Source organism: Bubalus kerabau, chromosome 5 (assembly GCF_029407905.1).
Source record: "Bubalus kerabau isolate K-KA32 ecotype Philippines breed swamp buffalo chromosome 5, PCC_UOA_SB_1v2, whole genome shotgun sequence".
In the NCBI taxonomy this organism is placed as follows: Eukaryota; Metazoa; Chordata; class Mammalia; order Artiodactyla; family Bovidae; genus Bubalus; species Bubalus kerabau.
Window position 1 is genome coordinate 60,967,006 of NC_073628.1, and position 72,089 is coordinate 61,039,094.

Sequence of the window (72,089 nt, forward strand, 5' to 3'; positions counted from 1 at the left end):
AAACAAGAAATATTATAATAATCCAGTTTGCATTTAGTTATGTAGTTATCTCCACCAATCTTCTTTATTTTGATGTATGGCTTCAAGTTGCTGTCTAGTGTCCTTGTGTTTACATCCAGAAGACTCCTTTCTGCATTTTTGTAGGGCAGGTCTACAAACAACAAATTCCTTGAACTTTTGTTTACCTTGATTTTTTTTTTTAATTGAAGTCTAGTTGACTTACAGTTCTGTGTTAGAAATAGGATTACAGCAAAGTGCTTCAGTTGTGTGTTTACATATATGTGTCTATATATATGTATATACTTTTTCAGATTATTTTTCATTGTGGGTTATTTGAAAAGATTGAATATAGTTCCATATGCTATAAACTGCTTAAATTTCTTATTGAGTTTGAAATTTTGCTAATCAGATTTGGAATTCAGTGGATTATTTTGTTACTATTATCCAGCAGTTTAGGAATGCCACCCTACAGCTTTCTGGCCTCCATCGGTTTTGCTAAGAAATTGACACATAATGTTGTCAACAACTTGTTTGTGGTAAGTAGCCTCTCTCCTTTTGATTTCAGAGTGCTCTCTTTGTCTTTTGACAGTTTGATTATAATGTGTCTCAATGTGGATATTGTTGTATTCATTCTTCTTGGAGTTCATTACATATCCTATTTGTGTAAAATCGTATCGTCCATCAAATTAGGAAGCTTTCAGCCATTGTATCATCATATACTCTGTCACTTTTTCCTCTCCCACTGGGACTCCTAGTCTGCATTATCAGTAAGTTTGATGATGTCTTACAAGCCTTTTATGCTGTTTTTTTTTTTTTTTTTTTTTTTTTTTTGTCTCTATTAGTTTTTCTTTCTGCCTCTCAGACTGGATAACTGCTGATCTGTCTTATGTATATACACTTTTGTCTTCCTTAAATCTCTTGTTGAAATTCTCTAGTGATTTTTTTTTATTATTTTATAAAAAATAGTTCAAAGCTCTCTGACTATTTTTAAGTTGCCTTCTTGATTTGATATTTATTGATTGCTATAAGCCTTTGACTTTTTTCAAGAGTTAAGCAAAATCAATGCTGATATTTTTTGTTTACTTTTACTGTGTTTGTAGAGAGACAAACTATACAATTATTTTGTAACTTTTATGCTTTTCAACTCCAGAATTCTTGTTTGGTTCCTTTTTTATAGTTTCTCTCTTTATTGATATCTATCATTCTTGAGGCATTATTTGCATAATGTCCTTTAGTTTTGTCCATAGTTCCCTTTACCTCTTTGACTATAAGACAATAGAGTCTTTTTCTAGTAAGTCCAATGTCTGTACTTCCACAGAGACAATTTTGGTTAATTTTCTTATGAGTGGAGCATACATTTTTTTTGTTTTTACATGCTTCATTATTTTTTGTTGAAACCTGAACATTTTAAATTTTAGACTTGTTAATTCTGGAAATTAGATTTCTCTGCCACCTTGAAATTTTTTGTTGTTGCTTTCTCTGCTTTTAATTGTTTGGTTTTTTAATGAGTTTTCTAATCTATGTTTGTAAAGAATGTATTCATTGATATGTGTGGTCTGCAGTCTTTCTTCTTTTGGTTAGGTGATGCTGAGTGATGTCTTTGGATGCTTATAAACGAAAACAGAACCCAAAATTCTCTTAGTCTTTGCACACCAGCTCTTTGTTGCAACACTCCTTTATCCTTAGCTGGCCAGTTACCGACCTTGCTCAGTCTTTACTTCCTATTTGTGCAGAGCCTAAAGATCAGTCTGAGGTAACAGTTTAGAGTCGCCTCAGGTTCTTTGGTTTGTTTGTTTTCAACACAAATCTTTCTCTGAGCGTGCACATAAATTTCTATATTCCCTAATACTCATGTGAGATTTTCAGTGCCATAATTCTTCAAAGACTCCTTCTTCACAAATTTTCCTCTCAGACTTCTATCAGTTTGTTATTGTTCCTCAAATTGTAATCATTTGCTCTATGCAGCAGTGGGTTCTTCATTTGCCTTCCACATTTTCTGAAAAAACAAAACAAAACAAAAAAACAAAAACAAAACAAAAAAAATGCCCTCTGTGTAGCCACTTTTCTGCCCTGAGGAAGTTCTGGATCAGGTGAAGCAGAGGCGAGTGCTTTTGTCAGTCCTATAGGTAGGCATTAGACTAAAACACATACAAATAACTATTTGAGAATAAATTCAACTTTGCTTCCTCTGGAGCCAGGGACCAGAATGACATATTGGAATACCAGTTGTCATTTCAAGACCATTTTGGAGCCAGGAGAGAGGTAGGACAAAGGCAAGTAAAAACACTTCAAAGCTCCCCAACTATTTTTAAGTTGCCTTCTTGATTAGGCTTTTACTTGGTTGCTATAAGCCTTTGGTGGCTCAATGGTAATGAATTTGCCTACAATTACAGGAGAGGCAGGTTTGACCCCTGGGTTGGGAAGATTCCCCCGGTGAAGGAAATGTCAACGCACTTCAGTATTCTTCCCCAGGAAATCCCATGGACAGAGAAGCCTGGTGGGCTATAGTCCATGAGGTTGCAAAAGGGTCAGACATGACTTAGTGACTAAATATCAAAACTAAGCATTTGACCTTTTACGTTTTTTTTTTTTTTAATTAAGAGTTAAAACACACACATGAAAATTTGACACTTTCATTCACTTTTACTGCATTTGTAGAGGGACAACCTCTTGGAACTACCACTACACCATATTCAATGGCATCAAACACAAACCATTTGCATACATTTGGCATTAAAAATATATCTAATACTACTAGAATGAAACTAATAAATTTTCTAATATTTATGGGACATGTGTGTGTGTGTTTCTGTTTATGTGTGTTTTGTTGTTTTTGTTCAGTCGCTCAGTTGTGTCCAACTCTGTGTAACCCCCATGGACTGCAGACTGCAGCACATAAGTCTTTCCTGTCCTTCACCATCTCCTGGAGCTTGCTCAAGCTCATGTCCACTGAGTTGGTGATTCCATCCAACCATCTTGTCCTTTGTTGTACTCTTCTCCTGCCTTCAATCTTTCCCATCATAAGGGTCTTTTCTAATGAATCAGCTCTTTGCATCAGGTCGCCAAAGTATTGAGCTTCAGCTTCAGCATCAGTCCTTCTGTTGCAGGAAGGACTTCTGTTTCCAGGGCCCAAATGGGGCTCTTGGCTTACACTCAAAAATGAATTGTCTGAGGAGACACATGTGTTGAGAAAGCAAGAGACTTTATTGGGAAGGGGTGCTCAGGTGGAGAGCAGTAGGGTAAGGGAACCCAGGAGAACTGCTCTGCCACGTGTCTCCCAGTCTTGAGTTTTATGGTGATGGGATTAATTTCCAGGTTGTCCCTGACCAATCATTCTGACTCAGAGTCCTTCCTTGTTGTGCACGCATTGCTCAGCCAAGATGGCTGCCAGTGAGAATGATTCAGGGAGGTGGTCAAACATGTGGTGTCTCCTTTTGACCTTTCTCGAACTCTTCCAGTTGGTGGTGGTTTATTAGTTCCATGTTCTTACCAGGACCTCCTGTCATAAAACAATTCATGCAAATGGTTACTATGGTATCTGGGAAGGGTAGGTCGTTTCAGTCAGTGAGCTTCTCCAAACAACTGTCCCCTGAGAGATTTCTTGGGAACTGGGACAGAGGTATCTTTCTCCTGTGACTTCTTCCTGCTGTTCATGCATGTAGTTCTGCCTAGCAGAGTAAAAGCCTCCCTCTACCTGATCTAACTTGAGGTATTCTATATCTGAAACGGGCTTCCATCCTTGTGGTAACAGCAATTTAGTCTAAAACTCTCGGACCCTGTCAGAGACGAAACAGACAGAGGCCAAACAGTATACCTTACAAGATGGTTATCACTGGTCCCCAGAAAAGGAAGGCAAAATTTGGGGTGAGGCAACAAGGTGGTGTTCCAGGAATCTTGTGCTCATCCTGAAGTTATCATCTTCCACCTGGGTGGGGATCCCAGTTCCATAGAAGAATTCAAAGAATTTGTTATGGGTCTTCCTTGAGGAGGAACCAGATTTTGCCCTAAGGCTGTACCACCACTTGAATGCTTCTCCTCTGTTTTTACATCCCCTCCCTTCTCTTATCAGCTGGACTGCCCTTTGAAACTTAGGGAAGGTTAGTTCAGTCATTTCAGTTGCTCAGTCATGCCCGACGCTTTGCGACCCCGTGAATTGCAGCACGCCAGGAATCCCTGTCCATCACCACCTAATGGAGATCACTCAAACTCACGTCCATCAAGAGGGATGATGCCATCTCATCCTCTGTCGTTCTCTTCTCCTCCTTCCCCCAATCCCTCCCAGCATCAGAGTCTTTTCCAATGAGTCAACTCTTCGCATGAGGTGACCAAAGTATTGGAGTTTCACTTTTAGCATCAGTCCTTCCAAAGAACACCGAGGACTGATCTCCTTTGGAATGGACTGGTTGGATCTCCTTGCAGTCCAAGGGACTCTCGAGAGTCTTCTCCGACATCACAGTTCAAAGTCGTAAATTCTTTGGCGCTCAGCTTTCTTCACAGTCCAACTATCACATCCATACATGACCACGAAAAACCATAGCTTTAACTAGACGGACTTTGTCAGCAAAGGAATGTCTCTGCTTTTGAATATGCTATCTAGATTGGTCATAACTGTCCTTCCAAGGAGTAAGCATCTTTTAATTTCATGGCTGCAATCACCATCTACAGTGATTCTGGAACCCAAATAAAGTCTGACACTGTTTCTACTGTTTCCCCATCTATTTCACATGAAGTGATGGGACCAGATGCCATGATCTTCGTTTTCTGAATGTTGAGCTTTAAGCCAACTTTTTCACTCTCCTCTTTGACTTTCATCAAGAGGCTTTTTAGTTACTCTTCACTTTCTGCCCTAAGGGTGGTGTCATCTACATATCTGAGGTTTTTGATATTTCTCCCAGCAATCTTGATTCCAGCTTGTGCTTCTTCCAGCCCAACGTTTCTCATGATGTACTCTGCATATAATTTAAATAAGCAGGGTGACAACATACAGCGTTGACGTATTCCTTTTCCTATTTGGAAGCAGTCTGTTGTTCCATGTCCAGTTCTAACTGTTGCTTCCTGACCTGCATATAGGTTTCTCAAGAGGCAGGTCAGGTGCTCTGGTATTCCCATCGCTTTCAGAATTTTCCAGTTTATTGTGATCCACACAGTGAAAGGCTTTGGCACAGTCAATAAAGCAGAAATATATATGTTTTCTGGAATTCTCTTGCTTTTTCCATGACCCAGCAGATGTTGTCAATTTGACCTCTGGTTCCTCTGCCTTTTCTAAAACCAGCTTGAACATCTGGAAGTTCACGGTTCACATATTGCTGAAGCCTGGCTTGGAGAATTTTGAGCATTACTTTAGTAGCGTGTGAGATGAATGCAATTGTGCAGTAGTTTGAACATTCTTTGGCATTACCTTTCTTTGAGATTGGGATGAAAACTGACCTTTTCCAGTCCTGTGGCCACTGCTGAGTTTTCCAAATTTGCTGGCGTATTGAGGATAGCACTTTCACAGCATCATCTTTCAGGATTTTCAATAGCTCAACTGGAATTCCATCACCTCCACTAGCTTTGTGTGCAGTGATGCTTTTAAGGCCCACTTGACTTCACATTCCAGGATGTCTGACCCTAGGTGAGTGATCACACCATCGTGATTATCTTGGTCGTGAAGATCCTTTTTGTGCAGTTCTTCTGTGTATTCTTGCCACCTCTTCTTAATGCAGAGTTCCAAAGAATAGCAAGAAGAGATAAGAAAGGCTTCCTCCGCGATCAGTACAAAGAAATAGAGGAAAACAACAGACTGCAAAAGACTAGAGATCGCTTCAAGAAAATTAGAGATACCAAGGGAACAGTTCATGCAAAGATGGGCTTGATAAAGGACAGAAATGGTATGGACCTAACAGAAGCAGAAGGTATTAAGAAGAGGTGGCAAGAATACACTGAAGAACTATACAAAAAAGAGCTTCATGGCCCAGATAATCACGACGGGGTGATCACTCACCTAGAGCCAGACATCCTGGAATGTGAAGTCAAGTGGGCCTTAGAAAGCATCACTACACACAAAGCTAGTGGAGGTGATGGAATTCCAGTTGAGCTACTTCAAATCCTGGAAGATGATGCTGTGAAAGTGCTGCACTCAAAAACAAAAAAATTCCAGTACTAAGTATTTTGTATGGATGCCTCTGGACTCTTCAGAGGTACTGCAGTGACCAACATAGTCTAAGACTTATTTTTTCCTCTACTTTTGGGTCATTGCTAATTAGCTTGAGCTATTTTTCAAATAGTCTCTTAAGGCCTAAATATAGGAAAAAAGAGCTTGTTATTTATATTTAGAATAAAATACCCAATGACAATTCCAAAATCACAAACATTCTGATTGGCAGATTCAAATGCTTCAGTATTTGAATGACCTGTAGCATATATATGTAAATAGACTTAGCAGCAGCAGCAAATATGTCTGAAAATGTATGTGTGTTTAAACAAACATATATATATATATATATATATTTATATATATATATATATATATATATACTAGCATAGAATTTGTTTCCAGTTGTGTCCAACTCTTTGCAACCCCATGGGTTGCAGCACAACAGGCCTCCCTGTCCCTCACCATTTCCCAGAGTTTGCCCAAGTTCATGTTCATTGCATCCGTGATGCTGTGCAGGCATCTCATCCCTTGATGCCCTGTTCTCCTTCTACCCACAATCTTTCGCAGTATCAGGGGCTTTTCCAACAAGTCATGTTTGCATTAGATGACCAAATCACTGGAGCTTCAGTTCTTCTAGTGAATGCTCAGGGTTGATCTGCCATAAAATTGACTGGTTTGATCTCCTTGCTGTTCAAGGGACTTTCAGATGTCTTCCAGCACCACCATTCAAAGGCATCAATTCGTTGGTGTTCTGCCTTCCTTAAGGTTCAGCTCTCATAACTGTACATGACCACTGGGAAGACCATAGCCTGGACTATACAGATTTTGTCGGCAGAGTATTGTCTGCTATTCAACACAGAATCTAGGTTTGTCATTGCTTTCCTGCCAAGAAGCAATCATCTTATGATGTCATGGCTGCAGTCACCATCTGCAGTGATTTTGGAGCACAGGAAGAGGAAATCTATCACTACTTCCACCTTTTCCCCTTCTATTTGCTGTGCAGTAATGGGCCCAGATGTGATGATCTTAGTTTCTTAAATACTTAATCTTAAGCTGGCTCGTCCACTCCTCTCTGTCACCTTCATCAAGAGGCTCTTGAATTCTGTCAAGAGAATGCACTAGACATAGCAAATACCCTTTTTAAACAACACAAGAGATGACTTTACACATTGATATCACCAAATGATCGATACCAAAATCAAACTGATTACATTCTTTGTAGCCGAAGATGGAGAAACTGTACAGTGAGCACAAACAAGGGCCGGATCTAACTGTGGCTCAGATGATCAGCTGTTCGTAGAAAACTTCAGGCTTAAACTAAAGAAAACTGGGGAAAATACTAGGTCAGTCAGGCATGACTTAAATCAAATCCTGTATGAATTCACAACAGAGGTAACAAATAGATTCAAGGGATTAGATCTACTTAACTGTGTGCCTGAAGAACTATGAACAGAGATTTGTAATATTGTACAGGAAGCAGAAAACAAAACTATCCCAAGGAAAAAGAAAAGCAAGAAGGCAAAGTGGTTATCTGAGGCTTTACAAACAGCAGAAGAATGGAGAAGTGAAAAGCAAGCAAAAGAGGGAAAGGTAAATCCAATTAAATGCAGAGTTTCAAAGAATAGCTAGCAGAGACAAGAAGGCCTTCTTCAATGAACAGTTATTAATAATAAAACAAGACAGCAAAAGGGGAAGACTAGAGATCTCTTCAGGAAAATTGGAAACATCAAGGGACCATTATATCCAAAGATGGGCACATGAAGGATAAAAATGGCAGAGACCTAGTAGACACTGAAGAGATCAAGATGGAAACATTACATGGAAAAACTGTACAAAAAAAGATGGTAATGAACCAGATTGCTATGATGGTGTGGTTAGTGACCTAGAGCCAGACATTCTAGACTTCAAAGTCAAGTGGGCTGTAAGAAGCAGTGCTGTTAATAAAGCTAGTGGTTGTAACGAAATTCCAGAAGAACAATTCAAACTCCTAAAGGATGATGCCAGCAAGGTTTTGCATTCCTTATATCAGCAGATCTGGAAGACCCAGCAGTGGCCACAGGACTGGAAAAGGTCAATCTTCATCATAATTGCCAAGAAGGATAGTACCAAAGAATGTGCTAGCCATCAGACAGTTGCTCTCATCTCCCATGCTAGTAAGGACATGCTTAAAATCCTGCATGCTAGGCTTCAGCATTATGTGAACCAAGAAATTCCAGATGTCCAAGCCGGGTTTAGAAAAGGAAGAGGAACTAGAGATCAAACTGCCAACACTCACTGGATTATAGAGAAAGTAAGGGAATTTCAGTAAAACATCTATCCCTTTTTCATCAACTACACTAAAGCCTTTGACTGTGTGGATCATGACAAACTGTGGAAAGCTCTTAGAGAGATGGGAATACCAGACCATCTTACCTGTCTCCTGAGAAACCTGAATGTGGTTCAAGAAACAGCAGTGAGAACCCTGTGTGTGAAACTGATTGGTTCAAGACTGAGACAGGAGTACCACACAGCTGTCTGTGGTCACCCGGTCTGTTCAACTTATATGCTGAGGACATCACAGAAATGCTGGGTGGCTCAACACAAGCTGGAAACACAGTATTATATACACATAAATATTACCATCTTCCTTCCCAGAGACACATGCTGTGTGTTTTATTATATTTAAATTTTCTATGAGTTAATCTTAAATTTTAACAAATACACTAACACTCTAAGTCTTCTAGAACTGTTAAGAAAGTCTAGGACCCACAGCAGATTTTCCAACCTGGGGGTCTGGCAAAGGTACTGAGAACCCCAGGGAATTTGACTTTGGAGGCCAGTGGAATTTGATTACAGAACTTGCACCGGACTGGGGAAACAGTCTCTTGGAGGGCACAAAGAAAATCTTTTGCACACCAGGAGCCAGGAGAAAGGAACAGCGTCCCCACAAGAGACTGTGCCAGACTTGCCTGTGAGTGACCAATAATCTCTGGTGGAGGCATGGGTCCACAGTGGCTTGCTGCAGGGTCAGGGGCACTGAATACAACAGTGCATGCATAACTCCTTTTGAAGGAAGTTGCCATTATCTTCATTACCCTTACCATAGTTTGGCCTCAGACCAAACAACGCGGAAAGAACAAAGAAACCCAAATAAAGAGAAAATTAGATCAAAGACTGATTAAACATGACCCCGCACATAAGAAAAAGACCCAGTTTCCCCCGAAATCAATCTCTCCTATCAGGTAGCTTCCATAAACCTCTTATCTTTATCCCTCAGAGGGCAGACAGAATGAAAACACAATCGCAGAAAACTAACCAAATTGATCACATAGACCATAGCCTTGTCTAACTCAATGAAACTATGAGCCATGTAGAGCCGCCCAAGATGGACGGGTCATAGTGGAGAGTTCAACAAAATGTGGTCCGCTGGAGAAAGGAATGGCAAACCAGTATTCTTGCCTTGAGAACTCCATGAACAATATGAAAAGGCAAAAAGACATGGCATTGAAAGATGAACTTCCAAGGATAGTAGGTACACAATATGCTGCTGGAGATGAGTGGAGATATAACTCCAGAAGGAATGAAGAGAAACAGCCAAAAAGAAAAAAAACACCCAGCTGTAGAGGTGACTGGTGATGGAAGTAAAGTCAGATACTGCAAAGAACAACATTGCAAAGGAACCTGGAATATTTGGCCCATGATTCAGGGTAAATTGGAAGTGGTCAAACAGGAGATGGAAAGGGTGAACATCGACATTTTAGGAATCAGTGAACTAAAATGGACTTGAATGGGCGAATCTGATTCAGAGGACCATTATATCTACTACTGTGGGCAAGAATCCCTCAGAAGAAATGGAGTACCCTGCATAGTCAACAAAAGTTCAAAATGCAGTACTGAGGTGCAATCTCAAAAATGACAGAATGATCTCTGTTCCTTTCAAAGGCAAGCCACTCAGTATCACAGTAATTCAGGTCTATGCCCCAACCAGTAATGCTGAAGAAATTGAACAGAACTGAAATTGAACAGTTCTATGAAGATCTACAAGACCTTCTAGAACTAACACCCCCAAAAAGCAGTCCTTTTCATCATCGGAGATTGGAATGCAAAAGTAGGAAGTCAAGAGATACCTAGAGTAACAGGCAAACATAGCCTTGGAGTACAAAATGAAGCAGGGCAAAGGTAACAGAGTTTTGCAAAAAGAATGCACTGGTCCTAGCAAACACCCTCTTCTAACAACACAAGAGATGACTCTACACATGGACATCACCAGATGGTCAATACCAAAATCAGATTGATTTTAGTCTTGGCAGCCAAAGATGGAGAAGCTCTATACCGTCAGCAAAAACAAGAAAAGGAGCTAACTGTGGCTCAGCTCATGAACTCTTTTTCACAAAATTCAGACGTAAATTGAAGAGGCGAGTGAAAACCACTAGCCCATTCAGTTATGACCTAAATCAAATCCCTCACAAGTATACAGTGGAAGTGAAAATAGATTCAAGGGACCAGATCTGAGAGTGCCTGAAGAATAGAGGATAGAGGTTTGGGACATTGTACAGGAGGCGATGATCAATGCATCCCCATGAAAAAGAAATGCAAAAAGGCAAAAAAAGTCATTTTTGCAAAATGCAGAAAGGCCTCTGAGGAGGCCTTAGAAATAGCTGAGAAAAGAAGAGAAACAAAAGGCAAAGGAGAAAAGGAAAGCAATGCCCATCTGAATGCAGAGTTCCAAGGAATAGAAAGGAGAGATAAGAAAGCAGTCCTCAGTGAGCAATCCAAAGAAATAGAGGAGATAATAGAATGGGAGAGAACTCTTCAAGAACGTTAGAGATACCAAGGGATCCTTTCAGGCAAAGATGGGCAAAATAAAGGACAGAAATGGTATGGACCTAACAGAAGCAGAAGATGTTAAGAAGAGGTGGCAAGAATACACAGAAGAACTGTACAAAAAGATCTTCATGTCCCAGATAACTACAATGGTGTGATCACTCACCCAGAGCCAGACATCTTGGAGTTGTGAAGTCAAGTGAGCCCTAGGAAGCATCACTACGAACAAAGCTAGTGGAGATAATGGGATTCCAGCTGAGCTATTTCAAATGCTAAGAGATGATGCTGTGAAAGTGCTGCACTCAACATGCCAGCAAAATTGGAAACTCAGCAGTGGCCAAAGGATTGGAAAAGGTCAGTTTTCATTCCAATTCCCAAAGGAAGGCAATGCCAAAAGTGTTCCAACTACCACACAATTGCACTCATTTCACATGCTAGTGAAGTAACACTCAAAATTCTCCAAGCAGGCTTCAACAGAACATGAACTGTGAACTTGCAGATGCTCAAGCTGGATTTAGAAAAGGCAGAGGAACTAGAGAGCAAATTGCCAACATCTGCTGGATCACAGAAAAAGCAAGAGAGTTCCAGAAAAACATTTACGTCTGCTTTATTGACTATGCCAAACCCTTTGACTTTGTGGATCACAAAAAACTGTGGAAAATTCTTAAAAGACATGGGATTACCAGACCGCCTTACCTGCGTCCAGAGAAATTTGTATGCAGGAACAACAATATTTAGAACAGGGCATGGAACAATGGACTGGTTCCATACTGGGAAAGGAGTACATCAAGGCTGCCTATTGTCCCTCTGCTTATGTAACTAAAGGAAATCAGTCCTGAATATTAATTGGAAGGACTGATGCTGAAGCTAAAACTCCAATACTTTGGCCACTTGATGCAAAGAACTGACTCATTTGAAAAGTCCCTACTCAATGGACCTGAGTTTGAGTAAACTCTGGGAGTTGGTGATGGACAGGGAGGCCTGGCATGCTGCAGGCCATGGGCTCACAGTCTGATATGACTGAGCGAGTGAACTGAACTGATGCAGAGTACATCATGCAAAATGCCGAGCTTGATGAAGCACAAGCTGGAATCAAGATTGCAAGGAGAAATATCAATAAGCTCAAATATGCAGATGACATCACCTTTATGGCAGAAAGTAAAAAGGAACTAAAGAGCCTCTTGATGAAAGTGAAAGAAGAGAGTGAAAAAGCTGGCTTAAAATGTAACATTCAAAAAACGAAGATCTTCATATCTGGTCCCATCACTTCATGGCAAATCGTTGGGGAAGGAATGGAAACAGTGACAGACTATTTTCTTGGGCTCCAAAATCACTGCAGATGGTGACTGCAGCCATGAAATTAAAAGATGCTTGCTCCTTGGAAGAAAAACTATGTTTCAACCTAGACAGCATATTCCAAAGCAGAGACATTACTTTGCCAACAAACATCAGTCTAGTCAATGCTATTGTTTTTCCAGTAGGCATGCATGGATGTGAGAATTGGGACCATAAAGATAGCTGAGTGCCAAAGAACTGATGCTTTTGAACTGTGGTGTTTGAGAACACTCCTGAGAGTCCCTTGGACTGCAAGGAGATCAGATCAGTCAATCCTAAAGGAAATGAATCTTGAATATTTATTGGAAGGACTGATGCTGAAGCTTCAGCTCCAATACTTTGGCCACCTGATGTGAAGAACTGACTCACTGATAAAAAAAAAAAATACCCTGATGCTGTGACAGATTGAAGACAGAAAGGGTGGACAGAGGATGAGTGGTTGGATGGCATCACCAAGGCGGTGGACATAGGTTTGAGCAATCTCTGAGAGTTGGTGATGGATAGGAAATCCTTGTACACTGCAGTCCATGGGGTCTCAAAGACTTGTACACCACTGAGCAACTGAACTCTAGGTCTTGTCCCATACAGCTTAGACTTTTTACATTTATTCATAATCACTCCGTGGTATCCAACTCTTTGCAACCCCATGGACTTTAGCCCATCAGGCTCCTCCATCCATGGACTTCTCCAGGGAAGAATACTGGAGTGGGTAGCCATTCCTTTTTCCAGGGGATCTATCCAACCCAGGGATGGAACATGGGTCTCCCGCATTGCAGGCAGATTCTTTATAGTCGGAGCCACTAGGGAAGCCCAATCTAAGATTAAGAAGTTGAATGGCTATACTTTTTGATCCCATTTTCCATCTTCTTTGGGTTACAATGTGACATAATTTCCCCTATGATGAGTTGTTTTCAGTCCAACCTCTTATCTAGGCCTTAATTAACTGAAGAGTTGTATAGAGGAAAAATTGCTATTTGTACTTTGCAAGCTTAGTCCTTTAAAGCCATCACATTTTGTTTCTTCAAAATCCTTGGCCATGAACAACCAGTGTATTTGAAGCTAGGGGTTGAATGAAACATAATTTGAATGGGGAAGTGTATAAGTAGAACACATTAATTCATTATTTCTTATATGCAAATTATTTATCTACTTACACCAATATTAATCCTCCCCTAGACTGTGAAACTGCTTTGTGATAGGAATGGGAAGGAAGGGAGATGGCATAAATTGAAGGGAGGTTGAACTGCTTCCAGGTCTTGTTTAAGTGCAGACTTAAGAGCTACATATTGATACTTTCAGCCAAAATTTCCACTCGCCATCACATTTGTGGTAAAGAGACAAATAGCTTTAGAATTATTGAATTAGAAAATGTGTTTTTCATGATCATAACCAGAGAAGGCAATGGCACCTCACTCCAGTACTCTGGCCTGGAAAATCCCTTGGACAGAGGAGCCTGGTGGGCTGCAGTCCATGGGGTCGCTAAGGGTTGGACATGACTGAGCGGCTTCACTTTCACTTTTCACTTTCATGCATTGGAGAAGGAAATGGCAACCCACTCCAGTGTTCTTGCCTGGAGAATCCCAGGGAAGGGGGAGCCTGGTGGGCTGCCGTCTGTGGGGGTCACACAGAGTCGACTGAGCAGCAGTAGCAGCAGTAGCAGCAGCAGCAACTAATGTATAGTGAAATACAGATCCTGGTTAAGGAGCTAAACTATTTTAATGGATTTTAGTGACAATGTCTACAAGTTTAAACTAAGAAATGTGGAAGATTTTTTTTCAACAAACATATCTGTACTTCAAGGACATCATTTGCAATTCTGACCCTTGTTATGTTTATTTTCATTAGTAAATTGTTCTTTATAATCTTTATCAAGATTATACTTTCTTAAATCATCAAATTTTATATTAATATGTTCTGAAAATAAAATGTTGAATAATGGATCGAATCTTTAATATCACCATAGGTTTTCAGTATGTGTTAAATTTATATATACTTTATGAAAATTTTAATATGAATAGACTATAATGAATCACGCTAAAATCAACACTGCATTATTTAATTTTTAATTATATCCTATCATATTTATTTACCTTTATTCTTTTGTGATATAAGCTCCCCAGCTGGTTTTTAACTAAACATTAAGGAACATATTTGCAGTTTTGCAGTATAACCATGCATACAATTTTAGTACACATTTCAGCCATTTATAAATGTTTATAAAAATGCACATTTCCACTTCTGGTGTTACATCCTTTTAACTGCTTGAGAGCAAAGAGTATGTCTTTTTTAAATTCACCAACTGAAAGTGTATCCCCTGGTGGGTGGCCAATGATGTTATGGATGAATGACCCTTTCGCAAACCTTATTAATAAGAAAATGGGGAGCTGGAACCCCCACTCCCACCATGGTAAGGAGGGGTCCCTCCCACCATGGTCTGTCAACAGAGACTGCTTGGAGAGCCCAGACACTACCTCCACCTAGCAGGAGCAGAGCAGGGGTCTCAATAGAGAGCCGGAGATGGAAATCATTGCGAAGAGCTGGGAGCCCTGCTCTCACCAGCAGGACAAAAGAAGGTCAGAAGGAGCACCGAAGCAAATCAAAACTCAGACCAGAGGAAAGGATGGGAAACTATGTTCAGCTGAGGCGAACAGGCGTTTTCTCAGAATGACATCCCAGCCAGGAACTTTAAAAATATTGATGTATGGCAAAACCAATACAATATTGTAAGGTAATTAGCCTCTAATTAAAATAAATTTAATTTAAAAAATAAAAATAACATTGACAGATCTGCCTACAGAGAGAGAGAAAAGAAATCTAAATTTATAAAGAGAAAGCCATAATTAACAAAGTTAAACGCTGAGAGACTCGTCGTCGGACATTAAGGTCCAAATAGTTAACTCACATGAGGAATCATAGGATCTTCCAGATCCTCAAATCCAAAAAAACCATCTATTTTTCAGTTCTTGACTCCTCAACCTGAGAGAAAATTAGTCACCAAAATGCCCCGGTCCCCACCCCGCCGCCCCCCGGGGCGCAGGCTCGCTCTCCCGCAAACTCAGCCGCGGCCGGAGCCCGGGACGAACACCGCAGCCCCCCGACCCCGCGGGCCCCCGAGCTCCCGGACGCGCCCTCGCGGCACCCAGTCCCCGAAAGCCGCACCTCGGGGCCCCAGGGAGCCGCGCCACTGGACCCGGGCAGGCCGCCGCTCTCCGCCCTCAGGCTGCGGACTGCCTCCGCCGCCCACGGCGCCCCCGGCCCACACCCCGCGCCTCGGGCTGCGGCGTCTCCAGCCCTGGGCCGCCGCCGGGACCGCGCGCCCGCGCCGAGGTCTGGCTCCGGAGCGGGAGCAGCCTCGGAAGGGTGAGGAAAGGGGCGCACAAGCGCCTCAGCGGAACTGGCTCCTCCCGCGGCGGGAGTCCGGCCATCCTCGGCCTGCGTTGGAGGCTCGACGGGGACCGAGCTGCTCCTCTGACTTTGCTCCGTCTGCGCCTCCCGTCGTTTTCCGCGGGTGCGGCCGCCACAGATCTAGAGGCTTAACAGGGCGCCTCAGAAGGAGCGCCTATAACTCGCGCAGGGCCCACCGTGTCCCGCCGCTAGCGCCGCCGCGCGGGACCTTCGCCGCGCGAGGACAAGGGGCCGGGCGCGGGCAGGCGGCGTGGGGTCCCCGCCCCGCGGAGCCGCCCGTCGCCGCCGCCCGCCAGCCCGCGCGGCAGGGGCCAGCCGCCCGCGGACTCCCCGGACGCTCTCCTGGGTTGAGGCCGGCGCTGCCCCGCCGCGTGGGACAGGAGGGCGGCCCGCCAGGGCGACAGAGCTAGTCTTCAAGAACTGGTAAATGCTCTCAGATATAATTTTGCATGAAAGTGTTAAAACAATATAAAAGTGAAAGTCGCGCACTCGTGTCCGACTCTTTGCTACCCCATGGACTATACAGTCCATGGAATTCTCCAGGTTAGAACAATGGAGCCTTTCGCTTCCCCAGCGGATCTTGACAACCAGGGATGGAACCCAGGTCTCCCGCAATGCGGGTGGATTCTTTACTGTCTGAACCACCAGGGGAAGCCCTGTTGGACAAGATTATTTATACCATTTTGAATGAAAAATGCTTTTGCTTAGTTTCATAGGGAGGAAAACAAATCACAGTGTAAGCCTCACTGTTCTCTAAAATACAGATATTTGCTGGAAAGCAGATGTTCACAGGTTAGTGGAACGGAAGGAGCCTCTCAGAGAAGATTATTTTAGAGACCTGGGTTACTAGAATTATTGGAGTAGAGTGGTTAAGAGACTTCTCTGCAAGAGAAACCCTCTCTGCCATATTTCAAATAACTGTAGAAAGAAGAAACGAGCGTTTCAAAGTGCATTTTCTTCTAGGAAATTCAAAATGCATTCTAAGAATGGGCAAGTTACTTCATTTTTGCATGAGAAGAAAATTAATTTTCTTTTAATAACAGAATCACCGAACAGCCGTGCCTAAAGATAATAACAACAGACATTTCAAATCTTTTTAGTGTCCCTAGGCAGAAGGCTACTGACAAGCAAATGGAACTCGGTAATTAATAAGCATTTTGTTCTGGCCAGACTGTATGTTTAATAAAGTCCATCTTTCATTTACTCATGTTTATTTAGCCCCTAATCTTGTCAGGCTGAATGCTAGTCACTAAACAGGAATAAATACAGGGATATACAGTATTGTGAGAAGACAGAGATTATATATATATATATATATATATATATATATATATATATATATATATATTTATATATATAATTATACAAATAAATGCAAAATATCTGAACAGTGTGACAGATGACAGTCATAAACCATCATGAAAACTGAAAAATAAACAATAAGATATATTGATTTACTTAGTCAAAGGGGTCAGAACTATCCCTGTAAAATCTGATAGTATAGTATGTTTCCTTTCTTAAATATGTTAATAGCTATGTTTATTTGCCTGTTAATTTATTGGTTATTCATCACTCCAGGGACATCTGAGAAATAAAGATCATCTGAAACATCATGCTAGAGATACACTCCACTGGTGGAGTTCAGACATGTGAGAGACATGCAAACTGTCATCTTGGTAGAAACCTATGTTCATAAAATACAATTTGATCTCCAAAAAAGAATTTTGTATTTTTCAAGATAATGATGATTCTAAATACAATGCCATTCAAATTTATCCTCAGGCTAAATCTTTAAAAATATACACAGGACTCCTGGGAGGCAGTGGAGTATGAGAAACAGAAAGAAATTCTCCGTTGATAACTAGTGAAACACCTGAGGCTAAATGACATTTTATGATCCCATGTCATGCAAACTCAGGGGAAGGAAAGGATGCCATGATTTTTCAGTTATCTCTGAAAATTTTAACTATGATGGAAATTCTGAAGGAGATCAGCCCTGGGATTTCTTTGGAAGGAATGATGCTAAAGCTGAAACTCCAGTACTTTGGCCACCTCATGCGAAAAGTTGACTCATTGGAAAAGACTCTGATGCTGGGAGGGATTGGGGGCAAGAGGAGAAGGGGACGACAGAGGATGAGATGGCTGGATGGCATCACTGACTCGATGGACGTGAGTCTGAGTGAACTCCGGGAGTTGGTGATGGACAGGGAGGCCTGGCATGCTGTGATTCATGGAGTCGCAAAGAGTCGGACACGACTGAGCGACTGAACTGAACTGAACTGAAATACAGAAAAGATCTATCAAACATTTAAAATACTTATAAACTATCTTGCTAGCTCCTCGTGCCTTTTCGAACTTGTGTCTTCTCCTGAATTTCCCAGAAAATTGAGTGTCTCACTATTCACTCAACTACAACAATTCAAAACTCGAACTTCATACTTTTGTCTTTTGTTAGTCAAATATTTGGAGAAGGCAATGGCACCCCACTCCAGTACTCTTGCCTGGAAAATCCCATGGGCAGAGGAGCCTGGTAGGCTGCAGTCCATGGGGTCGCTAAGAGTCAGACACGACTGAGACTGAGCGACTTCACTTTCACTTTTCACTTTCATGCATTGGAGAAGGAAATGGCAACCCACTCCAGTGTTCTTGCCCGGAGAATCCCAGGGACGGGGGAGCCTGCTGGGCTGCTCTATGGGGTCGCACAGAGTTGGACACGACTGAAGTGACTTAGCAGCAGTCAAATATTGATTAAGTCACTGTTTAAGTTTCTACATACTAATACCACTCCAAATACCTTACTATATTTTAAAAGATATTCTATTTGTCTTCTGAAATTTTCATGAAGCTCAGTACTTCCCAAACTATCTAGAATCTGTCATCACCTCCTGCACAATTTAATGTGGAAAACTAATTTTGTAAAATGCAACAGGTATAAAGCACTAGAAAAATATAAACAATGAAGACATATAAAATGCAAAATCTATTTTTATTAGAAACAAGAAAGAAAATCACATTACAGTAAATATATTCAAGATAAATATGATAGGAACAAAGTACAAACATTTTATACATTGCTATGGAAACTATGCAAGGATAATTGCTTTTACAGTTGATTGTTTGCCTCCTGCAGTATTAAATGAAGAAAACAGTGATTCCTCATCTTAACTACCTATGTGCAAACATTAAACAAGCCCATTTGTCACATTAAAACTCAAAATATTGATATACACAGTGTTTGTCCAATGTGTGCATGTATTTTGACAACTGTAACTCAAAAATGTATAAAAGTGTGCTTGTTGAGTTATGTGTTAGTTTAAAGACATTCAGAAAACTAAGATCATGACATTCGGCCCCACCACTTCATGACAAATAGATGGGGAAACAGTGGAAACAGTGGCAGATTTTTTTTTGGCGGGGGTCGGGGGGGGCTGGGGGCGGGGTGGGGCGGGGGGTGGGGGGTCCAAAATCACTGCAAATGGTGACTGCAGCCATGAAATTAAAAGATGCTTACTACTGGGAAGGAAAGTTATGACCAACCTAGCCAACATATTAAAAAGCAGAGACATTACTTTGCCAACAAAGGTCCATCTAGTCAAAGCTATGGGTTTTCCAGAGTTGTACTATAAAGAAAGCTGAGTGCCGAAGAATTGATGCTTTTGAACTGTGGTGTTGGGGAAGACTCTTGAGAGTCCCTTGAACTGCAAAGTGATCCAACCAGTCCATCTTAAAGGAAATCAGTCCTGAATATTCATTGGAAGGATTGATGATGAAGCTGAGACTTCAATACTTTGACCACCTGATGCGAAGAACTGACTCTTTTGAAAAGACCCTGATGCTGGGAAAGATTGAAGGTGGGAGGAGACGGGGCCGACAGAAGATGAGATGGTTGGATGGCATCACCGACTCAATGGACATGAGTTTGAGTAAACTCAGAGAGTTGGTGATGGACAGGGAGCCTGGCATGCTGAAGTCCATGGGGTTGCAAAGAATCGGAGACAACTAAGCAACTGAGGTGAACTGAACTTACACATGGATTATTTTTTCAGTAGTAAATACTCCAGGGCTATCAGGTCTGTGGTCAGTTGCATCCACACATGGGGAACCTGAACTGGGGGGAATCACCTGCCTATTAGGAGATCCAGATTTTGAATTTCATGTGGATTTTTGACTAGAGGGAGGGTGGGCGCCCCGAAGACATGCATTATTCAAGGATCAAGGGTATGTCTAAACGAAATTAAAGTCGAATCTGAAAGATGTATCTGCACTTCATTATTCCAGCTTAGAAAGAGGGAAATTCTGTCATTTGGAACAAGATGGAGAAACCCAGAACTCACTATGCTAAGTGAAATAAGCCCCAGAGGATAAAGACGATGCCAGCTCACTTACACACGGGATCTAAAAGAGACTCACTGAAGCCCAGAGCATAATGTGTTTGCTGGCAGGAAATGGGGAGCTGCTCCTCGCAGGTACAGAGATTCACTTACACAGGATCAATGAGTTCTGGGGATCTACCTTAAGGGCATGCTGCCCAATGTTCATACTCAGTTGTAAATATGACATTTTCTAAAAGGATCTTAAATCTTTTCCACATACACACACACACATACACACATTTTAAAAAGTAACTATGTAGAGATGATAAACATGTGGCTTGATCATGATCTTTTTACAATATGTACATCTATCAAATCATCAAGCTCTATATCTTAAGCATACACAGTTTTATACTTATATAAAAAAAGGCACTCATGCCTCTAATGACTTTCCTTTCTATCCTCCTTACACTTGTCACTTTTACAGTATTCACTTTTCTCAGGAAAAACAAAAATGTTTTTGTCCGTGTGCATTTTTGGTAAGACCACTTTTTGCAAACATTGTCTCTTCAACTTGAATTTAGTGGGCACCTAATTTATGAATCAGGCACTCAGGCACTCATAGGTTCTGGATATGTCAAGAAGAATGAGAGATGATTTCCACCCTACACAAACCCACTAGCTTCTGATCCTTCACCAAGGCTTTGAAAATTTTTGAGTCAATAGAAAAATTAAATTTTCATCAACTGGTTTTAAAATTACTTTAAAAAGAAGATAAATATTTATAGACTGGTAAACCAGTCAACATAATGCAACCTAAGGATATGGTTAATGCTAATAGTAATAACATTAAAATTATAAAGTTAAAATTATCTTCCATTTTCCTTAAGTTTGAGCCTCTGACTTTTGTCTTCTAATTTAAAATCTGGTCACCTTTTATTTGCACGTCTATTCTATCCTTGCTATTAAAATCTTTAAGCTCTAGAGATCTTCTGTACAACACTGTACCTATTGTCAACAGTAATGTATGATAGACTTAAAGATTTGTGAAGAAGGCAGATCTAATACTAAGAGTTACTGCCACAATAAAATAACATTAAAAAACTCAAATTAACAACCTTAACCTCAGGTCTAAAAATTACAAGTTGCTTCTGATGTTATCTGGAAAAAAATAATTTTAACTGTGTAATGAGATAGAGACCAGTAGTTGTGCATGTTGATTTTCCTATTCTTAGTAATAGATCCCAATCTTATGGGAGGCAATAAAATGCCCAATAAAGCACTACATTTTCCAGTCTCTCATTTCACCCTATGGGTTTATTCTGACCAATGAAATCAAACACAGAGAGCTTATGCTCCTTAAAAGCAGATATCTTTCATATTCCTTATTTCTGCCACCTGGGATTTGAAATTGATGGCTAGAGCTCCAGCAGGCATTCTGGTATCACTAGAAATATAAGACACACACTAAAGAGAGTGAGATAAAACATAGGCAGTCATGAGTCTCTGATGTGTATGGAACACTGCATTACCTAACACTGAAAACAAAGTAAGTTTCTTGAAGCCTTTCTTACTATACTCCTTTTTTTAATCTAAAATCATGTACACCTAGTATCTAATGATAAATAAACATGTTTATTCCTCTTTTATCAAAGGATTATTTAATTACTAAAAATTCTGTGTCTAGCACTAAATTTAAAAAAATATATATAAGTAATAAATGAAGATAGTGTAAACTCATTCCATAAGATACAAATTCCATTTTTTAATATTAGAAAAATAATACATTATTTGAAAGTGTGCTATTAGGTCAAGGAATATGTATTAATCATACAACAAGCTGATTACAACATGGCATTTGTTCAATAACTAGGATATATTATAAAAATAAAATGTGATTTAAATATACTGCATAATTAACGATTTTATAAAGGGAACTGCTGATCTGTAACTATTCAGGATTAATGTATGATACTGTTTTTCCAGTATTTTATACAAGCTTAAGGGCATCCCTAAGTGGCTTAGTGGCATCCAGTCCCATCACTTCATGGAAAATAGATGGGGAAACAGTGGAAACAGTGTCAGACTTTATTTTTCTGGGCTCCAAAATCACTGCAGATGGTGACTGCAGCCATGAAATTAAAAGAAGCTTACTCCTTGGAAGGAAAGTTATGACCAACCTAGATAGCATATTCAAAAGCAGAGACATTTCTTTGCCAACAAAGGTTCGTCTAGTCAAGGCTATGGTTTTTCCTGTGGTCATGTATGGATGTGAGAGTTGGACACATTTCCACATGTGATGGATGAAGAAGGCTGAGTGCCGAAGAATTGATGCTTTTGAACTGTGGTGTTGGAGAAGACTCTTGAGAGTCCCTTGGACTGCAAGGAGATCCAACCAGTCCATTCTGAAGGAGATCGGCCCTGGGATTTCTTTGGAAGGAATGAAGCTAAAGCTAAAACTCCAGTACTTTGGCCACCTCATGCGAAAAGTTGACTCATTGGAAAAGACTCTGATGCTGAGAGGGATTGGCAGCAAGAGGAGAAGGGGACGACAGAGGATGAGATGGCCGGATGGCATCACTGACTCGATGGACATGAGTCTGAGTGAACTCCGGGAGTTGGTGATGGACAGGGAGGCCTGGCGTGCTGCGATTCATGGAGTCGCAAAGAGTCGGACACGACTGAGCGACTGATCTGATCTGAAGTGGCTTAGTGATAAAGAATCCACCTGCCAACACAGGAGACCTAAGAGATGTGGGTTTGATCCCTGGGTCAGGAAGATCCTGTGGAGAAGGAAATGGCAACCCACTCCAGTATTCTTGCCTCGGAAATCCCATGGGCAGAGGAGCCTGAAGGGCTACAGTCCATGGGGTTGTGAAAGAGTCAGCCACTACTTAGCAACTGAACAACAACAATGTTTTCTTTTTTTTTTTATTTTTTTTTTTTTTATTTTATTTTTAAACTTTACATAACTGTATTAGATTTGCCAAATATCAAAATGAATCCGCCACAGGTTTACATGTGTTCCCCATCCTGAACCCTCCTCCCTCCTCCCTCCCCATTCCATCCCTCTGGGTCGTCCCAGTGCACCAGCCCCTTCTTAAAGTGATTCTAACCACTGCCAAGGTTGGTCATCTACATAAATATAACACCAACATCACAATCAAGATATGACCATACCATCACCCTCCAAAGTTTCCTGTGCTCCTTGGTAATCCTCATTCTTGCCTTTCCCTTCCTGCCCAGAACATCAATGATCTGGTTTCATCACTGTCAGTTAGTTTGCATTTTCCAGAAGTTTGCATGAATAAAATCATATAGGATACATTCATTTTTGTGTTTTTATATTTATTTATTTTTTTTTTGCTCTGTGCTTTACTATTTATCCTCTCCTCCCTCCTTTAGAACTAACATTTTTTGTTTTTCTATTTTTTACAATTCCACTTTATCTTCATCTTCCTTTTTTTTCTTTTTTCCTTATTAGCTGTCAGTTTGGGTTTTGCTATTTTAGTGGTTGCTTTGCTTTAATAATATGTATATTCAACATATAACTGTTTGCCTTCAAGTAATATTACTTTTCACATATAGTAAAAGGAACTTCTCATAATGTACCTCCCTGTCTCTTTTCCTGGTCATTTTGCCATTACTTTCACACATTTAGTTCTACTTTGGTTAGAAACCTCACATTTTGTTGTTACCATTGTTATTCAAATAGTTAATATTTGTTAAAGGGTTTTTAATGAAGAAACAGTATTATGTACTTACCCACATGATTAATATTAACTTTACATCTGAAGCAATTCATTTAAGACTTCATGAAGTGCAGGTCTGCTGGTTACAAATTCCTTAAGCTTGTGTACATGTAAAACAGTTTTTATTTCATCAGACCTTGTGAATTTCACTGTATTGTAGACTGTATCTGTCTGTGTCCCATAAATGCCAAGGGAAGGATTTTTGTTTGTTTGTTTGTTTTTTAACTAGAATGTAGTTGGTTTTCTTGAAAATGTGATGTGTTCAGCTTTCAGTTCTTGCTTTTACATTGGTTTTGGAGAATCACGGGCTTCCCTGGTGACTCCATGGTGAAGCGTCTACTTGCAATGCAGGAGAGCTGGGTTCAATCCCTGGGTAAGGAAGATCACCTGGGGAAGGAAATGGCAATCTACTGCAGTATTCTTGCTTGGGAAATTCCATGGACAGAGGAGCCTGGCAGGCTACAGTCCATGGGATTGCAAAGAGCTGGACATGACAGCAACTAACACACACGCAGAACCATAGGCAGGATTTAGTTTAAAGCTAAAAGGATGCCCTAGTGCTGAAACCAGACTCTTCTGAGTACCCTGTTTTGTTGTTTAGTCACTATGTCTTACTTACACTAAGTAGTATAATTGTTAGTGATTCAGTCATGTCAGAGTCTTTGCGCCCCCATGGATTGTAGCCTGCCAGGCCATGGAGTTCTCCAGGCAAGAATACTGGAATGGGTAGCCATTTCCTTCTCCAGGGTTTACCCAAAGACAAATGAATTACAAGATTGCCAGCGTGGCTCTTGGGGGTAGACACTATTCCCAACCTTATGTGAACTCCAAGTACCATTTCCTCTCACCATTGAGGTGGTTCTTTCCTCAGCCTAAATCAATACCTTGCTTGGGGCTGGAGGTGACCTCATGCAGATCTCTGGCACCCTCTCGCTATGCAGCTGTTGTCTTCCTTTTTATAAGGAAAGAGGAAGAGAATCTGTCAAGTGGGAGAATGTATTTGGAATTCACTAAACTGACAAAGGCTTTTGTTGTTGTTTAGTCACTAAGTCAATGTCTAACTCTTTTGCAATCCCATGGACTGTAGCCCACCAGGCTCATCTGTCTATGGGATGTCCCAGGCAATAATACTGGAGTGGGTTTCCATTCCTTTCTCTGGGGGATCTTCTGAACACAAAGATCAAACCCATGTCTCCTGCATTGAAGGTAGATTCTTTACCACTGAGCCACCAGGGAAGCCCTGACAAAGGCTTAGTACCAGCATCCAGGAACAAAGGTTTTAAACTTTAAAATTAGAAAAATGTGGGGGAAAACTTGATCTAGGATTTCGAGAAGAAAATTTGAAAAGATCATGACCTTATAAAAAAGCAAGTGGTGCTGGGAAATCTGGTCAACCACTTGTAAAAGAATGAAACTAGAACACTTTCTAACACCATACACAAAAATACACTCAAAATGGATTAAAGATCTAAATGTAAGACCATAAACTATAAAACTCCTAGAGGAGAACATAGGCAAAACACTCTCTGACATACATCACAGCAGGATCCTCTATGACCTACCTTCCAGAATATTGGAAATAAAAACAAAAATAAACAAATGGGACCTAATTAAACTTAAAAGCTTCTGCACATCAAAGGAAACTATTAACAAGGTGAAAAGACAGCCTTCAGAATGGGAGAAAATAATAGCAAATGAAGCAACTGACAAACAACTAATCTCAAAAATATACAAGCAACTCCTACAGCTCAACTCCAGAAAAATAAATGACCCAATCAAAAAATGGGCCAAAGAACTAAATAGACATTTCACCAAAGAAGACATACGGATGGCTAACAAACACGTGAAAAGATGCTCAACATCACTCATTATCAGAGAAATGCAAATCAAAACCACTATGAGGTACCATTTCACACCAGTCAGAATGGCTGCGATCCAAAAGTCTACAAGCAATAAATGCTGGAGAGGGTGTGGAGAAAAGGGAACCCTCTTACACTGTTGGTGGGAATGCAAACTAGTACAGCCACTATGGAGAACAGTGTGGAGATTCCTTAAAAAACTGGAAATAGAACTGCCTTATGATCCAGCAATCCCACTGCTGGGCATACACACTGAGGAAACAGGAAGGGAAAGAGACACGTGTACCCCAATGTTCATCGCAGCACTGTTTATAATAGCCAGGACATGGAAGCAACCTAGATGTCCATCAGCAGATGAATGGATAAGAAAGCTATGGTACATATACACAATGGAGTATTACTCAGCCATTAGAAAGAATACATTTGAATCAGTTCTAATGAGGTGGATGAAACTGGAGCCTATTATACAGAGTGAAGTCAGCCAGAAAGAAAAACACCAATACAGTATACTAACGCATATATATGGAATTTAGAAAGATGGTAACAATAACCCTGTGTACGAGACAGCAAAAGAGACACTGATGTATAGAACAGTCTTATGGACTCTGTGGGAGAGGGAGAGGGTGGGGAGATTTGGGAGAATGGCATTGAAACATGTAAAATATCACGTATGAAACGAGTTGCCAGTCCAGGTTCAATGCACGATACTGGATGCTTGGGGCTAGTGCACTGGGACGACCCAGAGGGATGGTATGGGGAGGGAGGAGGGAGGAGGGTTCAGGATGGGGAACACATGTATACCTGTGGCAGATTCATTTAGATATTTGGCAAAACTAATACAGTTTTGTAAAGTTTAAAAATAAAATAAAATTAAAAAAAAAATAAAGAAACAAAGAGCACACACACACACACAAAAAAGCGATTAGCATCACTAGTGATCAGGAAAGTACAGGCTGAAAATACAGAGAGCTCTAATTTTACACTTTGCAAATTGGTGGAGCAAATCAAGTCAGACAACACTAAGAGATGGCAGAGAAATAGAGCACTAATTTACACTCATTAGTTTTCTGTTGGGTGTGTATGGAGGTCCAAGTGATTAGAAAGATAATTTGGCCCAACCCAATTTTATAAAACTGAAAACATCACCCTACAATGCAGGTATTAAGTTATTAGTTATTTGCCAAGTTGTTTTTATACATGTAACAACAGGGCTTCCCAGGTGGTGCTCGTGGTAAAGAACCCACCTGCCAAAGCAAGAGATATGAGACATGGGTTCAATACCTGGGTCGGGAAGATACCCTGGAGGAGGGCATGGCAACCCACACCAGTGTTCTTGCTTGGAGAATCTCATGGACAGAGGAGCCTGGCAGGCAACAGTCCACAGGGCTTCAAAGAGTTAGATACAACTGAAGTGACTTAGCACAAACATATAACACTAGGAGATATGTCAAAAAACAGAAAAATCATATAAAATTTCTCAGTTCATTTGGAAAAGCTTAAATTAATGGTAAATGAATTTTCAATGCAAAATTCAAGATAGCGGTTACCCCTGAAAGGATCAGCAAAGAGGAATGGTCACCAGAGTCAAGCAAGTGACCTGAAGGTAAGCATCATATTCAGTTCTTAGACTGAGTGCTGAGTCTTTGAAGAGATAATCTGGATGAACAGAAGTTATAATCCCTGATATAAAGATCAGAAAATATGTAAGTGACCCAAAGAAAAAATTTTTTTCAATCATATATGGTTGCAATGTTACAGATAATAATGATGAACTCGCAGTCTTGCCATTAAATCAATGCCATTATATAAAAAATGAGGTTATATAAATCTTTAAAGTGGTAAACTGTAAAAATGCTCCTTTGAACATTACACCAGTAATTTCAAGTCTTTAGAAAACAAGTTTGAAGAGATAGGAAAATCCTAATGTAATTCATAGGAAAATCCTATGAATTATATATATATGAAAGTACTTATACTTTCTATTGACAAAAACTTTCCTCATGGAAGTATTTATACTTTCTATTGACAAAAACTTTCCTCATGGTTTTTTTTTAATGTATGCTTTACATATTTACCTACCCCTCTAATGCCAGGCAACAACTAATCTGTTGTCACCATGAATTATTCTGCATTTTTCTCTAATTTTGTATATGTTCAACTACGCATAAATATCCTTTTTGTCTATCTTCTTTCTTTAGGCATATCTGAGATTTGTTCATGTTGCATAGGTTAATCGTTCATTCCTTGGTACTCTTCTATTACTTTATATGAAAACAGTAAAGTTTATTTACCCCTTTGCTTATGGAGGAGGAAATGACAACCCACCCCAGTATTCTTGCCTGGAGAATCCCAGGACAAAGAAGCCTGGCAGGCTACAATTCATGGCGTCACAAAAAGTGAGCCATGAGTGAGAACACACATGGATGCACTATTGTTTGTTAAATTTTTCTTACAATATTTAGTTTAATTCAGTTCAGTTCAGTTCAGTCACTCACTCGTGTCCGACTCTTTGTGACCCGAAGAATCGCAGCGCGCAAGGCCTCCGTGTCCATCACCAACTCCCGGAGTTCACTCAGACTCATGTCCATCGAGTCAGTGATGCCATCCGGCCATCTCATCCTCTGTCGTCCCCTTCTCCTCCTGCCCCCAAATCCCTCCCAGCATCAGAGTCTTTTCCAATGAGTCAACTCTTTGCATGAGGTGGCCAAAGTACTGGAGTTTCAGCTTTAGCATCATGCCTTCCAAAGAAATCCCAGGGCCAATCTCCTTCAGAATGGACTGGTTGGACCTCCTCGCAGTCCAAGGGACTCTCAAGAGTCTTCTCCAACACGACAATTCAAAAGCATCAATTCTTTGGCACTCAGCCTTCTTCATCCATCACATGTGGAAATGTGTCCAACTCTCACATCCATACAAGACCACAGGAAAAACCATAGCCTTGACTAGACGGACCTTTGTTGGCAAAGTAATGTCTTTCATTAAGTTTTTCTTACAATATTAATTTATTTTTAGTTACATCCAATTTATTTTCAACTTGGACATTTAATTTTCATCTCTAGAAGTCTGAAACTCTGATTTGCATTCCTTTTGATCTTCTTTGTATCTACTTTTTGGACAGAGGCAATAACAATATAATAATTCTTTTAATGTCAGTGCTTACTATTTCTAATACTTGCTTGGTAATTTTTCACTGGTTCTCTGACACTGTAAATTTTACATAGTGGATAGTATATATACTGACTTCTACAAATATTCTCATACTTGAATTTGAGGCTTATTAAAATTCCTTTGAAACTTTTGATCCTCTGGATCTAGTTTATAAGAAATTCCTTTTGATCCTCTGGATCTAGTTAATAGGACTTGTTATTTGGAACTTTTGAAGTGTTTTGCTTTAGACTAATTATTTCCTACTACTGTGGAAAAACCCTCCATGTACAATACCCTGTAAACTTTGAGATTTTCCAATCTGGGGGATGGGAACACGCACATGACTGTCCTTGTGCGGAGGCTCTGCCCTGTCACACCCAATCCTCCAAGTGGTTTTCCCTGACCTCAGGCACATATACTGGTCAGTATGCAGCCAAATGCTTAAGGGGGTCTTCTCTCATCATCTGGAATTCTCTCTCAGTGCCCAGTAATGCATTGTTTTATGCAAAATTGGATTTAAAACATTAATTTACAATAAAAATGCTTATGTGCTTACACTACCAGTGATACATTTCTCACAGTGGTAAAAATTACAAAGTATATATCATGTTCAAAGGGCAATTTTCATACAATAGTCAAGTCATTTCAAATCATTTTGGTTCCAAACATGTTAAATACTGCTTCAAGAGGAGTAAATTTTCTATGTAAGACATGTAATAATTTTCTTATACACATGTCCACACAAATATAAATTTATCTTTTTCCTAGGGTAAACATCCATCATGGGCTCAGTTGTGTCTCACCCTTTATCACCCCATGGACTGTAGTCTGCCAGGCTCCTCTGTCCATGGGACTTTCCAGGCAACAATACTGGAGTGAGTTGCCATTTCCTTCTCTAGGGGATCTTCCCAACCCAGGGATTGAACCTGTGTCTCTTATGAGTCTAGTATTGGCAGGCAGGTTCTTTACCATTTTTAGGGTATACTTTTATATAAGTTTAATTAAACAATAGTTGTTCTTTACCAATTTCCCCTTTTTCAATGTAAAAATGTTATATTTTCTTACATATATTGATTATATATTTTAAAACATGTATTTATATATTCTTATGAGATATATGTATATATTTTTACACACACCGACTAGGAACTGGAGAAGGCAATGGTGACACACTCCAGTACTCTTGTCTGGAAAATCCCATGGACAGAGGAGCCTGGTAGGCTGCAGTCCATGGGGTCGCTAAGAGTCGGCCACCACTGAGCGAATTCACTTTCACTTTTCACTTTCATGCATTGGAGAAGGAAATGGCAACCCACTCCAGTGTTCTTGCCAGGAGAATCCCAGGGACATCGGAGCCAGGTGGGCTGCCATCTATGGGGTCATACAGAGTCAGACAGGACTGAAGCAATGCAGCAGCAGCAGCAACAGACAAAGAACAATTAATTAATTGCATCAACTGATAAAACGCTAAACTCAGGAAGATCAATTTCTTATCTAATAGTTTCCACCAACTCCTCCCTCTTTCAACATGCAAATCGTGGGATTTTATATGTAAACCACTGGTTTTAGAAAAGGCAGAGGAACCAGAGATCAAATTGCCAACATCCATTGGATCATCAAAAAAGCAAGAGAGTTCCAGAAAGACATCTATTTCTGCTTTATTCACTATACTGATGCCTTTGACTCTGTGGATCACCATAAACTGTGGAAAATTCTGAAAGACATGGGAATACCAGATCACCTGACAGCCTCTTGAGAAATCTGTATGCAGGTCAGGAAGCAACAGTTAGAACTGGACATGGAACTAAAGATTGGTTCCAAATAGGAAAAGGAGTACGTCACAGCTTTATGTTGTCACCCTGTTTATTTAACTTATACACAGAGTACATCATGAGAAATGCTGGGCTGGATGAAGCACAAGCTGGAATCAAGATTGGCGGGAGAAATTTCAATAACCTCAGATATGCAGATGACACCACCCTTATGGCAGAAAGTGAAGAGGAACTAAAAAGCCTCTTGATAAAACTGAAAGAGGAGAGTGAAAAAGTTGTCTTCAAACTCAACATTCAGAAAATGAAGATCATGGAATCCGGTCCCATCACTTCATGGCAAGTAGATGGGGAAACCATGGCAGATTTTATTTTTTGGGGGCTCCAAAATTACTGCAGATGGTGATTGCAACCACGAAATTAAAAGACACTTATTCCTTGGAAGAAAAGTTATGAGCAATCTAGACAGCATATTAAAAAGCAGAGACATTACTTTGCCAACAAAGGTCCGCCTAGTCAAGGCTATGGTTTTTCCAGTAGTCATGTATGGATATGGGAGTTGGACTATAAAGAAAGCTGAGTGCCAAAGAATCGATGCTTTTGAATTGTGGTGTTAGAGAAGACTCTTGAGAGTCCCTTGGACTGAAAGGAGATCCAACCGGTCCATCCTAAAGGAAATCAGTCCTGAATATTCATTGGAAGGACTGACGTTGAAGCTGAAACTCCAATACTTTGGCCACCTGATGGGAAGAACTGACATATTTGAAAAGACCCTGATGCTGGAAGGGAGACCCTGAAGGTGGGAGAAGAAGAGGACCACAAAGGATGAGAATGGTGGATGGCATCACTGACTCAATGGACATGAGTTTGAGTAAACTCTGGGAGTTGGTAATGGACAGGGAGGCCTGGCCTGATGCAGTCCATGGGGTCACAAAGAGTGAGACAGGACTTAGTGACTGAACTGAAAACCTTCTAGATCCATTGTTTTAGCCAGAGGGTGTTCAATATTTTTGACACAAATTTCCCTTCACTTCTAAAGATGGTTCCACACTGAAACCATTCTTTTGTTCCAATCTCAGAGTCAATCATTATAGTAAACAAACTGGTAACATGTTTGTGCTTAGTCACTTTACTTCTGTCCAACTCTTTGCCAACCTATGGACTGTAGCCCTCCAGATTCCTCTATCCATGGGACTCTCCAGGCAAAATTAGTGGACTGGGTTGCATTTCCTTTTCCAGGAGATCTGTCTAAGTTCAGTTCAGTTCAGTTGCTCAGTCATGTCCGACTCTTTGCGACTCCATGAATGGCAGCATGCCAGGCCTCCTTGTCCATCACCAATTCCCGGAGTTCACTCAAACTAATGTCCATTGAGTCGGTGATGCCATCCAGCCATCTCTTCCACTGTCGTCCCCTTCTCCTCCTGCCCCCAATCCCTCCCAGCATCAGAGTCTTTTCCAATGAGTCAACTCTTCCTATGAGGTAGCCAAAGTACTGGACTTTTTTTTTTTTTTTTCCAGATTTAGCATCATTCCTTCCAAAGAAGGGCTGATCTCCTTTAGAATGGACTGGTTGGATCTCCTTGCAGTCCAAGGGACTCTCAAGAGTCTTCTCCAACACCACAGTTCAAAAGCATCAATTCTTCGTCACTCAGCTTTCTTCACTGTCCCACTCTCACATCCATACATGATCACTGGAAAAACCATAGCCTTGAGTACACAGGCCTTTGTTGGCAAAGTAATGTCTCTGCCTTTCAATATGCTATCTAGGTTGGTCATAACTTTCCTTCCAAGGAGTAAGCCTCTTTTAATTTCAAGGCTGCAGTCACAATTTGCAGTGATTTCAGAGCGCAATAAAATAAAGCCTGACACTGTTTCCACTGTTTCCTCAGCTATCCCACATGAAGTGATGGGACCAGATACCATGATCTTAGTTTTCTGAATGTGGAGTTTTAAGCCAACTTTTTCACTCTCCTCTTTCACTTTCATCAAGAGGCTTTATAGTTCCTCTTTGCTTTCTGCCTTAAGGGTAGTGTCATCTGCATATCTGAGGTGATTGATATTTCTCCTGGCAATCTTGATTCCAGCTTGTGCTTCTTTCAGCCCAGATTTCTCATGATATACTCTGCATAGAATTTAAATAAGCAAGGTGACAATATACAGCCTTGATGTACTCCTTTTTCTATTTGGAAACAGTCAGTTGTTCCATGTCCAGTTCTAACTGTTGCTTCCTGACCTGCATACAAGTTTTGCAAGAGGCAGCCGAGGTGGTCTGGTATTCCCATCTCTTTCAGAATTTCCCACATTTTATTGTGATCCACACAGTCAAAGGCTTTGCATGGTCAATAAGGCAGAAATAGATGTTTTTCTGGAACTCTCTTGCTTTTTCCATGATCCAGCACATGTTGGAAATTTGATCTCTGGTGGTTCCTCTGCCTTTTCTAAAACCAGCTTGATCATCTGGAAGTTCATGGTTCACATATCGTTGAAGCCTGGCTTGGAGAATTTTGAGCATTACTTTACTAGTGTGTGAGATGAGTGCAATTGTGCGGTTGTTTGAGCATTCTTTGGCATTGCCTTTCTTTGGGATTGGAATGAAAACTGACCTTTTCCAGTCCGGAGGCCACTGCTGAGTTTTCCAAATCTGCTGGCATACTGAGTGCAGCACTTTCACAGCATCATCTTTCAGGATTTTCAATAGCCCAACTGGAATTCCATCACCTCCACTAGCTTTGCTTGTACTGATGCTTTCTAAGGCCCACTTGACTTTGCATTCCAGCATGTCTGGCTCTAGGTGAGTGATCATACCATCGTGATTATCTTGGTCGTGAAGATTTTTTTGTATAGTTCTTCTGTGTATTCTTGCCAACTCTTCTTAATATCTTCTGCTTCTGTTAGGTCCATACCATTTCTGTCCTTTATCGAGCCCATCTTTGCATGAAATGTTCCCTTGGTATCTCTAATTTTCTTGAAGAGATCTCTAGTCTTGCCCATTCTGTTGTTTAACTCTATGTTTTTGCATTGATCGGTGAGGCAGGCTTTCTTATCTCCCCTTGCTCTTCTTTGGAACTCTGCATTCAGCTGCTTATATCTTTCCTTTTCTCTTTTGCTTTTCATTTCTCTTCTTTTCACAGCTATTTGTAAGGCCTCCCCAGATAGCCATTTTTGCTTTTTTGCATTTCTTTTCCATGGGGATGGTCTTGATCCCTGTCTCCTGTACAATGTCACAAACCTCCATCCATAGTTCATCAGGCACTCTATCTATCAGATCTAGTCCGTTAAATCTATTTCTCACTTCCACTGTATAATCATCAGGGATTTGATTTAGGTCATACCTGAATGGTCTAGTAGTTTTCCCTACTTTCTTCAATTTCAGTCTGAATTTGGCAATAAGGCAATAAGGCATTTCAAACTCTTTTGTTGCCCATGATGGCTACTCCATTTCTTCTAAGGGATTCCTGCCCACAGTAGTAGATATAATGGTCATCTGAGTTAAATTCACCCATTCCAGTCCATTTTAGTTCACTGATTCCTAGAATGTTGACGTTCACTCTTGCCATCTCCCGTTTGACCACTTCCAATTTGCCTTGATTCATGGACCTAACATTCCAGGTTCCTATGTAATATTGCGCTATACAGCATTGGACCTTGCTTCCATCACCAGGCACATCCACAACTGGGTACTATTTTTGGTTTGCCTCCATCCCTTCATTCTTTCTGGAGAGGAGATAATCCTCGTCCAAGGTAATAAGCAGTGGCTGCGCTTTGCTGGAGCTGCTGTGAAGAGATACCCCACGTCCAAGGTAAGAGAAACCCAAGTAAGACGGTAGGTGTTGCGAGAGGGCATCAGAGGGCAGACACACTGAAACCATAATCACAGAAAACTAGTCAATCTAATCACACGGTCCACAGCCTTGTCTAACTCAATGAAACTAAGCCATGCCATGAAACTCAATGAAACTAAGCCATGCCGTGTGGGGCCACCCAAGACGGGCGGGTCATGGTGGAGAGGTCTGACAGAATGTGGTCCACTGGAGAAGGGAATGGCAAACCACTTCAGTATTCTTGCCTTGAGAACCCCATGAACAGTATGAAAAAGCAAAATGATAGGATACTGAAAGAGGAACTCCCCAGGTCATTCATATCAGATCAGCCACTCAGTCATGTCCCACTCTTTGCCACCCCATGGATCGCAGCACGCCAGGCCGCCCTGTCCATCACCAACTCCCGGAGTTCACTCAGACTCACGTGCATCGAGTTAGTGATGCCATCCAGCCATCTCATCCTCTGGCGTCCCCTTCTCCTCCTGCCCCCAATCCCTCCCAGCATCAGACTCTTTTCAAATGAGTCAACTCTTCGCATCAGGTGGCCAAAGTACTGGAGTTTCAGCTTTAGTATCATTCCTTCCAAAGAAATCCCAGGGACAGTCTCCTTCAGAATGGACTGGTTGGATCTCCTTGCAGTCCAAGGGACTCTCAAGAGTCTTCTCCAACACCACAGTTCAAAAGCATCAATTCTTCGGTGCTCAGCTTTCTTCACAGTCCAACTCTCACATCCATACACGACCACAGGAAAAACCATAGCCTTGAGTAGACGGACCTTTGTTGGCAAAGTAATGTCTCTGCTTTTGAATATGCTATCTAGGTTGGTCATAACTTTCCTTCCAAGGAGTAAGCGTCTTTTAATTTTATGGCTGCAGTCACCATCTGCAGTGATTTGGGAGCCCAGAAAAATAAAGTCTGACACTGTTTCCACTGTTGCCCCATCTATTTCCCATGAAGTGGTGGGACCAGATGCCATGATCTTCGTTTTCTGAATGTTGAGCTTTAAGCGAATTTTTTCACTCTCCACTTTCAGTTTCTTTTTTTTTCTTTTTAATTTAAATTTATTTATTTTAACTGGAGGCTAATTACTTTACAATATTGTATTGGTTTGCCATACATCAACATGAATCTGCCATGGGTATACACATGTTCCCAATCCTGAACACTCCTCCCACCTCCCTCCCCATACCATCCCTCTGGGTCATCCCAGTGCACCAGCCTCAAGCATCCTGTATCCTGCATCGAACCTGGACTGGCGATTTGTTTCTTATATGATATTATACATGTTACAATGCCATTCTCCCAAATCATCCTACCCTCTCCCTCTCCCACAGAGTCCAAAAGACTGTTCTATACATCTGTGTCTCTTTTGCTGCCTCACATACAGGGTTATTATTACCATCTTTCTAAATTCCATATATATGCGTTAGTATACTGTATTGGTGTTTTTCTTTCTGGCTTACTTCACTCTGTATAATCGGCTCCAGTTTCATCCACCTCATTAGAACTTCTAGATCCTACAAAATGAATTGATGAGTTGGTAGACAAGTGAGGGCTACTTGCTTGTATTGCATCATTTTAATACCCCTTTCTTACCAAGTGCTCTTAATCAACTGGGCTTTGTTTTTGCCTTGCGTTTTTGTTGACCTTTGTCCACTTTCACTTTCATCAAGAGGCTTTTTAGTTCCTCTTCACTTTCTGCCATAAGGGTGGTGTCATCTGCGTATCTGAGGTTATTGATATTTCTTAGGGCATTCTTGATTCTAGCTTGTGTTTCTTCCAGTCCAGCGTTTCTCATGATGTACTCTGCATATAAGTTAAACAAACAGGGTGACAATATATAGCCTTGACGAACTCCTTTTCCTATTTGGAACCAGTCTGTTTTTCCATGTCCAGTTCTAACTGTTGCTTCCTGACCTGCATACAGATTTCTCAAGAGGCAGGTCAGATGGTCTGGTATGCCCATCTCTTTCAGAATTTTCCACAGTTTATTGTGATCCACACAGTGAAAGGCTTTGGCATAGTCAATAAAGCAGAAATAGATGTTTTTCTGGAACTCTCTTGCTTTTTCCATGATCCACCAGATGTTGGCAATGTGATCTCTGGTTCCTCTGCCTTTTCTAAAACCAGCTTTAACATCTGGAAGCTCACGGTTTACGTATTGCTGAAGCCTGGCTTGGAGAATTTTGAGCATTACTTTACTAGCGTGTGAGATGAGTGCAATTGTGCGGTAGTTTGCGCATTCTTTGGCATTGGCTTTCTTTGGGATTGGCATGAAAACTGACCGTTTCCAGTCCTGTGGCCACTGCTGAGTTTTCCAAATGTGCTGGCATGTTGAGTGCAGCACTTTCACAGCATCATCTTTCAGGATTTTCAATAGCTCAACTGGAATTCCATCACCTCCACTAGCTTTATTCGTAGTGATGCTTTCTAAGGCCCACTTGACTTCACATTCCAGCATCTCTGGCTCTAGGGCAGTGATCACACCATCGTGATTATCTGGGTCATGAAGATCTTTTTTGTACAGTTCTTTTGTGTATTCTTGCCATCTCTTCTTAATATCTTTTGCTTCTGTCAGGTCCATACCATTTCTGTCCTTTATCGAGCTCATCTTTGCGTGAAATGTTCCTTCGGTATCTCTGATTTTCTTGAAGAGATCCCTATTCTTTCCCATTCTGTTGTTTTCCTCTATTTCTTTGCACTGATCGCTGAAGAAGGCTTTGTTATCTCTTCTTGCTATTCTTTGGAACTCTGCGTTAGGTGCCCAATATGCTACTGGAGATCTTTCCAGGCCAGGGATCAAATCTGCAATTCTTAGGTCTCCTGCATTGGCAGATGAGTTCTTTAAGATTAGATATTTAACATATTGATGATGTCTTTTTATTCAGTAGTTTGCATTGGGCTCATTTAGACTATAACAAAGTCACTGAATCATCAAATAGACTGAACCCCTCGACCCAATGGATAGACATTTCCAGAATCTCTAGTGACAGGATAAGACAGTATTTACTGAGACGCTGTCCTGATGCAGCTTAGCACCTCCCTGACACATCACAAGATCCCTCCAAAGGAGACAGGATTTTTCCAGTTTTAGAGATGAAGATCTATGAATTAAAAGACATTAAGGAGTCTGCCTTTAGTAAGCAACACTGTTGAAATTTTTATCCAGCTGTATATTTGAGTTGGCCAGAAGGTAAAGAATCTGCCTTTAATGTAGGAGACTCAAGTTCAATCCCTGGGTCAGGAAGATACCCTGGAAAGGGGAATGTCAACCCACTCCAGTATTCTTGCTTAGAGAATCCCATGGACAGAGGAGCCTCGCAGCCTCCAGTGCATGCGGTTGCAAAGAGTCAGACAGGACTGAGTGACTAGCCCTTTTCTTTTTTGAGCTTGTCATTGTATCAGACTGATAGTTTGAAGTTGTTTTAAACTGATTGAATATTACTGAAAATAAGTTCTCAGCAGGAATAAGAATGTCATTGGCATATCAGCTGTCTTTCATCTACATGCGATGGTATTTAAATGAACTCTTGCAAGAAAGTTCAATGCAAAGCACATGAAGGCGTTTCCTTTCTCTTTTTCTCTCTCATACAACTTAAAATTTAAATATTTTTTTCTTGAAAGGAATGTGATCAAGTATTTTAATAAATATGCCACTGATTTTATGGTAAACTCTATACCTCTTTTATTCTCCATATATCCATTTAAATTCATGCTCTCATATGCTTATGATCTGTTCTTATTTCAGCCTTCAGACATAAGCCATGATTCTTAAAGTAATAACTGTTAAAAACTGGTCTCGAGTTATAATAAAATAAGAACTGCAAAACACTCTGCCCCTGATATTTAGGAAAAGTTAAAAAGCTTTGAGAATAAATCTGAATGCCCGTATCAGAGAGTTGCCATTTTGATAAAAAATTTAGACCAGTGTGCTTAACCTAGTATTAAGGTAGTCTTGATTCCTTCTTTAACTATAATGTTTCTAATTATCAGTCGTTAAAACACATTTGGGGATATAATTCTTATTAAACAAGGCAAATGCTGCATGAAACGTAGTGTGACCTTTTTATTACTGCTTTGTCAGGATATTTCTCCAGAGACATTTATTCTTTTCCAAAGCTTTCTATGTCTTTAAAGAACTCAGTAAGGTATAGTTTGTTTCTGGTGTGACTCTCAGCTTGTACATTCAAAAAGAGGATTTAGCTGCGATCCAAAAGTCTACAAGTAATAAATGCTGGAGAGGGTGTGGAGAAAAGGGAACCGTCTTACACTGCTGGTGGGAATGCAAACTAGTACAGCCACTATGGAGAACAGTGTGGAGATTCCTTAAAAAACTGGAAATAGAACTGCCTTATGATCCAGCAATCCCACTGCTGGGCATACACACTGAGGAAACCAGAAGGGAAAGAGACACGTGTACCCCAGTGTTCATCGCAGCACTGTTTATAATAGCCAGGACATGGAAGTAACCTAGATGTCCACCAGCAAAAAGAGGATTTATAATTTATTATGGACTACAAGATATTGCAGTGTGAGTTAAATAACAAAAAGGATAATTTTTATTGGAGAAAGATAAATCGTACCCACTTGAGAAGACTAATATAAATGCAGGAAGAATTTTATGTGTGGTAATAATTTGGGATTTTATTGCATTAAATATGCTCAGAATGTTTATATATCAATATTTCAGAACTCCTCTGATATAAAATATCCTAGTAGAATATTCAAATTGGACAAGAATTGGACAATTTCCCACAGTATGGGATGGGGAAAGTATGTTTGAATTTCATCACTGCATTCCTAGGAATAATGTTTAATTTGGGGTTCCTGCTTAAACCTCAGACCAATAGAAGTAGCTAGTGTGTCCAGCAGCATAGTCAGGCCTTTCTCCTACTTCTTTCCTTTAAGTCATTGTCACCTAATTAGTGATGGTATTTTAATAAAAGAAAAACAGTAATGAAAAGAGTGAATTACCTTAATCAGAAATGGCATAAAGGGTTATAAAAGAACATTTGTATAATACCCAGGATGGGCTTTCAACTCCAGAATCTTATAGAAATTATGTAACGATTGATGTTCTTGTATGGGAGGAAATAGATCTGGGAAGAAGAATAAACTTTAGCATCCTGTGCTTATTTGTACATATTATTTCCTTGATATAGTTTGGCAGGACAGAAAATTAAACATAATTAGCAAAACAAAAATAAGAATTCAGTACCTAGAACTTTGTAAAAGACTTTCAAATCGATGCACCGTATATAGGAAGACAGTATTCACTGCATAAATTTGAAAAGGTGTGACGTTCAACTTGTTTCCCTTGCCACTGATTTCAATCACAAGACTTTGTTTTTCCAGTGATGGAATGTGGTGGGCCAGCACACCTAGCCTCCAAGCCAGCCCTGAGCTCTGAATCTCCAACTCACCTGAGAGATGTAATATGCCCTGTCATATCATTAGGCCAGGATGTCACTGTTGCTGCTGCTGCTGCTGCTAAGCCGCTTCAGTCGTGTCTGACTCTGTGCGACCCCAGAGATGGCAGCCCACCAGGCTCCCCCATCCCTGGGATTCTCCAGGCAAGAACACTGGAGTGGGTTGCCATTTCCTTCTCCAATGCATGAAAGTGAAAAGTGAAAGTGAAGTCGCTCAGTCGTGTGCCGAGGTCCAGCCCTGGCTGATCCAGGGTATTCGAAGGGGAGACGGCGTAGGCGACCTATTTATTTATTTATTTATTTATTTATTCAGAGATATAAAGAGGAATAGAATGAGGATAGCTCAGTAGGAAAATTCAGTGGAGAAAAGAAGCTGAGTAGCTTGGTTTACGCGGAAAATCAATATAACCCGTGACACCAGGTTAGCTCTGACCACGGAGGCCACAGGCGCCCTCTCGAATAGCGGAAGGTGCCCCACCTTAGACACCTTCTCGAGTGGGTCTTAGAAGCCCAGGCAAATAAATGGTCGCAGAGGATATCCGCGCTCCAGATGGATACTCAGCTGGAGGTTGAGGGGAAGAATGACATGGGGAGACCAAGCGTTGGTGAGGAAGGCCCATAGCTTTATTTTCAACAGGGGCTTTTATACCCTAAGTTACACATAGAGGATAATAGGGGATGCAAAGTCAGCAGTTTTTGATCCTTATCAAAAACCAGTGTTTCTTTCCTGCAAATTTATCGTATACAAATGGTTTAGGTGATTTACATCATCTTCTGGCCAGAAGGCCTATTAACATTTTATGACTCTTGACAAGGACTTATCAACAAAGACTTATTTTCTCTAAGAGTAATTATTTTAAGGTTTGGCGCCATCTTTCGAAGATAAAATTACATTCCTATAGGGCGGATGTGTAATGGGTTTACAAAGGAAAGAATTTATTACCTTAAGGGTCTAAAGTTACTAACACCAAGGCCACTACTTATTTTTTCTACATACCAACTATATTAATGAATACACATTCAAGGATACAATTCAGGGGATGTGAAAACTTGGCAACAAACATTGGCTCATCAATGAAATCTTTTACTAGTTTTATTCTGACAGTTTCTAACTCTCTGAGAGGCTCTAAGCTATTTGAATATCTTAAGCTTCCCGTGCCTCTTGAGGCTGGGAGACTGTCAACAATCTTATGCATAGCTGTAGGTGTCCGGGTAAACTTGTCAGGCGAGTTAGAGAGCCATCTGAGGGGTTTGGATTTAAACACTCCTAATTGCCCAGGAACTGTATTAATTGGAGCCATAAGTTAGCTCTTTGACAGAGAGAGCGAAATGGTGGTGGGGGACAGCCCCCAGTAAAGTCAGAGGTGAGAGCACAAAGCAATAAAGTAGGCAGACTCTGGTTTATTGGGGGTAGATGCTCGAGAATATCCGGGGGGACTCCTGAGGCTCGATCCCGCCTTTGCGTATGCCGAGCCTCCTTCCTCATGACCTTTGTCACGAGTGGAATGTCTCTCGCCGGCTCCCGGCAGTCGTGTCCGACCCTCAGCGACCCCATGGACTGCAGCCTACCAGGCTCCTCCCTCCGTGGGATTTCCCAGGCAAGAGTACTGGAGTGGGGTGCCATTGCCTTCTCCGAAGGATGTCACAGTCACCAGCAATTGTAGCCACCACAGATGGTGAGCTGGTGAGTCCTAACAGCACTTAGGAAGGAGAAGAATGCCAGCTATCAGATTGTAGCCACTCCCTACAGTGAGTGAGCGCCATGCCAGCTCAGGATGTGAAAAACACAGGATTCTGGCCCCAGAATAGCTGAGATGCATATCAAAGAAATGATTTCAGTGACCCCAGTCTCTTACATCTACTCATATACAGAAAAAGTGCTAAATTCTTTAACTTGAGATAGCTGGTTTTCTTTAGCAATAATCTTTTGATGTTAAGACTACCTGCCCTTTGTTACAAAACTTCTATATCACCTGGCTCTTTCTCTCATGTCCTGGAAGCATTTCTCTCAGGGTCACTTGAGATGCTAGCCCTTGGTCTTGAGGCCCTAAGAATTTGTACCACATAAAACAGAACTCTCAATTTTTAGGTTGTGAATATTTTTTAAGTCTGCAACCCTTTCCTACTAGCCTTGATTACTGCATTTTTAAATACCAGAATATCCTAAAGTCAGTATCTTATAGTTTTACCTTTTCCTATGAAGTGAAACATTAAATAAATAATGGTACTGCCATTAGACGGAGAAGGCAATGGCATCCCACTCCAGTACACTTGCCTGGAAAATCCCATGGACGGAGGAGCCTGGTGGGCTGCAGTCCATGGGGTTGCTAGGAGTCGGACACGACTGAGTGACTTCACTTTCTCTTTTCACTTTCATGCATTGCAGAAGGAAATGGCAACCCACTCCAGTGTTCTTGCCTGGAGAATCCCAGGGACAGGGGAGCCTGGTGTGCTGCCATCTCTGGGGTCACACAGAGTCGGACACGACTGAAGTGACTTAGCATAGCATAGCATAGCATTGCCATTAGAAAGGGAACATGATGATAATAGTATGCATAGCATGATGACGTTTATGAAAACAAAAAGAATATGCATAATTACTATGGAAACATAGGAAAATGGCTAAAAGAGCATATAGAAACAAGGGCATATCCTTGGGAAAGAAGTGAAACCTAATGGGATGAAATGGAATTTCAATTTTTTTGTCTTAAATATTTTTTAGCTAAAACATATAGAGTTTTCAATTAAAATACATAAAGCAATGACTTCCCTGGTTGTCCAGTAGTTAGGACTCTGTGCTTCCAATGCTAGGGATTCAGGTTTGATCCCTGGTGGGGGAACTAAAACCCCACATGCTCTAAGGTGTGGTCAAAAAGAAAAAAAAAATGTATATAAAACAAATGGTAAGCAAAATGCAGTGCCCTAAAAGTATGAGTAATTACAAAAATTTAATTATAAAATTAGGTGTAAACATCAGAAACATTGAAAGTACACCATGTCATTTAAATATGCAGGTATGATTGCTACTTCAGTTTTTTTTTTTTTCTATAAATGAAATTCAAAGACTTTCCATATAGTGTTTGAATTTTTTTTGTCTCTCAGGTATATGTGTAGGCATTATATCTAAATGAAACAAATTCAGTGCTTATAAACTACATCTGTTCCAAATTTCACAAATTCTTTAATATTAAAACTCAAAAGCAATACAAAAAGAGCTTTAAAAATCAACCAGAACACTGATGTTAAGGCTGCCCTACTAAAAATCTTAAAAAGAATGACCTGAACCATTTTTGTAAAATCTAGCTTTCTAGGTCTTTTGCTGAAAGAATACCCCTCTTACCTTACTACTGAGAGCATTAAAATTCCCAGGAAAATGGGAGAGATGTTATTATAGCATATAATAAAATAAAAGGATTTTTATTCCCTGTAGAGAAAGTCTTCTGACATTTTTTCTCTTGTCCAGTAAATATATATATATGTTAAGGGTGTTTGCTTTGTTACTTGTCTGTTACTGAGTGCTCTACTACTGAATGAGTCCCTGGTGTCACTTAGTTTTCTGTGTGATGAAGCTGTGCAAAAATTCTCTAAGGCCAAACTATTTATTTCTATGCATGGAAGATTCTATGATCAACAATAGCAAGCTCTATTTTAAAATTAAATCAAATAAGGACCACTAAAATATACAAATATATATATATATATATATATATATATATATATATATATACACATATAGATGGAATGAGGTTTGTGACATTATACAGGAGACAGGGATCAAGACCATTCCCATGGAAAAGAAATGCAAAAAAAGCAAAATGGCTGTCTGGGGAGGCCTTACAAATAGCTGTGAAAAGAAGAGAAGGGAAAAGCAAAGGAGAAAAGGAAAGATATAAACATCTGTATGCAGAGTTCCAAAGAATAGTAGGAAGAGATAACAAAGCCTTCTTCACGATCAATGCAAAGAAATAGAGGAAAACAACAGAATGGGAAAGACTAAAGATCTCTTCAAGAAAATCAGAGATACCAAAGGAAAATTTCATGCAAAGATGGGCTCGATAAAGGACAGAAATGGTATGAACCTAACAGAAGCAGAAGATATTAAGAAGAGATGGCAAGATTACACAGAAGGACTGTACAAAAAAGATCTTCACGACCCAGATAATCACGATAGTGTGATCACTGACCTACAGTCAGACATGCTGGAATGTGAAGTCAAGTGGGCCTTAGAAAGCATCTCTATGAACAAAGCTAGTGGAGGTGATGGAATTCCAGTTGAGCTATTGAGAATCCTGAAAGATGATGCTGTGAAAGTGCTGCACTCAATATGCCAGCACATTTGGAAAACTCAGCAGTGGCCACAGGACTGGAAAAGGTCAGTTTTCATGCCAATCCCAAAGAAAGGCAACGCCAAAGAATGCTCAAACTACCACACAATTGCACTCATCTCACAAGCTAGTAAAGTAATGCTCAAAATTCTCCAAGCCAGGCTTCAGCAATATGTGAACCGTGAACTTCCTGATATTCAAGCTGGTTTTAGAAAAGGCAGAGGAACCAGAGATCAAATTGCCAACATCCACTGGATCATGGAAAAAGCAAGAGAGTTCCAGAAAAACATCTATTTCTGTATTATTGACTATGCCAAAGCCTTTGACTGTGTGGATCACAATAAACTGTGGGAAATTCTGAAAGAGATGGGAATACCAGACCACCTGACCTGCCCCTTGAGAAACCTATATGCAGGTCAGGAAGGAACAGTTAGAACTGGACATGGAACAACAGACTGGTTCCAAATAGGAAAAGGAGTACGTCAAGGCTGTATATTGTCACCCTGTTTATTTAACTTATATGCAGAGCACATCATGAGAAATGCTGGACTGGAAGAAACAAGCTGGAATCAAGATTGCCGGGAGAAATATCAATCACCTCAGATATGCAGATGACACCACCCTTATGGCAGAAAGTGAAGAGGAACTAAAAAGCCTCTTGATGAAAGTGAAGGTAAGAGTGAAAAATTTGGCTTAAAGCTCAACATTCAGAAAACGAAGATCATGGCATCCAGTCCCATCACTTCATGGGAAATAAATGGGGAAACAGTGGAAACAGTGTCAGATTTTATTTTTCTGGGCTCCAAAATCACTGCAGATGGTGACTGCAGCCATGAAATTAAAAGACGCTTACTCCTTGGAAGGAAAGTTATGAGAAACCTAGATAGCATATTTAAAAGCAGAGACATTACTTTGCCAACAAAGGTCCGTCTCGTCAAGGCTATGGTTTTTCCTGTGGTCATGTATGGATGTGAGAGTTGGACTGTGAAGAAGGCTGAGCACTGAAGAATTGATGCTTTTGAACTGCGGTGTTGGAGAAGACTCTTGAGAGTCCCTTGGACTGCGAGGAGATCCAACCAGTCCATTCTGAATGAGATCAGCCCTGGGATTTCTTTGGAAGGAATGATACTAAAGCTGAAACTCCAGTACTTTGGCCACCTCATGCGAAGAGTTGACTCATTGGAAAAGACTCTGATGCTGGGAGGGATTGGGGGCAGGAGGTGAAGGGGACGATGGAGGATGAGATGGCTGGATGGCATCACTGACTCGATGCACGTGAGTCTGAGTGAACTCTGGGAGTTGGTGATGGACAGGGAGGCCTGGCGTGCTGCGATTTTGGGGTCGCAAAGAGTCGGACACAACTGAGCGACTGATCTGATCTGATCTGTACATCTTATGATAGGTCAGAATACTCATGGATATCTCACCATTTCTATATCTACATCTAAATCTGTGTTTGTATCTCCTGAAGAGGAAAAGACCACTGAATGCAGGCATTAAAAGTTATTGTTCACTTGACATACTATCAGCAAGTTAGTAAAGGCCTCCTGTCTCTCAAAGTACCTAATTTTATCTACTGGACAAAACCAAAATTTTTTCTTTGGATCTCAATTCATCTAATGAAAGCATTGTTTAATTCAACACAGAAATACACACATGCACATACATGCACAAACAGCTTTTTTTTTTTTTTAGGCCAGTGTTTATCTCATACTCTTTAGTGTAAATAGTTTCACATTTTATTTAAAAGTTAAAGCAGAAAAATGAATCCAGTGTTCAGAGATATAAGAAATAGGATCATGAATATGTAAAAAGAAAGTTTGGAATATCAGAGGTCCCAAGGCACAGTTTGCATTTTTTGTAAACCTTTATTCTCTTACAAATTTTTAAGTTTGCTCTAAATATTTAAGATTTATATTTGTGACTGAAGAGAAGCACAACATTGCTATAGCTTGATGATGATGGTCAATTTTGCAGTCTTCTACACTACTGCTATATTTTGCCTTTTCCCAGAAGACTAATTAGGGGTTTTGCAAGAAGCATTATATTTTAATTTAAAAATGACACACAGGTACAAAAATGAAAATACAGATCAATGGAACAAGATAGAGAGCCCAGAAATAAACACATGCACATTCAGTGAATTAATCTACAACAAAGGAGTTAAGAATATACAATGAACAAAAACAGTCTCCTCAATAAATGATGCTGGGAAGCTAGATAACTACATGTAAAAGAATGAAACTAAAACATTTTCTAACAACACACACACATACAAATAAACTCAAAAGGAATTAAAAGCCTAAATGTAAGACTGGATACTATAAAACTAGAGGAAAACATACACAGAACCACTTTGATGTAAATCACGGCAATATCTTTATGAATTTGACTCCTAGAGTAATGGAAATAAACAAATGGGACCTAGTTAAACTTAAAAAGTTCTGCTCAGCAAAAGAAACCAAAAACAAAGAAATGACAACCTACAGAATGGGGAAAATATTTGTGAATGATGTGATTAACCTCCAGGGATTAATCTCTAAAATATAAAAACAGCTTATGAAGCTTAATATAAAAAATAAAAACAACAACCCAATCCCAAAATGGGCAGAAGATCTAAATGTGCATTTCTCTGAAGCAGACATACACATGGCCAACAGACACATGAAAAGATGCCCAACATTTCTAATTATTAGAGAAATGCAAATCAAAACTATAGTGAGATACCACTTCACACCAGTCCAATATTCCATTATCAAAAAATGTACAAATAATAAAGATTGGAAAGGGTGTGGAGAAAAGAGAACCCTTCTAAACTATTGGTGGGAATGTAAACTGCTACAACCAGCATGGAGAACAGTAAGGAGGTTCTTAAAAAACTAACAATAGAGCTACCATATGACCCAGCAATACCTCTCCTGGGCATACATCCAGAGGAAACCATAATTTACAAAGATACAGGCACCCCGATGTTCAGTGCAACACTTTTACAACAACTGAGACATGGAAGCAACCTAAATGTCCATCAAAAGAGGAATGGATAAAGAAGAGGTGGGACATGTATACAAGGGTATATTATTCAGTCATAAAAAAGAATGAAATAATGCCACTTGCAGCAACATAGATGGACCTAGACATTATCATACTAAGTGAAGTAAGACAGACAAAGACAAACATCGTATGGTATTGTGTATATGTTGATTCTTTAAAAACAAAAAAAAGGGAGAGAGAGAGATACAGAAAAACTTACATACAAAACAAACCAAAAGACATGGAAAACAAATATATGGTTACCAAAGGGGAAAAGCAAGGGGGATAACTTAGGAGTTTGGGATTAAAATGTACACAATACTATATATAAAATATAAAACTGACAAAGACCTACAGTATAGCACCAGGAATTATACTCAATATTTTGCAATATCCTCTAAGGGAAAAGAATCTGAAAAAAATAGAGGTGTGTGTGTGTGTGTGTGTTTAGTTGCTAAGTCATGTCCGATTCTTTATAAACCCATGGACTGCAGTCCACCAAGCTCCTCTGTCCATGGGATTTCCCAGGCAAGAATATTGGATCAGGTTGCCAGTTCCATCTCCAGGGCATTTTCCCCACCCAGGGCTTGAACCCTCACCTCCTGCATTGGCAGACAGATTCTTTACTGTGGAGCCACCAGGGAAACCCAGAGATACATATGGAGATATATATATATATATATATATATATATATATATATATATATATACAACTTTGCTGTACACCTGAAATTAACACAACATTGTAAATCAACTCGACTTCAATAAAAATGAAATATTAATTCAAAAACCAAATTTTTTAAATGGCCTACAGGTAATTTGACTCCAAGAAAAGTAAGCAATAATTTAAGTATCAGCATTTATATATCTCCATTACATAAGACTCTTCAAGTGACCCCTGCTCCCTTCCCACTGTATGCTCCTACCTCTATCTCTAGTCTCAGGCCTTAGTCTGACGTCAAACACTACATGTGCACAACTTGCATTGTGGAGTCTGGGAGAAGGAAAATCCCAGTTTTCTTGTTTAATAGCCATTTGAGTGTTATGAACTTAATTTTGTCCTCCTACACTTTTCTGTTGGAGTCTTAATTCCATATCTACACAGAAAGAAAGCCATGAGAGAGCCCAGTGAGAAGGCAGTCATCTCAAAGCCAAGGACAGACTTCTCAAGAAAAACCAACTTGATCTTAACTCCTAGCCTCCAGAACATGAGAGAATAACATTCTGTCTGTGGTGTTTTGTGATGGCAGCCCTAGTAAACTAAGACAAGACCCTAAAACATCTTTGAATCTAAATTACTTTAACTATTTATATACCTTATAATGACAACAGATTGTATTGATTAACATGTGAAATAATCTAGAAACAATGATGTACATACCCATAAATCTTATTTTCTCCCAGTATGTTTTTCCTGGGACTTCCAGTTCCATTGAACTCATTCCCAGGGCTTCCCTGGTGACTCAGAGGTAAAGAAACAACATGCCAATTCAGGAGATAGGGGTTTTATCTCTGGGTCAGGAAGACCCCCTGAAGAAGGAAAAGGCAACCCGCCCCAGTATTCTTGCCTGGGAAATCCCACAGACAGAGGAGCCTGGAGGGCTCTAGTCCATGGGGTTGCAAAGAGTCAGGTACAACTTAGCAACTAAACAACAACAAACTCAATCCCATCGGTGGTTCATGTTATAAATATAAGGGCAGAAAATGAGAAGAGAAAAAGTTGATAATCAAAGGCATCTACAGAAAGTTCACTTGCATAACATTTACAAAATATTATTCAAATAATATCATTTTATTTTTACTTTCCTCTAGTTCTGGTAATACTATTCTTCAAGAATATGTCTGTTAGAATATTAATTTTATCTTTAAATGAAAAATTTTGAAATGAATAACACCCTTAGAAATTCTTACAGTATTACAATGTAAGTAAATATAAAATGAAAATGACTTCATCTTGTATAGGCAATTAATGGATGTTTGGTCTCATATTTCAATATCACTTTGTTGGGTCTCCCAAATATTCTGCCTGGAACTTGTGAGTTACATTGAAGTGTGCCAACAACTCAAGAGAAGAGATCTTTCTCTGCCCCAATTTGCCTCACTTCATAATCCCATAGACTCCTTACAGTTTTTTCTTGACAAAAAGCTGATAATCATGATTAATCCCCCACTTTCTTTCCTTTCCCATTTAACATCTGCGGCAGTCCATGGGGTCGCGAAGAGTCGGACACGACTGAGCGACTTCACTTTCACTTTTCACTTTCATGCATTGGAGAAGGAAATGGCAACCCACTCCAGTGTTCTTGCCTGGAGAATCCCAGGGACGGGGGAGCCTGGTGGGCTGCCGTCCATGGGGTCACACAGAGTCGGACACGACTGAGGTGACTTAGCAGCAGCAGCAGCAGATCAACATTCAGAATCTGACCACCCACCCCACCTCCATCTCCACCAGTTCTGATTCAAATCTCCCCTGAATTATTTTAATTACATTAACTTAACTATTTTAATACATACACATCTGTTACCGACCTTTCCCTCTTTCTCACTCCTTCCTTACGTTATGTTCTTTTCAGTCCTTGAACCAGGAACCCTGCAAAGGATCAGGCCACACACCTCAACTCTCCTCCAGCAAGGGAGCTTTACCTCTCAGGACGGTCCCACACATGCTCTTTTCTTCCATCAATTTCCCCAAAGCCAGCTGACTCCGCACTTGATCACCATTGTCTCTAATTAGAGGTAGGGAGAAGAAAGGAACTGATATTAAATACATCTGGCGATTCTAGACTCGTTAAGTTTTTACTTGTGTGTGTGCCCACGCACACATGCACTCAGTCGTGTCCACCTCTTTGCGATCCCTTGGAGTGTAGCCCACAAGGGTCCTGTGTCCATGGATTTCTCCAGGCAAGAATACTGGAGTGGGCTTCTATTTCCTTCTCTAGGGGATCTTCCTAGCCCAGGGACTGAACCTGAGTCTCTTGCCTCTTCTACAATGAAAGGCAGATTCTTTACCTCTGCATCCCCTGGGAAGCCCATCTTTATGTACATGAACTTATTACATTCATTTAACAGACAATGAAACCAATGAGCATCTGGAGTATTTGTATAACTCTGAACAAGTGTTAATCTAGCTAACTAGTAGCAGCACTGGGATTCAAACCCAGATAACTCTTAGGCTAATTTCCACACCCCATCTACCACATGCTGCCTTGAAGACATTCTTTAGCACTTCTCATTGGCCTCACTGCTATTCCGGAATGACCATTCTGGCAGGTAGTAAAAGGATGTGTTTAGGAAGCAGAAAAAGGCAGAATTTGAAGACCATATCTTCATATTAAAACAGAAATAAACATTTCTAACATGGAGAGTTCTTTAATTAAATCAAAGAACCCAGATAAAGAAGTTAGCACCATTACTAGGAAAGACTAAGAACACACACACACAGATACACACCTCGCTACTTCCCTTACCCTCTTTCTCATTCAGTTCAGTTCAGTCACTCAGTCGTGTCTGACTGTTTGCAACCCCATGGACTGTAGCACTCCAGGCTTCCCTGTCCATCACCAACTCCCAGAGCTTGCTCAAACTCATGTCCGTTGAGTCAGTGATGCCATCCAACCATCTCATCCTCTGTGGTCCCCTTCTTCTCATGCTTTTAATGTTTCCCAGCATTAGGGTATTTTCAAATGAGTCACTCATTTGCATCAGGTGGCCAAAGTATGAGAATTTCAGCTTCAGGATCAGTCCTTCCAATGAATATTCAGGACTGATTTCCTTTCGGATGGCCTGGTTGGATCTCCTTGCAGTCCAAGGGATTCTCAAGAGTCTTCTCCAACACCACAGTTCAAAAGCATTAGTGTTTTGGTGCTCAGACTTCTTTATGGTCCTGCTCTCACATCCATACATGACTACTGGAAGAACCATAGCTTTGACTAGATGGACCTGTGTTGGCAAAGTAATGGCTCTGCTTTTGAATATGCTGTCTAGGTTTGTCATAGCTTTTCTTTGAAGGAGCAAGCATCTTTTAATTTCATGGCTGCAGTCACCATCTGCAGTGATTTTGGAGCCCAAGAAAATAAAGTCTGTCACTGTTTCCATTGTTTCCCCAGCTATTTGCCATGAAGTGATGGGACTGGATGCCATGATCTTCATTTTCTGAATGGTGAGTTTTAAGCCAGCTTTTCCACTCTTCTCTTTCACTTTCATCAAGAGACTCTTTAGTTCTTTGCTTTCTGCCATAAGGGTGGTGTTATCTGCTTATCTGAGGTTGTTGATATTTCTCCCGGCAATCTTGATTCCAGCTTGCATTTCATCCATCCCAGCATTTCGCATGATGTACTCTGCATAGAAGTTAAATAAGTAGAGTGACTATATACAGCCTTGATGTACTCCTTTCCCAGTTTGGAACCAGTCTGTTCTTCCAAGTCTGGCTCTAATTGTTGCTTCTTGACCTGCATACAGAGTTCTCTGGAGCCCGGTCAGGTGGTCTGGTATTCCCATGTCTTTCAGAATTTTCCACAGCTAATTGTGATCCACAAAGGCAAAAGCTTTGACATAGTCAATAAAGCAGAAGTAGATGTTTTTCTGGAACTCTCTTGCTTTATCAAAGATCAAACGGATGTTGGCAATTTGACCTCTGCTTCCTCTGCCTTTGTTACAGGCCAGCTCTCACAACTGTACATGACCACTAGGAAGACCATAATTCTTTATTGTATAAAGTTAATGAAAGAGTCAAAGATTTATATCTGTTGTTGTGCAAATAAAGATGTTAAAAAAAATAAGATCAATAAATCTTTGGTCATTTCATTGGCCAATTGTGTCTTCTTTTGTCTGTCATATTAAGAGCTTCTAATATGTCTCAGGTGATTGATCATTTGCAATAGAAGTGAAAATTTTAGCTATATAATTCCACAGATTGCTTTGGAAGGCAATAAAACATAAAATTGATACTGTTTGATCTTTTTCACAGTTGTTCCTTTATGGAAAATAAACTTTAAAATGCCATTATGGAATATAGTGAAGTGATCTAAATATTTACAATTATAAGAAAAGGTTCAAGAATGGTGTACTTGGCAAGTATTTCTAAATTGTACACAATTTGTTAAAAACTTAGTAAAATACCATTTATCATTTTAAAAAAGAAAATACTCAAAAAGTTGTTGGTAATTTTTCTTGATCTCTCTTTTTCAATATTGTTTGAAAAACAGGGTTTTATAATTTAATATGATAAATTGAATATCATTTAAGGACTGGCTTTGACTTACAAACCACAAAAGTATGTTTCACTCTATTTTTTATAATAGTTCAATATTAAAAAAAAAAAAAAGAATCATGAACCCTTTGGCTCTGATCAATTAGAGAAAAATTTTGGCTGCTTTTTTAAAAATCTACTTTTTCTATGGCTGTAAAACAAGGCAAGTTTTAGGGCAACATTTACCTTGAAGATATTTGACTTGTTGAAATTAAGTCTTTTCTTAGAAATGTGCTTTCCACTGCCAAGATAAGAGCACAGAGTAGTACAGGGACTTTTATTTGATTATATTTTTCTTTCCAGTGGTATTTTTTTCCCGTGAGGTACCTGGAAATTCCCCAGATTAATAAAATAGTATCAAAAATATAATAAATAATTATAATGTACAATCAAATTACATAAGAATTGAAAAAATATCCTCTCTTCATTAAAACTTTTTAGGAATGGAAAGTTTATAAGGGATTATCTCTTGAATGCTGGAGAAAAATCATGCCACACACTCCATTACCAAAAATAACATTACTGAAGACAAACAGCATTACTCAGTGTAATGATAAGGCTGACAATTTACAGGACAAATTGTGTGGAAAAGTTAAGCCATTTATGCCTTACACACACACACACACACATATATATGTGTGTGTCTCTGTTTCTCTATTGATGCCCTGTAAATAAATCCTTTGGTATCATCTTTCTAGATCCCGTATGCATGTGTTAGTATACAGTATTTAGCTTTCTCTTTCTGACTTCCTTCACTCTGTATAAAAGGTTCTAGTATCATCCATCTCATTAGAAATGACTCAGATGCATTCCTTTTTATGGCTGGATAATATTATATTGTTTATATGTACCACAACTTCTTTATCCATTCATCTGTTGATGGTCATCTAAGTTGCTTCCATGTTCTAGCTATTGTCAACAGTGATGCAATAAACACTGGGGTACATGTGTCTGTTTCATTTTTGGATTCCTCAGGGTGTATGACTAGGACTGGGATTGCTGGGTCATATGATAGTTTTATTCCTACTTTTCCAATGATTCTCCATACCATCTTCCATAGTGGCTATATCAATTTGCATTCCTACCACCAGTGCAAGAATATTCCGTTTTCTCCACACCCTCTCCAGCATTTACTGTTTGCAGACTTTTTGATGACAGCCATTCTGACTGGTGTGAGGTGATATTTCATTGTAATTTTGCTTTACATTTCTCTAATTATGAGCGATGTTGAGCATCTTTTCATGTGTTTGTCAGCCATCTGTATGTCTTCTTTGGAGTAATGTCTCTTTAGGTCTTTTCCCCAATTTTTCATTGGTTGATTGTTTTTCTAGTATTGAGTTGTATGAGTTGCTTGTATATTTTGGAAATTAATCCTTTGTCAGTTCTTTCATTTGCTGCTATTTTCTTCCATTCTAAGGGTTGTCTTCTCATGTTGCTTATAGTGTCCTTTCCTGTGCAAAAGTTTTTGAGTTTAATCAGGTCCCACTTGTTCACTTTTGCATTTGTTTCCATTATCTAGGAGGTGGTTCATAGAAGATCTTCTTTTGATTTATGTCATCAAGTGTTCTACCTATGTTTTCCTCTAAGAGTTTTAGAGTTTCTGGTCTTGCATTTAGGTATTTAATCCATTTTGAGTTTTGCTTTGTGAATGGTGTTAGGAAAGGTTCTAATTTCATTCTTTTACATGTAGCATTCCAGTTTTCCCAACACCACTTATTGAAGTTGCTGTCTTTGCTCCATTGTATATTCTTACCTCCTTTGCCAAAAATAAGGCACCCATAGGTGCATTGGTTTATTTCTGGGCTTTCTATCGTGTTCCATTGGGTTATATTTCTGTTTTTGTGCCAGTACCATACTGTCTTGATGACTGTAGCTTTGTAGTATAATCTGAAGTCAGGAAGGTTGATTCCTCCAGCTCCATTCTTCTTTCTCAAGACTGCTTTGGCTATTTGGGGTCTTTTGAGTTTCCATATGAATTGTGAAATATTTTCTTGTAGTTCTGTGAAAAATGCCATTGATAATTTGATAGGGATCACATTGATTCTGTAGGATAGTCATTTTCACAATATTGATTCTTCCTACCCAGGAATATAGAATATCTCTTGATCCATTTATGTCATCTTGGATTTGTTTCATCAGTGTCTTATAATTTTCTGTATACAGCTATTTTGTCTCCTTAGGTAAGTTTATCCCTAGATAATTTTTTTTTTTTTTTTGCAATGGTGAATGGGATTGATTTCTTATTTTTCTGACATTTCATTGTTAGTATATACAAATGCAAGTGAATTGTGTGTTTATTTTGTATCCTGTGACTTTGCTATCACTGATTATCTCTAGTAATTTTCTGATAATATTTATAGGGTTTTCTATATGTAGTATCATGTCATCTGCCAAACAGTGAGAGCTTTATTTCTTCTTCTTCTTCTTTTTTTTTTTTATAATCTGGATTGTGTTTCTTTCTTTTTCTTCTCTGATTGCTGTAGCTAGGACTTTCAAAACTATGTTGAATAATAGTGGTGAAAGTGGACACCCTTGTCTTGTTCCTGATCTTACGGGCAATGCTTTCAGGTTTTCACCATTGAGAATAATGTTTGCTGTTGTCATGTTGGCCTTTGCTATGTTGGCCTTTGCTATGTTGAGGTTGGACTGTGAAGAAGGCTGAGCACCAAAGAATTTATGCTTTGGAACTGTGGTGTTGGAGAAGACATTTGAGAGTCCCTTGGACTGCAAGGAGATCCAACCAGTCCATTCTGAAGGAGATCGGCCCTGGGGTTTCTTTGGAAGGAATGATGCTAAAGCTGGAACTCCAGTACTTTGGCCACCTCATGCGAAGGGTTGTCTCATTGGAAAAGACTCTGATGCTGGGAGGGATTGGGGTCAGGAGGAGAAGGGGACGACAGAGGATGAGATGGCTGGATGGCATCACTGACTCGATGCCCGTGAGTCTGAGTGAACTCCGGGACTTGGTGATGGACAGGGAGGCCTGGCATGCTGAGATTCATGGGGTCGCAAAGAGTCAGACATGACTGAGTGACTGAACTGGACTGAACTGAACTGATGTTGAGGTAGGTTCCTTCTATGTCTATTTTTTTTTTTTAATTTTATTTTATTTTTAAACTTAACATAACTGTATTAGATTTGCCAAATATCAAAATGAATCCGCCACAGGTATACATGTGTTCCCCATCCTGAACCCTCCTCCCTCCTCCCTCCCCATTCCATCCCTCTGGGTCGTCCCAGTGCACCAGCCCCAAGCATCCAGTATCGTGCATCGAACCTGGACTGGCAACTCATTTCATACATGATATTTTACATGTTTCAATGCCATTCTCCCAAATCTTCCCACCCTCTCCCTCTCCCACAGAGTCCATAAGACTGTTCTATACATCAGTGTCTCTTTTGCTGTCTCGTACACAGGGTTATTGTTACCATCTTTCTAAATTCCATATATATGCGTTAGTATACTGTATTGGTGTTTTTCTTTCTGGCTTACTTCACTCTGTATAATAGGCTCCAGTTTCATCCACCTCATTAGAACTGATTCAAATGTATTCTTTTTAAAGGCTGAATAATACTCCATTGTGTATATGTACCACAGCTTTCTTATCCATTCATCTGCTGATGGACATCTAGGTTGCTTCCATGTCCTGGCTATTATAAACAGTGCTGCGATGAACATTGGGGTACTCGTGTCTCTTTCCCTTCTGGTTTTCTCAGTGTGTATGCCCAGCAGTGGGATTGCTGGATCATAAGGCATGTCTATTTCCAGGTTTTTAAGGAATCTCCACACTGTTCTCCATAGTGGCTGTACTAGTTTGCATTCCCACCAACAGTGTAAGAGGGTTCCCTTTTCTCCACACCCTCTCCAGCATTTATTACTTGTAGACTTTTGGATCGCAGCCATTCTGACTGGTGTGAAATGGTACCTCATAGTGGTTTTGATGTGCATTTCTCTGATAATGAGTGATGTTGAGCATCTTTTCATGTGTTTGTTAGCCATCTGTATGTCTTCTTTGGAGAAATGTCTATTTAGTTCTTTGGCCCATTTTTTGATTGGGTCATTTATTTTTCTGGAGTTGAGCTGTAGGAGTTGCTTGTATATTCTCGAGATTAGTTGTTTGTCAGTTGCTTCATTTGCTATTATCTTCTCCCATTCTGAAGGCTGTCTTTTCACCTTGCTAAGAGTTTCCTTTGATGTGCAGAAGCTTTTAAGGTTAATTAGGTCCCATTTGTTTATTTTTGCTTTTATTTCCAGTATTCTGGGAGGTGGGTCATAGAGGATCCTGCTGTGATGTATGTCAGAGAGTGTTTTGCCTATGTTCTCCTCTAGGAGTTTTATAGTTTCTGGTCTTACATTTAGATCTTTAATCCATTTTGAGTTTATTTTTGTGTATGGTGTTAGAAAGTGTTCTAGTTTCATTCTTTTACAAGTGGTTGACCAGAGTTCCCAGCACCACTTGTTAAAGAGATTGTCTTTAATCCATTGTATATTCTTGCCTCCTTTGTCGAAGATAAGGTGTCCATATGTGCGTGGATTTATCTCTGGGCTTTCTATTTTGTTCCATTGATCTATATTTCTGTCTTTGTGCCAGTACCATACTGTCTTGATAACTGTGGCTTTGTAGTAGAGCCTGAAGTCAGGTAGGTTGATTCCTCCAGTTCCATTCTTCTTTCTCAAGATCGCTTTGGCTATTCGAGGTTTTTTGTTTTTCCATACAAATTGTGAAATTATTTGTTCTAGCTCTGTGAAGAATGCTGTTGGTAGCTTGATAGGGATTGCATTGAATCTATAGATTGCTTTGGGTAGTATACTCATTTTCACTACATTGATTCTTCCAATCCATGAACATGGTATATTTCTCCATCTGTTAGTGTCCTCTTTGATTTCTTTCACCAGTGTTTTATAGTTTTCTATATATAGGTCTTTAGATTCTTTAGGTAGATATATTCCTAAATATTTTATTCTTTCCGTTGCAATGGTGAATGGAATTGTTTCCTTAATTTCTCTTTCTGTTTTCTCATTATTAGTGTATAGGAATGCAAGGGATTTCTGTGTGTTGATTTTATATCCTGCAACTTTACTATAGTCATTGATTAGTTCTAGTAATTTTCTGGTGGAGTCTTTAGGGTTTTCTGTGTAGAGGATCATGTCATCTGCAAACAGTGAGAGCTTTACTTCTTCTTTTCCAATTTGGATTCCTTTTATTTCTTTTTCTGTTCTGATTGCTGTGGCCAAAACTTCCAAAACTATGTTGAATAGTAATGGTGAAAGTGGGCACCCTAGTCTTGTTCCTGACTTTAGAGGAAATGCTTTCAATTTTTCACCATTGAGGATAATGTTTGCTGTGGGTTTGTCATATATAGCTTTGATTATGTTGAGGTATGTTCCTTCTATTCCTGCTTTCTGGAGAGTTTTGATCATAAATGGATGTTGAATTTTGTCAAAGGCTTTCTCTGCATCTATTGAGATAATCATATGGTTTTTATTTTTCAATTTGTTAATGTGGTGTATTACATTGATTGATTTGCGGATATTGAAGAATCCTTGCATCCCTGGGATAAAGCCCACTTGGTCATGGTGTATGATCTTTTTAATGTGTTGTTGGATTCTGATTGCTAGAATTTTGTTAAGGATTTCTGCATCTATGTTCATCAGTGATATTGGCCTGTAGTTTTCTTTTTTTGTGGGATCTTTGTCAGGTTTTGGTATTAGGGTGATGGTGGCCTCATAGAATGAGTTTGGAAGTTTACCTTCCTCTGCAATTTTCTGGAAGAGTTTGAGCAGGATAGGTGTTAGCTCTTCTCTAAATTTTTGGTAGAATTCAGCTGTGAAGCCGTCTGGACCTGGGCTTTTGTTTGCTGGAAGATTTTTTATTACAATTTCAATTTCCGTGCTTGTGATGGGTCTGTTAAGATTTTCTATTTCTTCCTGATCGAGTTTTGGAAAGTTGTACTTTTCTAAGAATTTGTCCATTTCTTCCTCGTTGTCCATTTTATTGGCATATAATTGTTGATAGTAGTCTCTTATGATCCTTTGTATTTCTGTGTTGTCTGTTGTGATCTCTCCATTTTCATTTCTAATTTTATTGATTTGATTTTTCTCCCTTTGTTTCTTGATGAGTCTGGCTAATGGTTTGTCAATTTTATTTATCCTTTCAAAGAACCAGCTTTTGGTTTTGTTGATTTTTGCTATGGTCTCTTTTGTTTCTTTTGCATTTATTTCTGCTCTAATTTTTAAGAGTTCTTTCCTTCTACTAACCCTGGGGTTCTTCATTTCTTCCTTTTCTAGTTGCTTTAGGTGTAGAGTTAGGTTATTTATTTGACTTTTTTCTTGTTTCTTGAGGTGTGCCTGTATTGCTATGAACTTTCCCCTTAGGACTGCTTTTACCGTGTCCCACAGGTTTTGGGTTGTTGTGTTTTCATTTTCATTCGTTTCTATGCAAATTTTGATTTCTTTTTTGATTTCTTCTGTGATTTGTTGGTTATTCAGCAGCGTGTTGTTCAGCCTCCATATGTTGGATTTTTAAATAGTTTTTCTCCTGTAATTGAGATCTAATCTTACTGCATTGTGGTCAGAAAAGATGCTTGGAATGATTTCTATTTTTTTGAATTTACCAAGGCTAGCTTTATGGCCCAGGATGTGATCTATCCTGGAGAAGGTTCCATGTGCGCTTGAGAAGAAGGTGAAATTCATTGTTTTGGGATGAAATGTCCTATAGATATCAATTAGGTCTAACTGGTCTATTGTGTCGTTTAAAGTTTGTGTTTCCTTGTTAATTTTCTGTTTAGTTGATCTATCCATAGGTGTGAGTGGGGTATTAAAGTCTCCCACTATTATTGTGTTATTGTTAATTTCTTCTTTCATACTTGTTAGCATTTGTCTTACATACTGCGGTGCTCCCGTGTTGGGTGCATATATATTTATAATTGTTATATCTTCTTCTTGGATTGATCCTTTGATCATTATGTAGTGACCATCTTTGTCTCTTTTCACAGTCTTTGTTTTAAAGTCTATTTTATCTGATATGAGTATTGCTACTCCTGCTTTCTTTTGGTCCCTATTTGCATGGAAAATCTTTTTCCAGCCCTTCACTTTCAGTCTGTATGTGTCCCCTGTTTTGAGGTGGGTCTCTTGTAGACAACATATGCAGGGGTCTTGTTTTTGTATCCATTCAGCCAGTCTTTGTCTTTTGGTTGGGGCATTCAACCCATTTACGTTTAAGGTAATTACTGATAAGTATGACCCCGTTGCCATTTACTTTATTGTTTTGGGTTCGAATTTATACACAATTTTTGTGTTTCCTGTCTAGAGAATATCCTTTAGTATTTGTTGGAGAGCTGGTTTGGTGGTGCAGAATTCTCTCAGCTTTTGCTTGTCTGAAAAGCTTTTGATTTCTCCTTCATACTTGAATGAGATCCTTGCTGGGTACAATAATCTGGGCTGTAGGTTATTTTCTTTCATCATTTTAAGTATGTCTTGCCATTCCCTCCTGGCTTGAAGAGTTTCTATTGAAAGATCAGCTGTTATCCTTATGGGAATTCCCTTGTGTGTTATTTGTTGTTTTTCCCTTGCTGCTTTTAATATTTGTTCTTTGTGTTTGATCTTTGTTAATTTGATTACTATGTGTCTTGGGGTGTTTTGCCTTGGGTTTATCCTGTTTGGGACTCTCTGGGTTTCTTGGACTTGGGTGATTATTTCCTTTCCCATTTTAGGGAAGTTTTCAACTATTATCTCCTCAAGTATTTTCTCATGGTCTTTCTTTTTGTCTTCTTCTTCTGGGATCCCTATGATTCGAATGTTGTAGTGTTTAATATTGTCCTGGAGGTCTCTGAGATTGTCCTCATTTCTTTTAATTCGTTTTTCTTTTATCCTCTCTGATTCATTTATTTCTACCATTCTATCTTCTAATTCACTAATCCTATCTTCTGCCTCTGTTATTCTACTATTTGTTGCCTCCAGAGTGTTTTTAATTTCACTTATTGCATTATTCATTATATATTGACTCTTTTTTATTTCTTCTAAGTCCTTGTTAAACCTTTCTTGCATCTTCTCAATCCTTGCCTCCAGGCTATTTATCTGTGATTCCATTTTAATTTCAATATTTTGGATCAATTTCACTATCATTATTCGGAATTCTTTATCAGGTAGATTCCCTATCTCTTCCTCTTTTGTTTGGTTTGGTGGGCATTTATCCTGTTCCTTTATCTGCTGGGTATTCCTCTGTCTCTTCATCTTGTTTAAATTGCTGAGTTTGGGGTGTCCTTTCTGTATTCTGGCAGTTTGTGGAGTTCTCTTTATTGTGGCGTTTCCTCGCTGTGTGTGGGTTTGTACAGGTGGCTTGTCAAGGTTTCCTGGTTAGGGAAGCTTGTGTCGATGTTCTGGTGGATGGAGCTGTATTTCTTCTCTCTGGAGTGTAATGAAATGTCCAGTAATGAGTTATGAGATGTCTATGGTTTTGGGGTGACTTTGGGCAGCCTGTATCTTGAAGCTCAGGGCTGTGTCCCTTTGTTGCTGGAGAATTTCCTTGTTATGTCTTTCCCTGGAACTTGTTGGCCCTTGTGTGGTGCTTGGTTTCAGTGTCAGTATGGAGGCGTTTGATGAGCTCCTGTCAATTAATGTTCCTTGGAGTCAGGAGTTCCCTGGAGTCAGGGTTTGGACTTAAGCCTCCTACTTCCAGTTATCGGTCTTAATTTTACAGTAGTTTCAAAACTTCTCCTTCTATACAGCACCACTGATAAAACATCTACGTTAAAGATGAAAAGTTTCTCTACTGTGAGGGTCACTCAGAGAGGTTCACAGCGTTACATGGAGAAGAGAAGAGGGAGGAGGGAGTTAGAGGTGACCCAAATGAGATGAGGTGGAATCAATAGTGGAGAGAGTGGGCTAGCCAGTAGTCACTTCCTTATGTGCACTCCACAACTGGACCGCTCAGAGATGTTCACGGAGTTATACAGGGAAGAGAAGAAGGAGGCAGGAGACAGAGGTGGCCAGAAGGATAAAAGGGGGAAATGAAAAGGAGGGAGACAGATCCAGCCAGTAATCAGTTCCTTAAGTGTTCTCCACCGTCTGGAACACACAGAAATTCACAGAGTTGGGTAGAGTAGAGAGGGGTTAGGGAGGAGATACAGGTGACCTGGTGGAGAAAATGGAGAGTCCAAAGGGAGAGAGAGCAGTCAAGCCAGTAATCTCGTACACTAGTGAAAAAGGGTCCTGAAGATTGGGTTCTTAAAGGTATAAAATTGGTAACAAATACATAAAAACAAAAATTAGAAATCTAGAGTAGAGTTTGGAATTTCAAAAATGCGATGTTAATGAAAAGAAGAAGGAAAAGAAAGAGAGAAAAAACGAACAAAGAAAAACAAACAAGGTCATGAAAGTAATAAAGAAACTACAGGTACAAAATTGATAACTAATACCAAAAAGCAAAAATTAAAAATCTAGAGTAGAGTTTGGAATTTCAAAAAGACAACGTTAAAAAAAAAAAAAGAAGAAGAAGAAGAAAAATAAAGAGAGAAAACAAACAAACCAACAAAAACAATGTCGCAAAAATTATAAAGAAAATACAGGTACAAAATTGATATCAAATACCAAAAAGCATAAATTAAAAATCTTGAGTAGAGTTTGGAATTGCAGATATACGATGTTATATAAAAGAAGAAGAGAAAGCAACAGAGGAAAAAAAAAGTCACAGAAATTATGAAAAAAACTATAGGTACAAAATTGATAACATATATCAAAAGGCTAAAATTAAAAATCTAGAGTAGAGTTTGGAATTTCAAAAATACAATGTTAAAGAAAAGAAAAAAAAGAAAAAAAAAAAAACCATGGTCAAAAAATTATAAAATATATATATGAAGTTTGCTGAAGAAGAAAAAAAAAATAGGGTCTTTTTTTTTTTTTTTTGCAAAGTAATAGTTATAAAAGTGAAAATTAAAGGTCAATAGAGGACTTAAAAAAAATTTTTTTTTAATTAAAAAAAAAAAAGAAAGAAAGATTGATCGTAAAAATAGTAAAAATATATCTAGGTCTTTCTCTGGTTTTGTTGTGAGTATTGTGGGTTCAGTTCATTTTTGGCAGTTCCTTAGTCCGACTTATATTTCTCAAGATCTATAGGCCCCTTCCTATGTAATCCGTAGTAACCACAGGGTTTTAATCTATGGCCTGTAGCTTCCAAGGCGTTTCCCTCTGTTATAGCTTCTTCTGTTTGCTGGTCTCCTCAGTGTCTGGTTCCCACCCTGACACAAAGGGGATGGTTGAGGACACTATTTTTTTTTTTTTTTTTTTTAATTTAGGCTCACTTGTTCAGCCGCGCTGTGGGGAGGGAGGGAGGGATGCTGCAAACAGATAACACTGGCGTGCGCTCGCAGTGCCTCAGCCACACTGGGTCTGCCCCCTGCTCACGGCGCGTGTAGCCTCCCTGCCCACACTGCTTGGGCTCTAGGTTGTTCCGCCGGGAACAATCAGAGGCCGGCCCTGGGCTGAGCTCCCAGGTCCAAGCCGCTCAGGTTCAGGCACTCGGGTAGTCCTCAGAGGCGCAGACTCGGTTGGGCCTGCGTTTTGTGTTCTTCCCAGATCCGAGCAGCTGAGGTGATGAGGTGTTTGGCGGGCGCCAATGCTGCGACTTATCGCCTCCCCGCCACTCGGTTATCTGGGTGTAAAACCGGCGCACCTTCTCAGGCAGATGTTGACCGTCCAGACCCCCAAGAAGTTTTAGTTAGCAAAGAAGCCTGCTTACAGTTTTATAGATAATGTCTCTCTGGGGCTGCGATTGCCCCCTTCCGGCTCTGGCTGCCTGTCACCGGAGGGGGAAGGTCTGCAGCCGGCTATCTCTGTTCAGTCCTTTGTTCTGTGCGCGGGCCTGGCGGTGTCTTAGGTTAGGGCTGGCTTTTCGCGTGGTAGATATCCCACAGTCTGCTTTGCTAGCCCAAATTATTTCGCTCAGATAGCGCTCAGGACATTCGGCCCGATTCTTACTCTAAGGGACACAGCCCGCGCCGCACTTCCCTGCCCAGCCCCCGCTTGCTAATGCCATGTGCAGGCGTCTGCGCAGCTTCTCCGCTGGGGGAGTTCCCGTAGGGCTCACAATCCGCGATTTTTAATTGTTTATTTTTTTTCCCCTCCCTTTTATGTTGCCCTCTGTGCTTCCAAAGCTCGGCACAGATTCGGCAGTGAGAGGGTTTCCTGGTGTTTGGAAACTTCTCTCTTTTTAAGACACCCTTCCCGGGACGGAACTCCGTCCCTCCCTCTTTTGTCTCTTTTTTTGTCTTTTATATTTTTTCCTACCTCCTTTCGAAGAGTTGGGCTGCTTTTCTGGGTGCCTGATGTCCTCTGCCGGCATTCAGAAGTTGTTTTGTGGAATTTACTCGATGTTTAAATGCTCTTTTGATGAATTTGTGGGGGAGAAAGTGTTCTCCCCGTCCTACTCCTCCGCCATCTTGGCTCCTCCCCTTCTATGTCTATTTTTTGAAGACTTTTAATCATACGTGAGTGCTAACTTTTCTCAAAGGATTTTTGTGCATCTATTGAGATTGTCATATTGTTTTTTACCTTCAATTTGTTAACATAATGTATCACATTGATTGATTTGCATATACTGAGAATCCTTGCATCCATGGAATAAACCCAACTTGATCAAGGTGTATGAGCTCTTTAATATGCTGTTGAATTCTTTTTACTAGAATTTTTTTGAGGATTTTTACATCTATGTTCACCACTGATATTGGCATATAGTGTTTTGTTTTGTTTTCTCTGTCTGGTTTTGGTATCAGAGTGATAGTAGCGTTGTAGGATGAGTTTGGGAATGTTCCTTCCTCTGCAGTTTTCTGAACGAGTTTTAGAATACTAGGCATTAGTTCATCTCTGAACGTTTGATAGAATTCACCTGTGAAGCCATCTGGTCCTGGGCTTTTGGTTTTTGGGTAGATTTTTGATCACAGCTTTGATTGCAGTGCTCATAATTGGATTGTTCATAATTTCTATTTCTTCCTGGTTCAGTATTGGAAGATTGAACTTTTCTAAAAATATGTCCCTTAGTTGTTAATAATAGTCTCATAATCCTTTGTATTTCTGCATTGTCTGTTGTAAGCTCTCCTTTTTCATTTTTAATTTTGTTGATTTGACTATTCTCTCTTTTATGCTTGATGAGTCTGGCTAAAGGTTTGTCAATTTTGTTTATCTTCTCAAAGAAACAGATTTTACTTCTATTAATCTTTATTATTGTTTCATTTCTTTTTCACTTATTTCTGCTCTGATCTTTATGATTTCTTTCCTTCTAGTTATTGGTTTTGTTCTTCTTTTTCAGTTTCTTTAGGTATAAATTTAGGTTGTCTATTTGATGTTTCTTGAGGTAGGATCATATTTCCATAAACTTTCTTCTTTGAACTGCTGCATCCCATAGGTTTTGAGTTGTGCTTTCATTGTCATTTGTTTCTAGGAATTTTTGTATTTCCCTTTTGCTTTCTTCAGTAACTGGTTCATTATTTACAAACATATTGTTTAATCTCCATGTGTTTGTGTTTTTTACAGTATTTTTTCTCATAATTGATATCTAGTCTCATAGTGTTGTGGTCGGAAAAGGTGCTTGATACAATTTCAATTTTCTTAAATTTACTGAGGCTTGATTTGTGACCCTGGGTTTCCTATCCTGGAGAATGTTCCACAGGCACTTGAGAAGAAGGTGAATTCTTCTGCATTTGGATGTAATGTCCTGAGGATATCAATGAGATCCATCTCATCTAATGTATCATTTAAGACTTGTGTCTCCTTATTAATTTTCTGTTTTGATGATCTGTCTATTGGTGTAAGTGGGATGTTAAAGTCTCCTACTATTATTGTGTTTCTGTCAATTTCTCTTTTTATGTCTGTTAGTGTTTGTCTTATGTATTGAGGTGCTCCTATGTTGGGTGCATAGATATTTACAATTGTACGTCTTCCTCTTGAATCTATCCCTTGATCATTATGTGGTGTCCTTCCTTATCTCTTGTAACATTCTTTAAGGTCTACTTTGTCTGATATGAGGATTGCTAATTGAGCTTTCTTTTGCTTTCCATTTGCATGAAATGTATTTTTCCATCCTCTCACTTTCAGTCTATATGTGTCTTTAGGTCTGAAGTGGGTTTCTTTTAGACAGCATATATATGTGTCTTGTTTTTGTATCCATTGATCCAGTGTGTGTATTTTGGTTGACGCATTTAATTCATTTATATTTAAAGTAATTATTGATATATATATATATATATATATATTTCTACTGCCATTTTCTTAATTGTTTGTGGTTTGCATTTGTAGATCTTTTTCTTCACTTTTATTTCCCAACTACATAAGTTCCTTTAACATTTGTTGAAAGCTGGTTTGGTGGTACTGAATTCTCTTAACTTTGACTTGTCTGAAAAGCATTTTAATTTCCATCAATTTTGAATGATATTCTTGCTGGGTAGAGTAATTTTGGTTGTAGATTTTTTTTTCCCCCCTTTCAGCATTTTAAATATATCCTGCCACTTCCTTTGGCATGCAGAGCTTCTGCTCAAAGATCAGCTGTTAAACATATGGGGTTTCCCTTGTATGTTACTTGTTGCTTTTCCCTTACTGCTTTTAATATTCTTTCTTTGTGTTTAATCTTTATTAGTTTGATTAGTATGTGTCTTGGTGTGTTTCTCCTTGGGTTTATCCAGATGAGACTGTCTGCACTTTGTGGACTTGATTGACTATTTCCTTTTCCATGTTGGGAAAATTTTCAACTATAATCTCTTCAGAAATTTTCTCATATCCTTTCTTTTTCTCTTCTCTTCTTGGACCCCTATAATAAAATGTTGGTGTATTTAATATTGTTCCAGAGTTCTCTGAGACTAACTTCAGTTCTTTTCATTCTTTTTACTTTATTCTGCTCTTCAAGCAATTATTTCCACCATTTTATCTTCCAGTTCATTGATCCATTCTTCTGCTTCAGATATTCTGCCATTGATTCCTTCTACAGCATTTTTAATTTCAGTAATCCTTTTGTCTCTGTATGTTTATTCTTTAATTCTCCTGGCTCTTTGTTAATTGATACTTGCATTTTCTCCATTGTGTTGGCAAGGATTTTGATCATCTTTACTATCATTTTCTGAATTCTTTTTCAGGTAGTTTGCCTATTTCCTCTTCAATTATTTGGAATTCTTTGTTTCCTGATTGGTCATCATTTGTGCAATACTCCTCTGCCTTTTAATTTTTTTTTTTTTTTAACTTATTGTGTTTGAGGTCTCCTTTTCCCAGGCTTCAAGGTTGAATTATTTCTTCCTTTTGGTTTCTGCCCTCTGAAGTTTGGTCCAGTGGTTTGTCTAAGCTTCCTACAGGTGAGATTTGCACTGAGTGTTTTCTTTTTTTCCCTCTGATGGTCAGGGCTGAGTGAGGTGGTAATCCTGTCTGCTGATGATTAGCTTTGTATTTTTGTCTTGTTTGTTGTTTGAATGAGGCATCCTGCACAGGGTGCTACTGGTGATTGTGTGATACTGGGTCTTGTACTCAATTGGTTTCCTTTGTGTGAGTTCTCACAATTTGACACTCCCTAGGTTTAGTTCTCTGGTAGTGTAGGGTCTTGGAGTCAGTGCTCACACTCCAAAGACTCAGGGCTTGATCTCATACCTTTGATCTTAAGCATGATGCTGTATCACATTGGGGTTGAAGGCAGTGAGGAGAAAAGCAATAAGAAAAGATATACTTGTCTTTTCTCCTTGACGCCAGTTCATTTGCTGAGGTCCAGGTTGAGGAAGAGGCAGTTCCCACTCTGTTAGTCACAGAAGCTCTCACCTTCCCACTAGTCTTCACCTGTCTCTTCTGGGGCAGAGCTGGCAGAAGAGGGAAACAGTGCTTTCTGCTAGCAGCAGGCTCTCAGGAGAAGACTTCAGTTCAGTTCAATTCACTCGCTCAGTCGTATCCAACCCTTTGCGACCCCGTGAATCGCAGCAGGCCAGGCCTCCCTGTCCATCACCAAGTCCCAGAGCTCACTCACACTCACGTCCATCGAGTCGGTGATGCCATTCAGCCATCTCATCCTCTGTTGTCCCCTTTTCCTCCTGCCCCCAATCCCTCCCAGAATTAGAGTCTTTTCCAATGCGAAAACTCTGCGCATGAGGTGGCCAAAGTACTGGAGTTTCAGCTTTAGCATCATTCCTTCCAAAGAACACCCAGGGCTGATCTCCTTTAGAATGGACTGGTTGGATCTCCTTGCAATCCAAGGGACTCTCAAGAGTCTTCTCCAACACCACAGTTCAAAAACATCAATTCCTCTATGCTCAGCTTTCTTCACAGTCCAACTCTCACATCAATCCATGACCACTGGAAAAATCATAGCCTTGACTAGACGGACCTTTGTTGGCAAAGTAATGTCTCTGCTTTTGAATATGCTATCCAGGAGAAGACTGGGGCCCAGCTAAGCTGCAGAATTTTCAGCTATTTTCAGAAATCAGCACAGAACATCAGTGAATTCCCCAGTCACCAAGTCTGCTCACATCAGGTCTCAAAAATTTTGATGAGATAGAAAAGTTCTTAATCATGATGCTCATGACAAGCACAACTTAGTTCTGGGGTTTAATAATATTTTGGAAGGGAGGTGGGATTTTCTTCTTTTATTTTTTTTCTCCATACCTTGAGGCTTTCAGGATCTTAGTTTCCTGACCAAAGACTGAACCCTGGGCCTGGGTAGTGAAAATCCAGAGTCCTAACCATTGGAATACCGTGGAAGTCCTGTAATGTCTTAACAATGCTCATATGAAACCGGCCAAATTTAGGACATATAACTACTGACAGTTCTCCCAAAATGGTCAAAGCTATTAGACCTTTAACCTAAATGGAGGTAGCAGCATTTTTCAAAGTCATGAAACTTAAGTCAGTTCCTTGCATAAGTGACTTAGAGTTACTCTCCACTAGAAACTTAAAACAGAAGACATACTCTTTGTAATAATTAAGTCTCTGAACTTTGTACCCTCCTAGGGTCAGGCCACAGGCTATTCAGTTGTGGTATGTGAATCAGAGTACCAATAACAATCTGCTTAATTTCACTTTCATCAAGAGGCTTTTTAGTTCCTCTTCACTTTATGCCATGAGGGTGGTGTCTTCTGCGTATCTGAGGTTATTGATATTTCACCCAGCAATCTTGATTCCAGCTTGTGTTTCTTCCAGTCCAGCATTTCTCATGATGTACTCTGCATAGAAGTTAAATGAGCAGGGTGACAATATACAGCCTTGACGTACTCCTTTTCCTATTTGGAACCAGTCTGTTGTTCCATGTCCAGTTCTGACTGTGACTTCCTGACCTGTATATAGGTTTCTGAAGAGGCAGGTCAGGTGGTCTGGTATTCCCATCTCTTTCAGAATTTCCCACAGTTTATTGTGATCCACAGAGTCAAAGGCTTTGGCATAGTCAAAAAAGCAGATAGGAGATCAATATTTCTCTAGATATTTCATGACTTGCATGTCAGGGTTTTTTTGAAACTCTATATGTAGTATAAGAAGTTCATGGTAAATCATTCTGTCCTTGTGTAACTGAAATATGTTTTTATTATAACACAGAAAAGTTTTCTCTGAAAAGGCTCTTAAAATTCTGTTTTTATTCCCTTATATTTCTCCTGCTTTTTTATTTCAGCTGCCCAAAGGATGAATCTCATTGACTTTATTCTCATTGCATTCATTTTGTCCCCCAAACTCATTTATTTTGTAAGGAAAGTTTGTAAATCTTAATCTCTCTCACCTAGTTTTCTCATCACTATTTCCCTCTCCTCTCTGGCAACCACTTATTTGTTCTCTGTATCTGTGACTACTTTACTGTTTTGTTATTTTAGTTCATTGGTTTTGGTTTTCGGTTTCCACATACAAATGACATCATACTTGTGATGTATGATGTATTTGTCTCTCTGACTTATTTTACTTAGCATAATCCCTTCTAGGTCCTTCTGTGTTGTCACAAATGACAAAATTTTATTTTTCTTCATGGCTGAGCAATAATTCATGGATACCACCTCTTATCCATTGACCTCTTGATACACACTTTGAAAAAATAACCATAAGTGAAATTGCTGGAGCATATGGTATTTCTAATTTTGGGGGAAAACTGCATACTTAGTGTATATAATTTAAGATATAAGTCAATAATGCACCCTAATACCTAAAGTTGGTATTTTCTGTAACTGAATTATTTATAGTGACACTTGGACATCTATCAGTTCAGTTTAATTGCTCAGTCATGTCTGACTGTTTGCAACCCCATGGACTGCAGCATGCCAGGTTTCCCTGTCCATCACCAACTCCTGGTGCTTGCTCAAATTCATGTCCATTTAGTGGGTGATGCCATCCAGCCATTCTATCCTCTGTTGTACCCTTCTCCTCCTGCCTTCAATATTTCCCAGCATCAGGTCTTTTTCAGGTGGCCAAAGTATTGGAGCTTCAGCTTCAGCATCAGTTCTTTCAATGAATATCCAGGACTGATTTCCTTTATGGTTGACTAGTTTGATATCCTGCAGTCCAAGGGACTCTCAAGAGTCTACTCCAATGCCACAATTCAAAAGCATAAATTCTTCAGCACTCAGCCTTAAAAATTAGTATTTTAACCTATTTTAAATCAATATTATAGGTGTATAATGGTATCATATAATCTTTTTGATTATATGAATAGTTGAATGTTCAAATATAAAAATTGAATATTCCTGATCATCAATGAGATTGATGTTTTCCTACTATTTTGATTATTCTGCAGATCAGCTGCCAACCCAAAGTATTTATCAATTATGCTATTGGTCTTTTCACTTTTTGTGTTTACATATTTAATGTGTAACTTTGAGACTAACATTGGTGATTTATGTGCATTGCATATTTGTCATAGTATTTAAGATCAATTTTTTAAAATGAATTCTTTTCTTGTTTCTGTGTGTGCTTAGTTGCTCAGTCATGTCTAACTCTTTGAAACCCCATGGATCATAGCCTGCCAGGGTCCTCTGTGTATGGGGATTCTCCAAGCAAGAATACTAGAGTGGATTGCCATGACCTCCTCCAGGGGATCTTCCCAACCTTGAAACCAGGTCTTCCTCATTGCAGGCAGATTCTTTACCATCTGAGCTACCAGGGAAGCCAGTGTTATTTTATATTTTAGTTGTATAGTAGGTCAAATGATTCCCCCTTTGTACTTCTCTCTTGTTGACTGGAACTATGTCTCTTAGTGATCATGGAGGAAAAAGAAATTTTATCATGATATTGTTACTGTTGGAGAAGGAAATGGCAACCCACTCCAGTATTCTTGCCTGGAGAATCTCATGGACAGAGAAGCCTGGTGGGCTATATAGTCTATGGGGTCACAAAGAACTGGACACAACTGAAACAACTTAGCATTGTTACTGTACCACTTATCCCTATTATTTTTACTTGAGCACATTTTTACTGACTTTAATGTTATTTCTGAGCATTTTAAATGTGGTAATGTTTTATGTTTGTGTTTTATATTATTCTTATGGTTTTTCATGTCCTCATCTTTTTTCCAGTTTTTATATTCAGAATTTATAGAGAACTAACCTGGCATTTTTGTTTAATTTATTTATTTAATAAATCTGTTTATTCCTTAACACAAGCTTTTGGCCATGCCAAGTGGTACATGGGATGTTAGTTGCCCAACCAGATATCGACCTGTGCCCCTTCAGTGGAAGCTCAGAGACCTAAGCACTGGATCTCCAGGGAAATCCCTTACCTGGCATGTTTTTTTCTTTTTAAATAATTTATTTTTTAATGAAGGATAATTGCTTTGCAGTATTTGTTGGTTTCTGCCAAACATCAACATGAATCACCCATAGGTATACATATGTATCCTCACTCTTGAACCTCTCTCCCATCTCCCTTCCCACCCCACCCCACTCTCTAGGTTGCTACAGAGCTCCTTTTTGAGTTCTCTGAGTCATACAGCAAATTCCCATTGGCTATCTGGTTTACACATGGTAAAGTAAGTTTCCATGTTACTCTCTCCATTCATCTCACTCTCTCCTCCCGGCTCCACCCTCTGTGTCCATAAGTCTGTTGTCTATGTCTGTGTCTCTATGGCTGCTCTGCAAATTCATCAGTACAATTTCTTCAGTACCATCTTTCTAAATTCCATATATACGCATTAGTATATGATATTTATCTTGCTCTTTCTGACTTACTTCAGTCTGTGTAATATCTCTAGGTTCAGCCACCTCATTAGGAAGAACTCAAGTGTTCCTTTTATGACTGAGTGATATTCCATTGTATATATGTACCACAGCTTCTTTATCCATTCATCTGTCAATGGACATCTAGGGTGCTTCCATGTTTTAGCTATTGTAAATAGTGCTGTAATGAACAGTGGGGTCCATGTGTCTTTTTCAATATCTCTAACCTGGCATGTTTCTAATATGTTTTATTTGTGGTAAATAATAACTATAAAATAATTGATAGAATGTATTCAGAGTTTGTTTCTTTATACAGTACTTTGTTAACTCTGTTGTAATATATTTATATATAAATGTTTAAGCATAGTCAGAAAATGAACATTTACCAGTAATTTCAAGAACTACAAAAGTATCATTAATATTGAATCTAGATGTCTGTTCTAGTGTAATTTAATTTCACCTTATTTTGTTTCATACTTTTTTGCTCTTTTAATGTAAGTTATGCTTTCAGATATAAGTTTGAACATCTTTTTCAGACTCATTTCAAGACTTTGAAATGCTGCTCTTTAAAGAT

General features: G+C 39.6%; 2 long non-coding RNA genes across 2 annotated transcripts; one reads left to right on the top strand and one right to left on the bottom strand.

Moving 5' to 3' along the window:
* Positions 1–23,368: 23,368 nt before the first annotated feature.
* On the bottom strand, positions 23,369–50,727 carry LOC129652810 (uncharacterized). Its single transcript, XR_008714748.1, has 4 exons — positions 50,592–50,727; positions 49,654–49,850; positions 24,629–24,696; positions 23,369–24,131 (listed from the first exon to the last, which is right to left on the bottom strand). It is a non-coding gene; the product is annotated as an uncharacterized LOC129652810 (long non-coding RNA).
* Positions 50,728–50,992: 265 nt separating this feature from the next.
* On the top strand, positions 50,993–51,897 carry LOC129652809 (uncharacterized). The gene is made up of 3 exons (XR_008714747.1): positions 50,993–51,108; positions 51,231–51,283; positions 51,782–51,897. It is a non-coding gene; the product is annotated as an uncharacterized LOC129652809 (long non-coding RNA).
* The last annotated feature ends 20,192 nt before the right edge of the window (positions 51,898–72,089 follow it).